The sequence below is a fragment of the Oryza sativa genome, chromosome 11 (assembly GCF_034140825.1).
Source record: "Oryza sativa Japonica Group chromosome 11, ASM3414082v1".
Classification (NCBI taxonomy): Eukaryota; Viridiplantae; Streptophyta; class Magnoliopsida; order Poales; family Poaceae; genus Oryza; species Oryza sativa.
This window is the reverse complement of record NC_089045.1, coordinates 24068478-24129425: the sequence shown is the minus strand read 5'-3', so window position 1 is coordinate 24129425 and position 60948 is coordinate 24068478. Positions and strand designations below refer to the sequence as shown.

General features: G+C 42.2%; 6 protein-coding genes across 11 annotated transcripts; 3 read left to right on the top strand and 3 right to left on the bottom strand.

Annotated features, from left to right (window-relative positions):
• The first annotated feature begins 11523 nt into the window (after positions 1-11523).
• Positions 11524-12129, top strand: LOC112936890 (uncharacterized). The gene has a single exon (XM_026021306.1). The coding sequence runs from the start codon at positions 11620-11622 to the stop codon at positions 12022-12024; it is 405 nt and encodes a 134-aa protein (XP_025877091.1). The 5' UTR covers positions 11524-11619; the 3' UTR covers positions 12025-12129.
• A 2127-nt stretch (positions 12130-14256) lies between these two features.
• Positions 14257-17680, top strand: LOC4350800 (protein LIKE EARLY STARVATION, chloroplastic). Of its 2 annotated transcripts, none has more exons than XM_015759944.3 (4): positions 14257-14905; positions 15677-16323; positions 16634-16830; positions 17072-17680. In XM_015759944.3, the coding sequence occupies exons 1-4, from the start codon at positions 14293-14295 to the stop codon at positions 17463-17465; spliced, it is 1851 nt and encodes a 616-aa protein (XP_015615430.1). In that variant the 5' UTR covers positions 14257-14292; the 3' UTR covers positions 17466-17680. The 2 variants fall into 2 exon arrangements, with proteins under 2 accessions (XP_015615430.1, XP_015615429.1); XM_015759943.3 differs by having other exon boundaries at positions 15671-16323.
• A 567-nt stretch (positions 17681-18247) lies between these two features.
• LOC107276719 (putative calmodulin-like protein 6) lies at positions 18248-19458 on the top strand. Its single transcript, XM_015761235.3, has 4 exons — positions 18248-18495; positions 18843-19000; positions 19108-19197; positions 19274-19458. The coding sequence occupies exons 1-4, from the start codon at positions 18420-18422 to the stop codon at positions 19406-19408; spliced, it is 459 nt and encodes a 152-aa protein (XP_015616721.1). The 5' UTR covers positions 18248-18419; the 3' UTR covers positions 19409-19458.
• A 588-nt stretch (positions 19459-20046) lies between these two features.
• LOC4350799 (putative protein phosphatase 2C 76) lies at positions 20047-33667 on the bottom strand. Of its 5 annotated transcripts, none has more exons than XR_010737773.1 (20): positions 33246-33667; positions 32380-32629; positions 31489-31598; positions 31275-31409; positions 30074-30305; positions 28538-28908; positions 27634-27707; positions 27261-27414; positions 26707-26890; positions 25850-26075; positions 25006-25437; positions 24685-24742; positions 24467-24554; positions 23720-23791; positions 22631-22727; positions 22062-22547; positions 21684-21762; positions 21036-21118; positions 20889-20943; positions 20047-20375 (listed from the first exon to the last, which is right to left on the bottom strand). XR_010737773.1 is itself a non-coding variant. In XM_015762325.3 (20 exons), the coding sequence occupies exons 1-20, from the start codon at positions 33604-33606 to the stop codon at positions 20316-20318; spliced, it is 3252 nt and encodes a 1083-aa protein (XP_015617811.1). In that variant the 5' UTR covers positions 33607-33667; the 3' UTR covers positions 20047-20315. The 5 variants fall into 5 exon arrangements, 2 of the variants coding, with proteins under 2 accessions (XP_015617811.1, XP_066161747.1); XR_010737772.1 differs by having other exon boundaries at positions 22404-22547; XR_010737771.1 differs by having other exon boundaries at positions 22631-22714.
• Positions 33668-37670: 4003 nt separating this feature from the next.
• Positions 37671-42953, bottom strand: LOC4350798 (ETO1-like protein 1). Its single transcript, XM_015761749.3, has 5 exons — positions 42234-42953; positions 40299-42008; positions 39725-40016; positions 38624-38933; positions 37671-38253 (listed from the first exon to the last, which is right to left on the bottom strand). Exons 1-5 carry the CDS (start codon positions 42359-42361, stop codon positions 38033-38035), a joined length of 2661 nt encoding a protein of 886 aa, XP_015617235.1. The 5' UTR covers positions 42362-42953; the 3' UTR covers positions 37671-38032.
• A 6694-nt stretch (positions 42954-49647) lies between these two features.
• On the bottom strand, positions 49648-53299 carry LOC4350797 (uncharacterized). Its single transcript, XM_015759974.3, has 7 exons — positions 53079-53299; positions 51997-52114; positions 51533-51681; positions 51314-51421; positions 51081-51200; positions 50132-50305; positions 49648-50032 (listed from the first exon to the last, which is right to left on the bottom strand). Exons 1-7 carry the CDS (start codon positions 53166-53168, stop codon positions 49931-49933), a joined length of 861 nt encoding a protein of 286 aa, XP_015615460.1. The 5' UTR covers positions 53169-53299; the 3' UTR covers positions 49648-49930.
• Between the last annotated feature and the right edge of the window lie 7649 nt (positions 53300-60948).

The following is a 60948-nucleotide window of genomic DNA, read 5'->3' as shown; positions in this document are numbered from 1 at the left end:
CATATATAATTAGCATATGAATGATAGTAAATTAATTGTTAAAAACTCTAATTAACATATGTAAATGCCACATGCATGATTTAAAACTTTTAAAAGTTCTCTAGTCAATTATAATTAGCATATGAATGATAGTAAATTAAATGTTAAAAACTCTAATTAACATATGAAATTGCCACCAACGTGATTTAAAACTTTTAAAAATTATAAGTATCGCATATAACCAGCATATACATGATTTAAACTTGTTAAAACCTCTAATAATCATGCGTAATTAACATATGCCATACATCAATTGATTTATATGGATAATCAATACATCCAAAATAGTTTACATCGTGTACACAATAATTACGGCAATACATCGGCGGTGACGGTTGACCGCACGTACTTTCTCCTCACTATTGTTCCCTCCTTGTGATCGCTACGTGAGTAAGGGGTGTCTTCATTTGATAGGAGGATGCTAGGGTCAATCGTCACCGTGAAAGGGGGTTGCCCATCCAACTGATCGTAATTATCGTCAGTCTTGTCTTCAACTCCGACGATTTTTCTTTTGCCTGGGAGAACCACGTGACGCTTAGGCTCGTCAGGCCCTCTGCCCTTCTTTCCTTTGCTAGACATGTCCTTCACGTAAAAGACTTGCGTTACATCATTGGCAAGGACAAAAGGTTCGTCCGAGTATCCAACCTTGTTAAGGTCAACCGTTGTCATCCCACTGTCATCAATCATTACGCCTCCACCAGTCAACCTAACCCATTGGCACCGGAACAGAGGGACCTTGAGAGAACCATAGTCAAGTTCCCATATGTCCTCGATGGCACCGTAATACGTACCAGTTGTTCCATCATGTCCCATGGCATCGACACGAACAGCGCTGTTTTGGTTCGTGCTCTTCATATCTTGGGCTCTCGTGTAGAATGTGTACCCATTGATCTCATATTCCTGGAATGTCGCGATCGACCCAGACGATCCCCTCGCCAGGAAGGCAAGTTGTTAGTTGATCGACTCGTTACCCATGAGATGTTGTCGTAGCCACGCGGGAAAAGTATCAATGTGATGTCGTGTAATCCATGCATCGGACTTACCGATGTTCCTGGCGTGAACTAGAGCCAAGTGCTCCTCGATGTAAGGAGCTACCAATGAAGATTGTTGCAGAACCATGAAATGGGCTTTACGGAATAAATTGTTGTCTACCGTCATTATTGCTTTCCTTCCGAGAGTTCCCTTTCCCCGTAGTCTCCCTTCATGGCGTGATTCAGGTACCCCGATTGGGCGAAGGTCTTCGATAAATTCTACGCAAAATTCGATGACCTCCTCTGTTCCATAACCCTTGGCGATGCTTGACTCTGGACGAGCACGGTTACGAACATACTTCTTCAGAATGCCCATGTATCTCTCGAAAGGAAACATGTTGTGTAGGTACACAGGCCCGAGAATACTGATCTCTTTGACAAGGTGACAAAGCAGATGCGTCATTATATTGAAAAATGAAGGTGGAAATATCAACTCAAAACTGACGAGACATTGCACCACATCATTCTGAAGGGCTTCTAATCTATCCGGATCGATGACCTTCTGCGAAATTACGTTCATGAATGCACATAGCTTTGTTATTGTTGCCCGGACATTGTTTGGAAGGATACCCCTTATTACAACTGGTAGCAGTTGTGTCATCAACACGTGACAGTCATGAGACTTTAGGTTTGTGAACTTCTTCTCCTTCGTGCTTATTATTCGCTTGATATTCGTGGAGTATCCAGACGGTACCTTTATGCTCTCCAAGCATTCAAACATACTTTCCTTCTCTGCCTTGCTAAGAGTGTAGCTGGCTAGACTCAAGTAATGGCTTCCTTTCTCCTTTGGTTCCGGGTGAAGGTCGCCGCGTTGTTCCATATGCTTCAGATCATTACGTGCTTCCAGTGTATCTTTCGACTTTCCGTATACACCTAGGAAGCCAAGAAGGTTTACGCAAAGGTTCTTAGTGAGGTGCATCACGTCGATTGCGTGGTGGACATCCAAGAATTCCCAATAGGGTAACTCCCAAAATATAGAGTTCTTTTTCCACATCGCCGCGTGACCATCTTCGCTCTCTATAGGCTGGCTTCCAGGCTCCTTTCCGAACACTACTTTAAGATCTTTAACCATAGCAAACACTGTTTTCCCGCTGCGATGTTTAGGCTTCGTACGGTGGTAAGCCTTATGTTCGAAGTGCTTGCCTTTCTTCCGTACCGGGTGGTTTGCTGCAAGGAATCGACGATGACCCATGTATACAACCTTCCTACAATGCTTAAGATACGTACTTTCTGTTTCATCCATACAGTGAGTGCAAGCCTTGTACCCCTTGTTGGACTGTTCGGATAGGTTGCTAAGTGCAGGCCAATCATTGATGGTTACGAACAGCAGCGCTCGTAGGTTAAACTCCTCCTGTTTGTCCTCGTCCCACACGGGGACACCTTCCTTCTTGCACAACAGTTTAAGATCTTCGACCAGTGGTCTTAGGTACACATCGATGTCGTTACCAGGTTGCCTGGGGCCTTGAATAATAATCGGTATCATTATGTACTTCCTCTTCATGCATAGCCAGGGGGGAGGTTGTAGATACACATCGTAACGGGCCAAGTGCTATGGCCGCTACTCATCTCTCCAAAAGGATTCATGCCATCCGTACTCAAACCAAACCGTATGTTTCGTGCGTCCTTTCCAAATTCTTTAAATTTTCTGTCGATGTTTCGCCACTGCGAACCATCGGCGGGGTGTCTCAGCATCCCATCCTGTTGACGCTCTTCAGCGTGCCATCGCATCATTCTAGCATTCCCCTTGTTCCTGAACAAACGCCTTAGCTGTGGTATTATAGGGAAATACCACATCACCTTAGCAGGAATTCTCTTCTTTGTTAGCTGCCCATCAACTTCTCCTGGATCGTCTCGTCTAATCTTGTATCGTAGTGCTTTGCAAACAGGGCATGCTTCTAGGTTCTCGTACTCCTCACCGCGATATAGGATACAATCATTCGGACATGCGTGAATCTTCTGAACTTCCAGTCCTAGCGGGCAGACTATCTTCTTAGCCTCGTACGTTGTCTCGGGCAATTTGTTTCCCTCCGGAAGAATGTTCTTGACGAGTTTCAATAAATCGCCAAATGCCTTGTCACTAACCCTATTTTTTACCTTCCATTGCAAGAACTCCAGAGTGGTATCCAACTTTTTGTGCCCCTGCTCGCAACCTGGGTACAACGAAGTTCTATGGTCCTCTAACATCTTGTCCAATTTATGGGCCCCCTTTTCACTTTTGCAGTCCTCCTTGGCGTCCTGCAACATCTGACCAAGATCATCCGCAACGTCGTTACCATCAGCATCCCTTTCCTCCTCGCCCGTTTGATTTCCTTCAAATCCAACGTACTGAGCAAAGTCCGGAATATTGTCGTCTTCCACTTCATCTTCTTCCATTTCAACACCTTGCTCTCCGTGGGATGTCCAACAATTATAGCTTGGCATGAACCCCGACTCAAACAAGTGGAAATGAATAGTCCTGGATGCAGAATACTCCTTCTGATTATTACACTTATTATATGGACAACAAATAAAACCCCTTTGCCTGTTAGCTTCGGCCACTCTCAAAAAATAGTGCACGCTGTTAATAAACTCTTTGGACCGCCGGTCAGCGTACATCCATTGCCGATCCATCTACATGAGTCGAAAAAAAATCGTACACAAATAATTATTCTTACAATAATGACAGTCATACAATAATTATAAGATAATTACAAACTCTTTCAACAGTCATACAATAATGACATATCTTTATTCATACAAAAATCATAAAATATTACACCAAATAATTCTTATTTACTATTTCTAAAGTTTTAAACTAATTTTAATGTGTTTTACTTCTTTTAATTTTCATTTTAGTTTGTTTTCTATTATTTAAGATTAACTTTCACTATATTTTCCTTCTCAACTATTTTATAAAACCTTCTTTAGCAAATCAACTAAATTTCTATATATTCTTTCTTCCCCACACAAATTTTCTCTCTCATCAACTTACAACTAAATTTTGGAGACAAAAAAGTGTGCAAAACATAGTTGCAAATGTAATATGACAAAAAAAATATTGGAGGATGAAGTTGCAAACCTTTTAGGCACCTCCGATTTGTATGTAATCACCAAAATAAATTCACTAGAAATTTTGGCATGACCTCCCCTCTTTTTTGAAGAAATTTTGAAGCTTGCTCGGGCAGCTGGAGGAGGAAGAAGACATATATATATATATATATATATATATATATATATATATAGGGGTGGGACTTTAGTCCCAGTTGGTGTTATCAACCGGGGCTAAAGATCCCCGAGATCTTTAGTCCGGGTTGGTATTACCAACCGGGACTAAAGTTGTTACCAACCGGGACTAAAGATCCCGGGGGGGGGCCTGACAGACCCTGACAGCATTTGAACCGGGACTAAAGATGATCTTTAGTCCCGGTTGGTGTTACCAACCAGGACTAAAGATCAAATATACCCGTTACCCTTTTTAACCGGGACTAAAAATCATCTTTAGTCTCGGTTTTTATTGTATCCGGGACTATTGTGGAATTCGGCCGACCGACGAAAGATGGTTTCTCCACCAATGATTCGATTTGTTATCTTCTGTGTTTCAGATAATAAAATTCAGCCAGCTTTCTTGCTGCGTCGTACGTATATATGCTCATCATCCATTAGGGATCATGTGTTAAATCATATCGTTGGAGTAGAACGAAGATAAATAGTACTCCCTCAGCAGCTATTCGTAGCTGACCAGTCACGTCTATGTGCTGAATCATAGCTGTATTTTGTGTGTAGTGACCAGTCACGTCCATATGTACTATTTCATCACACCTTCTACTCTACCTATAATACTTCACCAGCTGCAATCATACATCTTTCATTCATCAAATCTGACGGTCAATATCATCTTAATCCAATGGGTAAGATCATCTCCCATATTTTGCATGCGATCCGCCGATCCCCAGCCCTGCAGAACGGCAGAACCTCCCTGGTATTCAATCCTGCTGACCCCCCACCTCTGTCCTGGATTTCTTGAGACAGTTAATTAATTCTAACAGGGGCTTTAGCAGTTTGCAACTTGATCTCGTCTGCATCCGGCCTGCAAGTTCTAATTCATATGAATTCATGCAATTAGATTTGTTTAAAATAAAAGTTCATCTCTTCTAGCAAATTAAATGATCAAAATAGTTGCATGGTCTTACTGGTATATATATAGATAGTTTCACGCACTTCCAGGAACTCTGTAAAAGATATTATTGTTTTTGTTTATTTCACAACTATTTAAAGAAACCTGATAGATTTTCTTATGTATTTCTAGGTGAAATGAGAATTTTAACCTAGCTGATTGAATATATATCTTTTCACTGCTTATGAGTCGAAAAAATGGCATTACAGTTCAACCATTTGGCAAAAAATAGATGATAACATAAATATTGCTGCTCAGGATTACTAGAATGTCATATTGTGATAATAATGCTGAAATTTCTTACATTAATGAAGTAAGTAGTGCGCCTATTGGTTGGCTGCTTTTGCCTGACTTTCCTGAAAAATACTGATACGAACTTCTGGATAATTCTGATATTGATATCATGATATGTCTGCACTACCAAAGTACCTACTTCAATTCCTGATGAGAGTGCACACTAATTTTGAGGAAACGATTGCAGGTCCAACTATAACTATCTGATTATTTGTTAAATGCATTATCATAACTGGTTAGTCTTTTGAATATTTTTTTGACAGTTCAATTCAGATATCCAGATCAACCTGATTCAGGGTTGGGCATGCAATGATGGTCCTAGGATTACCCGAAGGTATTTATTGTTAGCAAGTTTTGATTGCTCTTGGAGAAATGGATAATTTTGATTAGTCATGAATCTTTACTGATTTGTATTAAAAAAAAACTTTACAACTGTATGACATACATTACAATGTTTTTGTACCGATATAATTTAGCAATCACATTACATCTCATTTTTTTTGTTCAAATTAAAATTTAGCTATGTTTGGAGTTGTGTTGGATCCAGTTTTTTTTAACTAAATTATATTGTTGTACCAACATGCAGGACGGGGATAGGCGTTTGCTTGCTAAGCCAATCAAGTACTTTTATGAGATGCAAGAGCTTTTCTCAGGCAGTAATGCCAATGGCTCTCTTGCCATAGACCAGCAAACATGCTACAACATTGATAGAAAATTTGATAGCAGTGACCATGAAGGCTTGAATGATATGTCCACCTATGCACATCCTATCAACATTGCTAAAGAAGACTCTGACACGTTACCGTCGCCAACTTGTCCTGATAATTTTTCTCCAGGAACATCTCGAGTTAGTAAAAAGAGACCAAGAGATGTAAAGTCCCCAAGTAAAAGGCAGCCAAAGCCTAAGAGTCGTTTCACAGATGTCACTGAGAAAATTGGCAATACAATGGACCGTTTGGTGAACCAGCTTGCTAGTCCTCCTCCACCCCCAATGCCACAACTTCGTGACCCTTATGCTACAATGTGGAAGAGGATGGATGCATTACCCATTGGTTCCAAAGATAAGGTTGTTGTTGGAAATTATTTGGGACGCCAGGAGAAAGAGGGGGTGCGAGGATTTCTTGCTGCTTCTTGTGACACAACTTTGGAGACAGGTGTACCATTTCATGTGCGACCGAGATGGTGTGTAGGTTAAATGGATCTAACTGCCAGCATTCGAGTATGTTGCTGACCTTTTGCTAAGTTGCAATAGATGTACTAATCAGTTATATTGGAACCTTATGAAATATCTTAGGTCCGAACAAGTAGTTACTTTTGGGAAAGGATTAGATTAGATATGGGCAAACTAATTAGCTTATATTGAAATGATGCATGTGAATATGTTAGGTTCAAGCTGGGAGCTACGTTTGGTTATTAGAACAACTATCACTATACAGCAATGATGCAAAAGTATGGACCTTATGCTCTGAATGTGTTATGAAAATTTCTCTAGTGACTGAGTATTCCTCTTCACCTATGATATTTTTATTTATGCTAATGATGTGGTTTTCTATGTACATTTGTGTCTGAGTATTGTTGTCCACTTGTAATAGTTTGATTTATTTTTGTTATGTGTATGGTCTAATTGGTCAAGGGAATATCTATTATTAAAAAATGATTGTGTTTAATTGGAATATCTGTATTATAATCTGGTTTTTATAAATTGATTGATAAGGACAACTGTTGAATAGAACATTCAACAACAATGTTTTTACACACTAATCCTGGGGTGGTAATTCTCACCATCTAATTGATTGGGGGTAACCATATTCAACTTTGGCACCAACCAAACAGCTACTATTTTGCCACAAAGTTAGGCATGTCATGTGGTAGTCATCCAAACAATACCCTTAACAAATTTGCCACACTTTTGTTTATCAAGTATCAACCAAACAACTCTATTTTGCCACAAAGTTAGGCATGCCACAATATCAGCAAACATCTAACCTTAAGCATGGCAACCTTAGTCACTAACCAAACAACCACAAAATTAGTATGCTTTCTGTAGCATCGTATCAAACCTTATTAAAACTAGGAAGGTAGCCCGCGCATATGCGCGGGCATCATATTTAACTGTGTTAGAAATTTGATTAGGAATATTTATGATTACTCTATTGTAAATATCTTTAATTTTTCAATAATTTGTGTGGTGTTTCTCTGAATGCTAGTAACCATCGCCGACGTATAAATTGTAAACTAAAATTACTTAAAACAATGCAGTTTTGGTTTTATAAGAAAAAATATATATGAAACTATATATCATTTGTACATAATGTGTTTCTTTTTTAATATTAAGCATAACTTAATTTTGTACTTTCTAAACTCTGAGTAACAATTTTCTTTTGTATAATATATATGTCTTTATGAATTTTAGGATATATTAATTGAAGATATTTTCTATTAAAAATATGCCTAATACGACTACATATAATTATGAGCTGAATATGTTGAAATATTGATTTAGTTGTATGTATATAGTATTGCCTACATATAATTATGAGCTGAATATGTTGAAATATTGATTTAGTTGTATGTATATAGTATTGCCTACATATAATTATGAGCTGAATATGTTGAAATATTGATTTAGTTGTATGTATATAGTATTGCAGTATGAAACTAACAGTTTAGCGGTAAATGTTTTTCTCAATGAGAAAATATATTAGAAAATAAGACTTTTATCGCTCCCAAGTTGTAGTTTAGGGTTGTATACTTTGAACTGAAATTATGTTAGATTTTGTTTCCAACATAATACAGAAAAATTCAAATTTTCTATTATATTTTATTTAAAATTTTAGTTATTTTCTTTATTTCAGTACTCCAAAAATATTAAAACATTGCTATTTAGGATGGGTATCAATTTTTTTAAAAAAAATGTTAAATTTAGGAAAAAAAATTCAGTCTTCAATTATTTTTATCATGTTATTTTTTTATAGATTTCCATTCCATCAAGCATCTCTTAAATATTTTGATCTCTGCAATCTAGAATGGAAATATAAGTGGGTTAAGGCTATACAACTTGGCATGAGATAAAGGTATCCCTTAAATGTTTTCAATGTGTTGTATATGACAAATAGATCCTAGACGGGGTACACGTTATGACATGAAAAAATGATATAATTACAAGCTTTTTCTCTAATCTATTAGTGACATCAGATATCATATGTATAATTTAGATATTATGATCATATTAGGAACGTTTATTTATCTCTAAAAAGATCATTTATTTATAAAAGTGCATCTAATTATGATCAAGTATAAGTAAATAGCCCCTATATGCATGTTAAGAGAAATTAACTACTTCCACTGTTGAGGAAAAATATATCAATATTTACTACACCAAATTATTTTTATTGAATTCAAAATTGAATATGTTTTTATAATATGATTGTTTTGTGTTGAAAATATTACTGTGTTTTTTATAAACTAATTCAAGTAATTTCACATTGACAAAATTTAAAATGACTTATAATCTGAAATAGAAGGAGTTGGAAGAAGGTGATTAGATGTCTAGCATGGTATAAATAATGGGTTAACCGTTTATGAAAAACATAAGGTGATATATTTTAATTTTTTAATGAGAAAGTTTAGTATTCTATTTTATTTATTGGAGGCTTAAAGATGGATAGATATGGTCCACAATGTAAGTCAATACAGATATTAAATTATTGATTTAATTGAAAATTACAATAGTGTAGAAATATCATAAATGAATATATGATTTAAAATTTTATGAGTGTTTTAAAGTCTAGTTTACGTTGTTTCTATAAGTGCTAGCTTGAGGAGAAAGAGAAGAAAAGCACATGACACAGGGGAAACTGGTTAGACTTGTTAGGCGGAATCCATTTGTGGGAGTTTTTTTTATCACAAAGATAATGTTGGATTTAGTTTCTATGGAGGTAAAGAAAGAACAGAGAAGGAATGGTAGGGAGAGAGGAATCGGAGGAATGGGAGGAACGGGAGGGGGTTTTGGGATTTTCTTTTAAAGATAGATCTAACCATATAAAATAGTGGATCCATCCATTTAAGTGGAAAGCGATGGTTAGATGTTTTATTTTCATTTGTCATACTTATAGATTTTTCTAATGTATTAGACTGTTACGTGGCGAGATCAACTTAGAAGTGTTTATGGGCGTACCATTAGGCCCTGACATTTGTAGTTAGAACGGCAACACGATCTAATTTTTTAGATAAGAAAATATGAGTAATATGGATTTTGAATTTTATATTTAATTATAAATAACACAACAATTGACAAAAACTAAGAATAAAATTATAACTTGAGAGTCGTGATCATTTAGATGTCCGAATTTTTTTTGATATATTGAGTGTTAATGAGAAAATAGGATAAGTTAGCTAGAAAATAGGAGAGGATGGGAGATTCGGAGGATGGAAGGAGTACGTGCTACCTTTTTTTACCTTATGTACGTAAGGTGTTGGTGGTGGGGATACCAGATTTATTTTCTTTGCATTGGAGATCTAATTGTTAAAATTAACGGGTCCACCATTTTAAAAGAAAATCGACGGTGTGATTATAGAATACCACGTGGTGATTTAAGAGCGTTTGTAGAAGGTCATATGGCGGCTTGAGAGTATTTATTGGAAGTTTAATTAACTTTTAGTATATAAGTCCCTTAAATTTTTTAGAAACGCTAGTAAGCTGTCACGTGACACTCATATAAAAGCTTGTAGGTCACCACATGTCATATCTCTCAATTAAAAGAATTATTAAAAAACATAAGAAAAAGAAAAAGAAATCTAACTGTGAATTTTCACTTAAATCGGTAAGATGTGGTTTTATATATCTATTAACACTACCTCCTAAGCTCCCCTAGTGTACGTACGATGTGCGGAGTAGTAGTACTGTTTTCAGAAGGTGTAAAGGAAAAGTACTGTTTGCAAAAAAAAAAGGAAAAAAAACAATACTAACGTGGAGTACGTATGTATGCCGCCGGAAAAAAAAAAGAAAAAAATAATAGTAACGTTCCCTGCCGATCCAGACCTCTTGTCTACGGTGTTATCCTCTTTGTTTTTCTATATATTATTAGTTAGAGCAAATATGGCAATTTTTTTTAAAAAAAAGTAGGGACGCCAGATTTATTTTTTTTAATGGAGATCTAATGGTTAAAATTAATGGGTCCACCGATTTAAAAGAAAATCGACGGTGAGATTATAGAATGCCACGTGGCGACTTAGGAGCGTTTGTAGGAAGTTTCATGGATTTTTAGTATATAATAGATAGATATTAGGGAAAGCTTAATGGCACTGGGCACGCTCGTGGTGGTGATTAATTGACTGCTGATGAGGACGAATGAATGATGAGGGAGGTGTTGTTATAAAGATAGATACACAACAAAGAAACAAAATTTTACCCAGAAAACCCTTATAGAAAGAAAAAAACTACGTCCGTTGACATGCGATTACTATTATGGAGTTATTACAAACACAGAGGGTACAACGGATTGTTGCACCCTTCCTGTGCTGGTTACATAAGTATATAAAGCGGGAAAAATACAAGAGTTATAATAGGGAAAGACTCGAAATAGTAATAATAGAAAACAATCCAAATATATATTGCTAGCTGAAATTCAAATAATATATTTAACCGCCATAGTGGCCTCCGACTACGTCCATGTGGAGGAGATAGGGAGAGAAAGAGAGAGGAGAGAGGGGAGAGGGGAGAGGGGATCTTGGAAGAGGGAGGAAGAAGATAGCTAGGGGATGACATGTGGCCATATTCGCAGTATCCATGGTGGATTCAATCTGTCTAGGTCCATGGTGGATTCACATGCAGCGTCCTGGAGTGGAGAAAACAGAAAGGGACACTTTCAATATTCTTTACAGATTTCGTCGCCATGTCGTCAGCTCCAATATTCTCTCTTCGTGGCCCTTTACGTCGGTCAAACACCCTTTTCTTTCAGCGCCTTTAGAAAAAGTGAAGCGCATAGATGCTTTTACGCCTATATGAACTCACCAAATTGGGCTTGAAGAATCATTCGGCATCGAGACCGGGCTAGCTAGCTAGCTTAGTTTTGGCGGCGAGCTTAATTAGCTAGGAACTAAATGGAGCTCATCACCGCGTGCGCGCTTCTCCTCATCGCCGTCCATATTGCGATTGTCATCTCCTGCCCGGAGCCACTCGCGGCCGTTGCATTAGTCGACGTGCCCCTCCTCTACCTCTGCCGCTACCTCCTCATCATACGCCGCGGTGTGATCATCGTCTCCGGCGCCGGCGCCGGCGGCGGCAGGTTGCGCCGCTTCCGCCTCGGGGCAGCCATGGCGATCATCTACATGGCCATGTCGACCCTCTTCTTCCTCCGCATTGCTCCTCTCACGCCATGGTGGGGCGCCCTCGCCGCCTGGGTCATGATCCTGCTCATCGTCGAGGCCATCTTCGCCTTCTTCTTCCCCTACCGCTGCTGCTTCAACGAAACCGAAGGCGATGTCCAGAATAATCCCCATGTCTGAGAGAGAGAGAGGAAAGCTTTTGAATTATGATACGCATATCGTATGTCACTCTCGCGCTCATCAGATGGTACATGCGATATCAAACTCGATCTACTTTCTCAAATAAACTTACCTAGCTAGTAGTAGCTGCGTCCCGTGTATCCGTTCGTGTATGTTAGACTTAATCTTGTTGTTTAGATTTTGTGTGTGTGCTAGTTATATGCATGTACATGTGAGTGCGTTGAGTCAGTTTGATATGCATGCTAGTGAATGCATGCAAAAGGTCCTAGTTTACAGGTGCACGTTGGCCTGGAGTTGTGGTAGCCGAGTCAATTAGCTGGAGCTGTCTCATGGATGGTGGATGGATTAGCTCCATGCATGTGTGTTAGTTACCAGGTGATGCTCTACATGCAAGGAGATGAGGGCTGCATGCATGGACAGAAGTGGTTAATTAGTGGCTAAGTCAGGTGAGTGGTGGCCGGTTAGTGCCGCAAAAACGTGGCTAGTGAGCTGCTGAACGTGTGTGCTATTTCAAGCGTGTAATCAGTGTGTGATTAAGTGTGTGGAGAATATAAAGTGAAGTGTGTGGTGGTTCGCTGGTGTGCAGCGACAAGAAACTGTGTATTGTTCATCTTCTTTGTGTGTGTTTCATCGAGTGAAAGGGAGAGAGCTGTGTGTGTGCAAGTGAGTGGCTGGGCCAACAGTGTAGCGGTGTGTAAGTGCAGTAATCAGCTGTTGGGTACAATGTAAGTTTAAGTTTGCACGTCTTTCAATTCATTTTGAGATGAAAATGCATACTAATTCCCATTTTGGACTACAATGTTCTGTGTGTTTCGCACACATCCCGCGGGCCGTTACCCCACCTTGTCTGCCGCTCACGAACTGGATTTTTTACTTTGAAATCGGTTTTAAAAACTTATTTTACAATAAATAGATCCTGAAAAATACTTATTTCAGATATAGACTACTTGGCATCAATATCATTGATGCCGTGGACCAATCTGATGACGTCAATGGCACTGACGCTGAGGATCTATTTGTAACAAAAATTAAAATAAATCTATTTGTAATAAAATATATATATTTATAAATAGGTCCTTGAAGCCAACAACACTTACGCCGAGGAACTATTTCTAAATATTTTATTTTGACAAATAAGTTGTTTTTATTTCTTTTAATTACAAATAGGTCTTTTCTAGTTTTTTTTCCAAAAAGGTTATTGGCGACGCTGTCGCCTTTTACATCAGGGACTTAGCTTTCGATGAGAGACGAGGAGGACGACGCCAATGTTATTGGTGCTATTAGATTGGATCATGACGCCAATGTTATTGGTGCTATTAGATTGGATCATGTTGCCAATGACAAATTTTCAATGGCATGGATAGGTTTGCCGTGGTAAGAGATGCAGAGGAGTTGGCCTGGACACGGCGGTCGGACGCCTTCGTCTCAATCAACGCAAACCACGGAAATACTCTGGCAAGTTCAGTTGAAGTCCGTGGTCTACACTTGTAAGTCTGGATCCACGAGCGCTGCACCGCCTACATGGAGCGGGTGCAGATGTGGAGCTCCTGTTCACTGGCTTGGACAACCAATGGCGTGGCGGCCAACCGTTAACAGCCAACCATCCTTGATGCGGCGTCGATCTACACGCTTATCGGTAGGGAGTTGGCCGTATGACGACGACGATGGTGGGAGGGAGGCAGCTAACTATAGTGCGATGCCCTCCTCCCTACTCCCGCCCGCACCCTGCCTCCTGGCCTAGTGAGGATGGGGAATAGAGGGGAGAGGGGGAGAGAGAGAGGAGGAAAGAGTTGGTTGTTCACATGTGGGGCCAGTGTAGATCCCACGCTGACTTAGCGCAGCTACTGCAGTCAAAGCGTCACGTCGGATGAAACCGGAAGCTATACTACCTTGGGATGGAAGCTGATACAGTCTTGCAAGTTCGGAGACGAGTTATACCTGGTACGGCGGTGAAGGGATGAGACACCAAAAGTAAACTTACTCTAAAATTGATCAAACGGGATGGATTCCAGGCCCAAGTACAGGACGGCCCAAATCAGTCGGCCCGGCCCACGTACGGAACCAACGGTCTAGAATCACTCGACCGAAAAACGCCAGGTGTCAGCCCCACGAGCTCCCCCACGTTCCACTCGCGCGCCTCCACGTCAGCACCCACTGTGGGCCCCACACCCCCCACGCTTTCCATCTCCTCCACACTCTTCTTCTTCTTCTACCTCTCCACTCCCTCCCCCCAACACTCGCCTCCACTCCACCTCGAAACCCACAAAAATGGCGTCGCCCACCCACGCCGCCTACCTCGCCCCCACCGCCCCTCCCCGCCATCTCCACCTCCTCCTCCGCCTCCGCCTCCGCGGCCGCCCCGCCGTCTCAACCTGCGTCCGCGCCACCGCCCGCGGGGGGGATGGCGGGTCGTCGTACCTGGACATGTGGAAGAAGGCCGTGGAGAGGGAGCGCCGCTCGGCGGAGATCGCGCACCGCCTCCAGCAATCCTCCTCCGCCGCCGCCGCCGCCGTGAAGGAGGAGGAGGGAGAGGGGAAGGCTGCGGCGGCGGCGGGGGACGTGGAGAGGAGGACGGCGCGGTTCGAGGAGATGCTGCGGGTGCCGCGCGAGGAGCGGGACCGCGTCCAGCGGCGGCAGGTCATCGACCGCGCCGCCGCGGCGCTGGCGGCGGCGCGCGCCGTGCTCAAGGACCCGCCGCCCCCGCCTCCCCCGTCCCCGCCTTCCACGCCGCCGCAGGAGCGGGAACAGCAGCAGAAGCCGGCGGCGACCGCGATCCAGGCCGGATCAGAGAGTGGCCTGGTTTCCCGTACGGCTCCGGGGGAGTCGGATCGGGCATCCCCGCCGCCGCCGGTGACGGAGACGGCGACCGAGGCGGCGAAAGGTATGGGGTGATTGGTGCACGTGAGGTTGCTTAAAGATCACAAGTACTCTTTCTTGTGAACGCATTATCTTTTCGATTTCTTTTTTACTAGCTTTTTGACCGTGGCTAACATGATAATTGAGCTAAAAAGGACAACTCCTTTTTAATCTGACAGAATGTATGAAACTAACAATCCAACCATAAATCCCTTCCTGAGGAATAGTTGAAAAACTGGGAATCTATTTTTAATCTTTTTTATGTGTATAATAGAAGTGTTTGATTTATGTCAACAAAAAAAAGTGTTTGATTCGATTGATAGGTGAATGGATTTAGGGAACTTGTTAGATATTTATGGAAAATTTTGATTGTGTGCACTGCCATTTTTGTCTCGCCATTGGCAATAGAAATTGTAGCTGTGCAGATAACACACAGGTGCCTGCAGTATTGGCATCTTGTTTTGTTATCCATGCATATTTCTTCATTTATCTGGGTATCAAACATGAATTTATTGTCGAAGTGCGATGCTGATTCCACCAAATGACTTACTCCCGCTGTCCAATAAATGTAGCTAAAAGTAGCATAAATGCACCAAAATAACACCTGTAGACATTAAGCATATAGAAAAAAAATTATCAGCATTTCTATTAGTTGCAAGTTGCATCTGCATTTTTTTTTCAGACATACATGTATTCTTATGCGGGATACACAATTAACTGCAGTATTTTAGTTAGTAAGGTATTGTAAAACCATGCTGTTCTTAATCTGCAATCTGACATTAGCAATCAGTTTCAGTGCCGGACTCTGGTGATTCATCTCCTTTCAAGAAGTCAAGTTCCAAGCTCGGTACTCCAGGCCCGGACTTCTGGTCGTGGTTACCACCTGTGGAAAATAGCACTAAACTAGGAGAAATCGACACTGGGTTAAAACCATCTGAGAAATTAGACTCCTTCGCCGGTCAGCCTGATCTGCTGATGGAAAAGGAACAGTCAGAAGACATTTTATCGCTCCCGTTCGAAACCTCTTTCTTCAAGAAGGAAGACCGATCTCTTCCTCCCTTCCAGTCGTTTGCTGAGCCTGAAAATGTGGAATCCGAGCCCAGTATTACTGCTGATGCAGAGGAGACATTCGAAGATCAGTTTTCGAAAAACGCAGCTGAGGCAGCTAGAGCTCTTAGTGCAAGCGACGAGAAGTCATCACATGGGGTGCGTCCAGATGGTTCATTGTGGTGGAAGGAGACAGGTGTAGAACAAAGGCCTGATGGTGTAACTTGCAAGTGGACCGTGATTAGGGGAGTTAGTGCTGATGGAGCTGTTGAATGGGAGGACAAGTATTGGGAGGCTTCAGACCGGTTTGATCACAAAGAGCTAGGTTCTGAGAAGTCTGGTCGTGATGCTACAGGGAATGTTTGGCGGGAATACTGGAAAGAGTCTATGTGGCAGGTAAATTGCTGTCTCATTTGGTACAATACAACCATTTGTTCCTTGTTCATGAAACCTACAGGTTACAATGTTACATCATAAGCATTAAATTATGGCTATTGTTTCTATTGAAATAAGATTATCTGGCTTGAGTGATGCAGTCATGTGTAGAGAGATGTGTCTCACTGTCATGCGTTGATTTACTGAAGTATTTCTGTTCCGACAATACTGATTTACTAAACTTCAGATGTAATATGATTTGTACTGAATGATCGCCCCATTACTCGTTAGAACATAACTGAGTACTGCATTTTTTTTTTAATATTTGCAGGATTTCACATGTGGTGTTATGCACATGGAGAAGACGGCAGACAAGTGGGGACAGAATGGTAAAGGGGAGCAGTGGCAAGAGCAGTGGTGGGAGCATTACGATTCAAGCGGTAAAGCTGAGAAATGGGCTGATAAATGGTGCAGCTTGGATCCAAATACACCACTAGATGTTGGTCACGCTCATGTTTGGCATGAAAGGTAAGAGCTGCTAAAATAGCTTCTTTCAGAATGCTTTCTGTCCGTACTCTTATCTTGCTTTTGTCCGTAGTCATATCACATTCAAGAACCAACATTTCCTCTTGTTAAAAGAAATGAAAAGAGCAAATATTTCAGCAATCAGATTGTTTGCAACATACATCATTTATGCTAGTACTGTTGTAACATACGACAGCTTAGTCATATCAATCAACTCAATACATTTCTGGCTCATCCTCTACAGGTGGGGCGAGAAGTATGATGGCTGCGGAGGTAGTGCAAAATACACTGACAAATGGGCTGAACGATCAGAGGGTGACGGGTGGTCAAAGTGGGGCGATAAGTGGGATGAGCATTTCGACCCGAATGGCCATGGAGTGAAGCAAGGGGAGACCTGGTGGGCAGGCAAGTACGGGGATCGCTGGAATCGCACCTGGGGCGAGCATCACAACTGTACTGGTTGGGTGCACAAGTATGGCAGGAGCAGCAGCGGTGAGCACTGGGACACACACGTTCCCCAGGACACCTGGTATGAGCGTTTTCCGCACTTTGGCTTCGAGCACTGCTTCAACAACTCGGTGCAGCTCCGGTCTGTGAAGAGGCAGACTCCAAAAAACACTAAGCCTGAAAAAGATTAGATATTTAGAATAGAATCTACTCAATTGCTATCATAAAAAATAGTTGGCTACATGGCCATCTTTCATTTTTGATCTTGCTGAAGAGCCCATGCTTGTAAAATAAGATTGAATGGCTGATTTCAGTTGTCCGGTTTTATGCCAATACCTGTACCGAGCTATGTTATCAAAAGTTCATATGCTACTATGCAATAGAAAGGTTCCTTCTTTTAGTTTCAGGAATTGCTCCCCTTTGAGATTGTTTGAATAGAAAGGAATTTTACAGGGATTTGAATTCAAATTTTATTTCAAATCCTAACAGCCACTGAACCTAATGCCAAATTTGCTCCTGAAATGCAACTGATTAACAGTTTTACATGTGCCATCCTGCCACGCAAGCGCGTAGGACATCGTCAGTGCAGGTGACACAGTCACGTTTCTTCATACAAAAATATAATTCTGGAGAAGTGCTTCCATGTTCTTCAAAATTAAAAAATGAGACGACCAGAATCCACAAAGATAATGGGCCAAACAAAGAGAAGCTTATGCCACTGTCAGATAGGTTATTGTGCAATGGAATTGCAATTAGCCGAACCTATAAACCAGTCGACATCCGACGCCCGTTGACATTCTGCTCTTCATGGCAAAAAATTGGCAAACATGACTTTGCAATCTGGTGATCTGTAGCAAATGAGCCTAAAAGAAAACAGAAGTGAAATAAACTAGGTTTGACTAATGAAGGTTGAGATATAATTAAACCCCAATTTAGTACAAAACGAATATGCACATATTCTCTCACCCCTGATCCCTCTTCTCTGACGAGAATTCTTCAAGCTCCTCCATGCCTCACACTTCATGCCATCAAAAGGCAAAAACAAGCAAGAAACATCTCCTGCTACTATATATCTCCTACACATCTACGACAAGAAAGTTTCACACATACCATCGATCGAATTCAAGGCTTGAATTCGAAAGTTCATGGAGAGCCATCTCAACGAGCAGCAGATCTCCGATTTCCGAGACGCCTTCTCGCTGTTCGACAAGAACAATGACGGTATGTTTTTCATGTTTCCTCCTCTAATTTTGCATTGCAATGCGTTTTTACATCCTAAAATTCAGGTTTCTCCGTGACAACACTGAATTCCATGGACTCTGCAGCTGAATGCCTCTGAATGTAGCAGCACAACCAGTTTATGTAATGTCTGGGTCTGGACTTGATTGCAAAGTTTTTCTTACTTCATATTGTGAATGCATGGGCTTGAATACTTGATCTGCAGTTAATTGTACATATATTTTTGGATATCATTTTGTTCTTTTTCCACTTAGTCTGACTCTGAAGAATGATGAAATGATCTGCACTGAAAAATCTGTAACCTGAAACGGTTGTATGTCTGATGTTAGGTTGCATAAGTAGGGAGGAGCTGGCCACCGTGCTCACACGCCTGGGCATGGCGCCAAGCCAGGAGGATCTGCAAGACATGATCGTGGCCGTCGATGAGGATGGCAATGGCACGATCGAGTTCGACGAGTTCCTCGCAATAATGAAGAAGAAACTATATGTAAAATGCAACTGAAACATGAAGAATTAAATTACAAGTATCTTTTTTATGATCTTGCCTGTAAATAGCTGGGAAAATTGAAGTTCTTCTTTTCATTTTAAATTCAGGAGAATGACAAGGGTGATGATGAGGAAGAACTGAGGAAGGCTTTCAGGATTTTCGACAAGGATGATAATGGATTCATATCACGCAATGAGGTATGGTTTTTGCGCAATTTTATCAGCTTGCGAATTGGAATTTGTAGCTAAGAAATTGGTCGATTCATGTCCATAGTTAAGCATGGTGATGGCTAGTCTTGGAGAGGAGATGACAGAAGATGAGATTGATGATATGATGAAGGCAGCTGATAGCAACAACGACGGGCAAGTTGATTACGAAGAGTTCAAGCGAGTCATGATGAGCACGTAAACGATTTTTGATTCTCTTCAGCCAGAAATTGTATCTGGAATCATTTTGGATGCCATTTGATTTCATGGGAGTGTGAGAGGCAAAGTTGTGGTATGCCTAATTTTTCATGTAGTGTGTGCAGTGTGCTATTTGTTTGTTGAATTGGGAAAATTGGTTACATCATGCCATGTTTCATCAGTTTTGGTGCAGTATTATGCTGTGTGACTGATGACTCTTCCATCATATCATGAACAGATGGAATATCACAGAAATATTCAAACCTCATGTAACAATCTGGCGTTACAAGCCATGATTGAACAAGGAATAATGTTGTATTGCATAATTATATTATTACCTCCGTCCCAAAATAAATACAGCCGTAGAAATCCGTGTCCAACGTTTGACCGTCCGTTTTATTTGAAAATTTTATGAATTTTTTTTAAAAAAATAGTCACACATAAAGTTCTATTCATGTTTTATCATCTAATAACAATAAAAATAGTAATCATAAAAAAAATTCAAATAAGACGAACGGTGAAACGTTGGATATGAATAGTGTAAAATTGCACTTATTTTGGGATGGGATGGAGGGAGTAGAAAAAAATTATGTATACAATCTTTGTTCTTCCAAAGAGACTAAGCACACAATTCAACACAGCTGAAAGTTGTAACATTCTTCTTCATTTCGGTTGAGCATATAATCTGTACAGCTGATTCTGATCCTTACATAGCCTGCATCTACCTATATTGCTGCGTACAACTATTTTTCATGTGGTATTCACAACAGCTGGTAAGACAATCGGGTTGGCATCTACAAATGATTCACCAATTCCTTCGATCGAACTCACCAAGCAAATGTACACTCAGCAGTAAAATTTGGAGGACTTGTTATAGGTCACGAGTACGTTAGATTTTTATCATGTGTCGGTTACGGTGGCTCCTGAAAGTAAGGATGAGCTAATACTTCATCGACACTTAGGCGGTCCTCCTACAAGACAAGGGTAAGTATATGTTAAGAGATGGAACCACATCAATGAATAAAGTGGTCATAAAATAGAACTGCAAGGCATGGGCTGGCCTGATAGTGGCATTAACATAATTATTTTCAAGTTTAGCAGGATGCAAATAACAGAAACAGTAGGCAGTAGCTTGTGTGTAGTTCTCATCGGTGCATTCCGTGAAATGGGTGCTCTTAATTCCATTGTCATCTTCATATTTCAAGGAGAAGCATAATAAATACAATGCATTATGCCCACAGTTTAGTATCTTTATGTACAATGTTTCAGGTCATAGTTTTATCTAGAGATGCACAGGAAGAGTTGAACTTTCCCGACAGAAATGATTCAGAACTGTGGTGGTTTTCACAATTGTATCTCCACTCTTGTGTGCTTCTAGAATGTAAGATATTATTCTGCCGCACTTGTACTTATAAATTCTTCAAAAAATATACAGGGTGCAAGCATACCATTTTTCTTTACAGATTGGGGTTCAAGAAACTTACAGGATGCCATATTAGTAACTGGCGTGCTAGTCGCAATGCCCATATATTAGGAAAGCTGGAGTGCAACAGCAAGCATAAAAATATTAGATACAAAGATGAAAATAATCTGGACTGTAAAAGACGTGGACAACAAACGACAATACCCACCCCATTTTAAGAGGATCTCTGATCTTCACTTGATGCGCAAATGATTCTTCAGAGCATTTCCAAGAAGCCGGCCGAAACTGACCCTAAAACAAAGAGAAAGAAATCATTGTTAGCAACAATCTCCTGGAAGCTTATTCTACATTAAAGAAATAACAACGGCATATCCAATGAGTTTCCTTTCAAGCCTCAAAGCAAGGATGTATAGTTACTATGTACTACCTCCATTTCTGGTTATAAGACTTTTGACTTTGGTTAAAGTCAAACTACTCTAAGTTTGACTAATTTTGTAGAAAAAAAGTAGTAATATTTTTAACCCAAGACAAATATATTATGAAAATGTATTCAATTATAGATTTAATGAAACTATGCTGGTGTTGTAAATATTACTACTTTTTTCTATAGAATTAGTCAAACTTAGAGTAGTTTGACTTTGACCAAAGTCAAAACGTCTTATAACCTGAAACGGAGGGAGTACATTTCTTACATTTCCTTTTTTTTTAAGAAAATACAGATTGTTTTGGTCCATAATGAACAATGTGTAAATAAAGGAAATAACCATTTAAATCACATTTTGGAAGAATATGAACATATATATTGTAAAAAATCATTACATGTTAAATGAACATAAAGTGGAGTTGAGATACTGACATGTTCAGAGTCACCACTGCCCTGATGCTGCGAGGAAATTCCTGGGACTAAAATGCACAATTCCATGTAGGACCTCAACCTAACATTACAACAGGAACAGAAGAAATAGTTAGTCAAACAATATACTCTTCAGGACTATATCTTTCCATATGAAAAATTAATTTGGAAATAGTTAAATTCGTAATTCCAATAAGCAAACTAGAAAAACTAGGGTCAGATTGGTAGTTAGCTTTCCAAACAGGGTCAAATAAGCAATTATCCCTTCCAATAAATAGAGCATCTTCAAAGGTTTGGCAGGGAAACAAACCAGACAAATTAAATCATGCTACTACCTACTACATCATATCAATAGAAAGGTCATTTTGGTAAATTGCTTACAGATAGTTAGAAAACCAAAATTATGTAGCTTGCAGTAGGGTGGATCGAATTTCCAGCAATAATGGATTGTACTGTTAATCATGCACTTCAGAAAAGGTCATGAATTCTTTGATTGGCTAAAAAGAAGGGTCTGGTAATTTTCTGAATATTTTGGGATATCCTGAGAACCATGTGGTTGACAATCTGACAGGAGCTTATACTCTTTTCATTTACAGTGAAACAACTTTGATATTCTTAAGCCTGATGAAATAATCAAAATGCAGCACCAACAGTTTTCACTGATCCAGAAATAGAAAACGTCCTTCACAATTTTCAGACAGGAATATCAAAATAATGTCTCACTTGTATGCAAGTTCCTTTGTTTGCTCACTCCACCCTTCAAGGCGATGATCCATTAGAGCACGTGTACGGTCACTTATCTGGAAAACATGTGGAGAACCTACTATCAACTCCAGCATGACAACACCAACACTCCACATATCGTACCTGTAAAATTGTAAATAACAAGATGAGAGATTCAATGCAGCTGGTTCTTAGTGAAAGTAAAGCAAGTAGGAACGTGAACATACTTAAGTCTGGCACTTTTTGATCCCTGAAACCAACTTGAATTAAGAAGTGCCTCTGGAGGAGTGTACTCGAAAGTCTGCTCAGACCTGGAGTTGAGTTCTGATATAGTATTAAAATCGATTGGAGTTTCAATCAGAACAAATGAAACTAGAGTCATGCACCAAATATCTTGTTTCAGAACAGCATATTGAACAATGCAGAGTAGACTTTTACATGCAACCCATAGATTGTCACTTTGTCAGACAGTAAGTAAATTGAAAGCCCCACACTGCATCCATTACTTAAGCTGGGTTTAAATCCTTCATCAAGCAGGGGGTAGAACCCTCTTAAAACAATGTTTTCTTTCCACCATCAAACATGTCAATCAGAGAGGGAAACCATTGAAGTTGATTAATAAAGATGTTTTCTCTCCACCATCAAACATGCCCACCAGGGAGGGAAACCGTTGAAATTGGTTAAGAACCTAATTTTACAATGAAAGAAATGGCTTTGTGCAAAGTTTTTAAAATAGTGAACCAAAAATTGTATTTAAGTTTAAATATCTGGAATATTCTACAATTCACATGCTTCAGTTTTGAACTAGCATTGCTGTGCAAGTAGCCAAGAATCCAGCACAGAGTACTACTAAGGCTGTGTTCGCTGCTGCTCGTTCCCAGCAGGAACAGTGCACATGGAAAACGGAACGGTCCATTAGCGCGTGATTAATTAAGTATTAGCTATTTTTTTCAAAAATGGATCAATATGATTTTTTAAGCAACTTTCGTATAGAAACATTTTGCAAAAAACGCACCGTTTAGCAGTTTGAAAAGCGTGCGCGCGAGAAACGAGGGAGGGGTTGGGAACCTGGAGATCCGAACACAGCCTAAATCTTAAAAATGAATTTGGTACTAAAAGAACTTTTAGAGACACAGCAGTTCACCCTAATTAGTAATTGGTCCTCTAGGAGGAAAACTGAAGACTAAAGAGGCATCAAATTCAAAATGCAGGAAATAAGACAGATTCTATATTCAATAATTCGAGCACAAAATACCCAAAATGTATGCTCTAACCAAATGGTAAAAGGAAGAAAAGGAAGGAATATGATCACACACCGAGTAGGCCCTGAATCATAAAGATGCTTCAATGTGAAATCATCAAAGGCACTGCCAAAGTCAATAAGACGCCTGCATACACAACGAAACATTTTGAGAAGTGCAATGCAACATCATTCTTACATTATTAGGTGGGTAAACACGACTACAGCATGCCAAACATGCTTCTGTAGGTCACAAATTCACCTAACAAGAGCATGCCACTCAAGTGTAGCAAGTCATGTACTGATGTGTAATCCAATTTCCCTTTTATGTATCAGCTCTAACCATCATTTTGGTTAATAAATGATAATAAAGACAAAATAAAGAATTTCTAGGAAATGTTCTTCACTAAATGCATTGAATAATGGAGATCCCAAGGAAAAGAATTCTATGCTGAGACTGATAAAATTTTAGCCAGATGCATGAGTGTGAAATTTCTCTAAATAGTTGGTCAAAGAGCCATTCAGCCAACAGCAAACCTAGATAAAGTACATGTGAAGTCAATTTCCTAAAACTATTGTACTGCAGATTATATGTCAAACACCTAGGTTCATTTCGATATATTATAAGGCACTCTGCAAACATTCTGTGGGATCAATCAATCCCACACCTGCATATGCGCCTCTGCCACTGAGGCCAACTATATAACCATAATAAAATTTTGCTAATCGAACCATTTAGAATCATGAAACCTCCAAGTAAAATAAACAACAAATAGATAAAGTTTTTGCAACATCTCAGTAAAGGAAAAATATAATTCCTTACATGTTCAGTTTGTTGTGTTTTGCTTCCGACGGAATCTCTCTCAAACACTTTCCTGTCTCCAGATCCTCAAAGCAGATTATCATGTTCTCTTGCATGGCATACAATGAATTATGTCAGCATGCCTAGTTGACAAAAGTTATTTCTGGAACAAATGAAGACAAGAAATGATTTAACTAGTATGAATATAACTAGAGAATAGAAGTCTATAGCTTTTGTACCAGGTTTAATATCCCTGTGAGTGATATTACGATCATGACAAGCTTTCAGACCCATCAGCTAAAAGAAGAAAGGAAAAAAAACAGATGTTAGTATGTTTAACCATGTAATATAATTAACAGGTTAGCCATCTCACAGATTATTTGTTTCTTTTTTTTTTGAATTTGACAAGAGCCACACACACAAAGGTGGGGGAGAAATTAGTATACACAGGCTAACAATAAAATAAAGCGACAACTTTGATGTACTTGAGAAGCATCTAGAATGGTCTATGGAGGCATGGTGTTTAATTTACAGTACTATAAAGAATGGTGTAAACATACCAGCTGCCATAAGAGATTTTGCATTTGCTTTTGCCCAGCTTTCGTTGTCCTTAACCAATACCACCACTTTGATGGTTGAAGAACTTGAATATGCCTGACCCTCTCATTATTGTTACCGGTAACTAACTTTGTTTCTTCAGCTGTATATATCAGCTTCGATAATGAGCGGCCTTCATTACGGTACACAAGCCATAGTTCCTTCAATTCTGATTCAAAAGATTCTATAAACCTAGCAATGTGCTTTAGTGGTTCTTCAGTAAATGACATGTTATTTTCTGCAAAGATATGAGGATTAAGTTGACTGTCCACCGAAAAGGCTGTGGATGACTCTGCCCTTGACAAAGCTTCAAGAGTTCTTGAAGCATTTGAAAATAGTTCCCCAAAATATTTTTCCCGCAATCCACTCAAGTAAGCAGCACGTCCTCTCTCCACCTGCAGTTTCCAAGATTGAAATAATCAAGTCAAAGATAAGGAAATAACACTTATGTGTTGCTTAGAAAACTCAAGTTACTTTTAGATGTTTAAAATAACATGCATTTAAATTACATTAGAAGTTTAGAACCATCTAATCATTGTAGTAGACAAACTGGAGATTGTCGATACATGATGGAGAAACTGACCATAGCAACTATGTCTGATGCAAGTTCAGGAGATTAGTGACAGCTACCATCTGCCACAATGTGAACCCACAGCCCATGGTAGTTTACTAGTTCATAGAATCATAAATTCATCTGGTAGAACAAAACAGTTTTACCTCTAATACTAATTACTTGGTGCCAGGAAAAAAATACAAAGATTGCTACACGATGGCAGGTAATTCATCAGGAAAAGATATTTGACTTACCATTATGCGCTTTAATATGAATAAATCACCATCTATTGTGTCTGAATCATGGTTTTCATCAGGCAAAGTTGTGTTTGAGCTTGTGCAATTGTATGAGTCTGGTTTAAGTATAGTGTTAAAGTGTGAATGATCTTTATGTACGTCTACATCCTCAGAGCAGTTCCAATGAAATGCCAACCAGACTTCACCATATGACCCACGGTCAAATCTTTTCTTCAGCTTGTACCTGAATATGGTCAACAATAGCAAAACAGTCAAATATGTGCATACATGTCCATACATAAGTATTCCTTTAGCCAATGCAATATATACTACTCGAGTTTTGACGTAGAGAATACTTACGCACATTTTAAGAAAAATGATTTCAGAGGACCAAATGAATCAAATCATGGCTCACCTCAACTTTTCACGGTCTTTGTACCTAACCAGACTAATAAAAGTTTGCCATATGAAGTCATCTTCATAAATGGCCTTTTAATTTAGGTTGTGCTTATTCTTCATTTTACTCGAAAATAGATCTTTAATGAAAAGAAACCAAGGTAAAGTTTTGAGCTCTGCTCCTTTATCTGGATAAAGGGTTACAGTACCATTTTTTGTTCTGAGAAGGCATCATTAGGCTAGAATTGTTTTTAAGGGAAAATTGACACAAGAAAAAAAATGAACAGATAACTTCGAGGGGTGAAAGTTTGATTGGCGTGTTACCAATAAGGTAGGTATTCAATCAGTGTGAAGTTTGGTTGGCAAGTTATCAACTTAAGTTGGTGCGAGATCTGTTTTGAAATGAATTAAGCATAAAATCTACAGGCGGATCTACAGATGATCTGAAGGTACAAAGCTACTTGAGATATGAATGGTACCTAAAATCAGATATCTTGTAGCCAAATGAATGTGAACTATGCGGTTTGCTTCCATTATGTGAAACAGAGTCAAGCAATCCAAAGAAATTTGCAAAAGCTTCAGGACTATGACACCGTCCCATTTCACCATCTTGATGACCAAGGTACCAACAAAAATCTCTGTCCTTGTATTTATCAAGATTTCCTGTATCCATATGTAAAAAGAAGACAAAAATTGATGGCATGAGCATGATAGGGAACACTAACGACCACTAAGCATTAAATCAGAAATCCACAGCTCTCTCAAGTACTAATATGACAATGGAACTCAAAACCATGGGTAAACAACCTAATGTATAAGATACATGCATAGAAATGTGAATGATCCTTTTCTCCACCATTTCAATCAGAGGTTAATATATACTATCGAATTTTGAATACCAAAAGTTTAAGACAGGATGGTAAGTCACTGAAACAGGATTACACCTACCAACAAGCTAACCCCTGAAGGAAAGAAACAATGGCACTTATTATTGAAAAGATCCCACCCATGTAGATGCTAACAGAAAATTTACCATCAGAAAATAAGACAGTTTCAACTAGCGAGTGATCGAAGTCATTGACTCCTTCATGCTGATAGGCTTCTGGTACTCTAAATATATAGTCCATATCTTCATCAAGACTCTCAGATAAGTAGAAACAGCCCAGTCTCTTCATTTTTGCTTCAACCTAATTTCAGATGAAGCAAAGAAACTTTCACAACATGGAGTAACGAACAAGGTAACTTAATAGAGGAAAGTAAGAATTCTAAAAGGAATCTTCTCGATTACTTCTTCATACAGAACATGTTATATGCCAACTGAAACAAATTACCAGATGACACAATCCATCTGTTTCTGTTGGTCTATCTTTCAGGACAGGCAGTGGCATAACAAGATTCTCACTTACCAAGAATCGATGGAACTTTGCTGATGAACGCTTGTAATAATCCACGCCAATAAGAGCTGAACTAACACCATCATCTGCTAGCCACATGAATATACATATCAACAAAACTAAGGACTAGCCAATTAAGGACTTTGCAGGAGAACTTGAAGTAAATGTTGAGTGTACTAAGTATAGCAAGAAAGTTGAATGGGTCAGCCAAGTGATAACATATACTCCCTCCATCCCAAAATGATCATCATATATGTTTATGCACCAAGACCAAGGATAATTTAAATCGCATCAATCAATACATCATGCACACATTCTCCCACAATGCATGCATCGATTACAACACCATGCCAATTACATCCTAGCACGCACACATTCTCCCATGTCGCATTAATTGTATTTCGATGAAATCCATATTCATGCGGTTATATGATGATCAATTTGAGAAATTTTGGATTTCATTATATGATGATCAATTTGGGAAGGAGGGAGTATGAACTAAATAGCATTCAATTTAACAGGTCAAATTCGGTTCTCTAATATTTACATAACATAGAATCTCTCGACTGTAACAAAATTTGGCAGCAGGATGTTAAAATAAGAGGATAGCATCATCAAACAAAATGTGCAGTTTGCTCTTCTGTGAAGATTTGGTATGTCTATAGGTGTCCAATATATTAACAGTAGGAAATGGACTACCATGTAAATTTCAATGAGCTTCAAATTTGAAGACATACTTGAAGCAAATAGATAATATAATACAATAGCAAATTATTGGAGTAATTTGTTATTGCTCGAAACTAATAAAAAGCTCAATCTTCTAAATAAAACAAAATGTACGAATTGCCCGAGTGGTTGTGATTACAAATTGCCAAGTGAATGTGATTAAAAAAAAGTTATTGTACATTGAACCTACCAGACTTCTGTTGGTATGGAATGGTCTGTAATGGTGAAATAGATGTCTTGGAATTTTCTTCAAGCATATACCAATCTTCTAATGTAACTTTAGAGCTATAATGAGATCCCAATGGAACAATCACAGCAGCTACATTGTCTGTTGTCCCTTTCTCTAAAGCAAGATCAACTACATAATCTGCCAAATTCCGTTGCGTTACTGCAAAGGATCCTAATTCTTGGTTAACACCAAGTTTGACACGCAACATCAGATCACAAACATCCTGCATAGTCATTTTCTCAAATACACCATCAGAGGAGGCAATAAGAAAGGTATCATTTGCTGACAGAGATTGCCACTCTGTCAGTTCAGGTGTCGGTATTACACCATACCTACAAAAACAATAAGACTGGTCAATTCAACCTATCCAAGCAATTTGTATATCAATTGACAGAAGAATAATTCATATATTGCAATATCACAGGCCAAAAGTTACAAGCCTAAATATTGTTCGCATTGCTAATGAGTGTAATCTGTATGTATTGAGAATCTGGTGTGTTAGACAGTTCTTAATTAGAGAAAATCAATGATTAGTTATTGTTTACTTATTTGATTTCTGATTTCTGTACAATATTGTGAGGTATGGAATGGTTGGTCCTCATCTGGCTTTTTAACGATTCCTCACCATGGCTTACATATTCATCCAGTGAGGGCGATGCTAAGTGGATTTGCAAGGGCTAGGGATTCCTCACCATGGCTTCCATATTCATCCCAGTAGCATGCAATTCTACTGCCATGAAGTATCTATTCAGATTTCTTTGAACAGTCTAGGCCCAAAATTCACTTCTTAGGATATGCCTGAACACAGATAGCAATTTGCTTGGGCCTTCGTCCTCACCTCCCCAAAAGAACCAGAAATGCTACATTTGAACCCCGCAAGTACTACATTCCACCACAGCATACTCCAAATCTCCAATGTGAGACCACCACCAATTGGGCAGGTGGTGTAACAGTTTTGTTTTAGTTTCTTAAAATGACATTGTTAGACTTAAAGGTGGTTTCTGAAGAACTAGATCCATAAGTCCTATTGCAAGGCATTGAATACTCCATTAGTGGTATCATAAATAATTTATAACTATTGGCCAGCAAGTCACAACATCCAGCCGATCTATGACCAATGTTTACTAAAAGGGAAATAGGTTTATCTGACAAAATATCACGATGCAAACCCTAATATTCAGTTCCTGAACTCATGTCATTCTAACGATCGGAATTTCTTCCAAACAATGCCATTATATGACTTCAAGATAACCTTTTACCTGTTTTTCCTACTATACTCTCTCCTCTTTTAATTATCCATTTCTATTTACAGGTCATTTATGCCATGTATAGAGTAACACACACCATCTCAAGCATAATAGAAACATAATGGAGGCTTTTTGAGTGAGGTAAGCATGGTCATTTTTAGGTATAGCTTGGTTTATGTGAGTACAACAAATAAATTTCTGAAACCGGTAAATGAAAGACATAGGTAGAAATTACAGAATGTGTACTAACCGTTTGTAAGGCACATCACCAATAGCTCTTGATAGTGCTAGCTCACCATTAACACGATGCACACCAGCCCACTCAAGAACATAACCACCAGCAGCCTCCACACGGCTTCTCTCATCTTCTCTATCAGGATGATGATCCTTGGTCAACTCCTTCACATTATAGAACGGTCCATCATAATTTGCTAATGCAAAGTCATCACGATTGTTGGAGTTTCTCTTTCTTCTCCGTTTTCCTGATACAACAGAAGTTTTCTTATCAATACTACTCCACAGTGCAAGAGACACAAGCAAAAAAGGATGCAGAGATGAATATGCAAACAAACAAGAAAACAAGGCCACAAGGGCCAACAGTAGCAGCACAGGAAGCAACAGAGATGAATATATTTCCCCTCAAAAAAACAGAGATGAATATGCACAGCGACAATTGCAAGGGCCCTGTTCATGTCCAAGTGGCTGCATTAACATGGACGGGCTGAGAGTTTATCCAAGAAGAAGTTGGTATTTGAGACAGAGTACAGGAAGTCTTTGGTCTGTTAACTGGTGGTAATAGAGTTTTCAGTCCATAGAAGGAATCCCATATCGCTGTACTGTAATTCACTCTTTATCAAGCAAGAAAAATATGTCTATCTCCCTAATTTTCTAGAATCAATCCCTCAATCTCTCTGACCACGACCCGTATATGTTCCCCTGGCTTCTGAAATCTAATCTCCTTCAAGTTATATCGCCAATCCTTCATCTGCAAAGGGTTTATCCCATTGCGAACAAGGTTTCACACAAAGAAATATGATTTGGGCACTCCCTGTTGAAATGATGAAATATTTTGAGCATAGATCTTTCCAGAACTTCAATTCATACATGCACCCATATTTATCTTGGTGATTGCAGCCTACCCAGATTGTTATTCAGTGACTTGGCAGAAATAATTCCACAAAGATGATATAAACACGAATAAAGTACTACTGAATGAACAGAGCAGCTAATCAAAGAATTAAGGCTGCTGTGCATCCAGGTAAGGTAATGACATGAAATGATGCCACCTTAATGCATCATAGCACAGAAGGATGCGGTAAAGAAGCGAAACTTGAATAATCACAAGGCCATGATGATAGGAGCAAAGGAAACATATGTATTACAACTCACAGCATAGGCAAAAACACCTGATTGTGCTAATTCATTTATATAATGGAAGAAAGAAGACTGACTCTTTTGATGGTACGAGTCATGACTTTCTGAGCACAAGAAAGCCTTTGAGTCTCCCACATTTGCAGCTATGATTTGGCCATCGACTATCAAGATCACAGCCGCTGTTGAACCAGACTCAAAATTATTCCGTAAAGCTTCCTGAACAACAAAAGGTTCATTTTCAGTTATAACGAAAACATGTGATGCAATTCAATTTGTAGGTCAAAATAACACCTTCCTTGGAGAATGTCAAATCAACATCATGAACTGCTCTCAATAATGATTCCTTCAGAACTTCCATGTGGAATGATCGATCTAGAATAGCAGGTAAAGCCCAACATGACCTGCATTTTTTCAGTACAGAACAACTTAAATTACCCTGAAAACAAGGTTTGCATCCTTCTAAATGCCATTCAAAAATTTAGTAGTTTAAGATCAAGGAAACAAAAATTTCATTTTTTTTGTTACTACAAAATTTGCTAGTTGATATATCATAATAATTTAAGCCTGCCTGCTCCAACATGTTAAATGATGTAAAACCTTGTCATACAAACGGCAGAATTAGACATGGAAAATACTATTGTAGCAAGTAAGCAACATGTTACTCACTTTGTTCCATAAAGGAAAGAATCTAGGGAAACAAACAGGAATTCAGGACCAGGATATAAAATATTGGTCGCTTAACGCTAACTGAAATTTCCTTCTTAAACCCTGATTAGCTAGTAAGTGAACCAAGTGAAAAAGGTTCACAGGTGATAAATGGATTATCCACCATCAAAATTGTACTACGGCAGATGTCATACTTAGAGCAGAGTATGTTATACAGACATCAAAATTGCATGTGTGGCAATACTAGGCATGTACTAGCATTACTGGAGATATTACATAGGTTAAAGATCATGGGAAAGAAATAAAAATTTTAGATGTTATGTTAGAGTTCTAAACATGTACAACTGTATAGGCAGTATTTGGCACTGGGGGTGGATGTGCTAATATTGTGAAAGTAAAGCACATACTGTTTTACATCAAGGACTCAGAAACAAAAGAAATAATGTTGAAGTGCCTATTCACATTACCATGCTTGTTATCCAACATAAACAAAACATAGATAGAAGAACAACATACCCCTTGCTATGACTGGACTGGTCCTCCTTGTACAGATTAATGACATTATTAAGAATAGTAACTTCTTTATATGTCAGCTTTCCAGTAGATTTTCTGAACATGATGGAGTATATACCATCAAGAAGAAAATAAACATGGAGCAAGAAATACTCCAGCAAAAGCTTAGAAGCCATCTCACTAGCCTCAGCCCCATTATGACCATCAAATACTGCAACCACTCCGACGTCCACCTCTTTAATCCTCATATGCTCTGTGTTTTTTGGCAGGATAGATCAGATCAAATTGCAAATGAAAAGAGTGCATCTTAAAGCATTAAACACAAAATAGGGAACAAACAAAGCACTTCTAAAAAGAGGTCTACATGTAAGATATTTGATATTTCAATTGACCGAATAATAGTAGCCTGTGATCTCCTGATCTCTACACATGATACAACCATCTTCAGCATTGAGCAACCATCAGCATGTAGCCTTTACGGCACGCAAAAGACATTTTCCATCGATAACCTCGGTTGGACCAAGCAAATTGTATGTATATGATACCTTTCTACAAAACCTCCAACACATTAACAAATCATGATCCCTCTAGTGTAAGTAAAACCCAGCTTCCCACAGTCCCAGTTGGATTTTACGACTTGTTAAGAAACCACTCTCTTCAGAGAGATGCCATTAAACATTTCACAGGACAAAGCGCATACCGTAGAAGACCTGATTTTGCACTAGGTTCCCTGCATAATCTCAAAGTTCTGATTCAATCTCATAGAATCTCTCAAAATCCTAAGCTGGTTTTCGTACTCAGTTTGCCCATCTCATACTCAACCATGACACGAAAGTGAGAATTTGGATATCGAAGCTTGTGGTATATACCTATGAAGGGGATGCGGATGCCGAGCGCGCAGACGGCGCGGTCCTCCTGGGACCGCCGCCTGCCTCTGTCAACCGCCACGTGGCACCCCCTCGGGTGCGGCGGCGGCGGCGGGGAGGAGGAGGACGACCTCCGGTCCCCATCCCCCTCTCCGCCGCTGCCAGCGGAGGGTGCGAGGAGCGTCCAGCGCGGGCAGTGCGCGGACTGGAACACCGCGGGCGCCCCGCCCTCGCGGTACACGGCGAGGCAGGTCGCCGACTCCCCCGCGCACCTCCGCGGCGGCGCGACGAGGACGAGGACGACGAGGCGGAGGAGCGCGGCTCGGAGTAGGCGGCGGCGGCGGCCGGAGCAACCCAGCCGCATCGGGGAGTCGCCGCCGCTCGCCGGAGTTGGGGGAAATGGTAGGCGAGGCTTTGCGTGTCCCGAGCTCGTGGTGGGCCCCACCCTCCAGCCTCTATGAGACGAAGCGTCGTTACATTTTTGGGCCTGAACGGGGCCGCGACCTCTCCATGCGGCCCACAAATGTTGGGCCGGAACGGGATTGCGGGGTACCTGCAGCCCATATACGTTGGGCTGGAACGGGATTCCAAGGTTCGTGCGGCCCATGTATAGGTTGGGCTGAAACGGGAACGTGCAGCCCATATTAATTAGTGAAAATCCAAGAAATGTTATTATTCACGAACGCCCAAGTCCAAAAAGTTCCATCGATGATTGCGAGTTTTTGTTTCATATCATACAAAGGACTATATCCGTAAATATGATCGCCCTCATTAAGTGCTATAGAACGAACATCATATTTAATAGGGCGGGATGAGTGAAACCCTAGCAATTATAGTAATTCTAGGGCAAAGTCGTTTGTACAATGATATATTTCATGAAATTCACACTCATCAAAAAGTATTTATATTGGAATTAGTGGCTTGTCAATGAAATATCTTGGATTTTCTCAATTGAAGTAAGCCCTGACGGGATTCCGGTGTACCTGCGGCCCGTAATGTTGGGACATGAATGGGCTTAATGTGGCCGTACGTAATATAGATGGAAAAAGTACACCGAAGGTCCCTCAACTTGTCATCGAATTACAAAATCGTCCCCTAAACACAAAACCAGATATATAACATTCCTTAACTTACAAAACAGTTTGTTTTACATCCTTCGGTGGTCTTGCACCCGGTTTTGTCCTACGTGACGGGTAAGTCAACGTGGGCCTCACATGTCAGGACGCCATGTCATCAGCTCCGTCTTTCCCCTCCTCTCCCTTCCTCTTTCTCTCACTCATCTCCCTCTGGGTAGGGCGGCCGGCAGTGGGGAGGAGGTCACCGGGACGAGGAGGTCGGACGGGCGATCGGCGATGCGGCGGCGGCGACACGGAGAGAATGGGAGGGAGGCGGCGATGGGGGCACGAGGGAGATCAAGCACTGCGGCGAGCGGAGTGGGGCGACAGCGAGGCGGAGCGGCACCACGCGAAGCTGGTGAGGCGGCGGCGGGCAGAGAAGGCCGGCGAGAAGGTGGCACGCGAAGCCGGCTGCACGGAGCGGGGCAGGTCGGTGGCGCGCAAAGCCAGCGAGGCGAGGCGGTGGCGGACGACGATGGCAATAGGTTTGAGGAGGAGGAGGACACACATAGCTCCTCCCTCGCCACGGCGACCTCCGACCGCCACCGACGCAGCTCATCGCGCCCGCGGTCAACGCGACGCCGGAGCTCAACACGATGCCGGAGCTCCTCCACCGTCGCCCACTTCCCCCCGCCTCCTCCTTCCTCGCGACGATGGCGCCGTTCTTCGACGCAATGGCAGACCTGAGCCGGCTTCGCATAGTGCCACTCCGCCCGCCGTCGTGCTCGATCTCCCTCGTGCTCCCGCCGCCGCCTCCCTCCTCTTCTCCCGCTTCTCCACCGCTCATCTCTCCTCCCTCGCCGCGGCGACCTCCGACTACCGCCGACGCATCTTGTCGCGCCCGCGGTCAACGCGATGCCAGAGCTCCTCCACCGCCGCCCGCTTCCCCCCGCCTCCTCCTTCCTCGCTACGACGACGTTATTCGTCGACGTTTGATCTCCCCCGTGCTCCAGCCGCCGCCTCCCTCCCCTTCTCCCGTGTCGCCGCCGCCGCATCGCCGGCCGGCCGTCCGACCTCCTCCCCACCGCCGGCCGGCCTGCCCAGAGGGAGATGAGTGAGAGAGAGGAAGGGAGAGGAGGGGAAAAAGAGAGCTGAAGACGTGGCATCCTGGCATGTAGGGCCCACGTGGGTCCCACGTTGACTCACCCGCTATGTAGGATAAAACCGGGGTCAAAACCACTGAAGGGTGTAAAACGAACGGTTTTGTAAGTTAAGGGATGTTATATATTTGGTTTTGTGGTTGGGGGACGATTTTGTAATTCGATGATAAGTTGAGGGACCTTCGGTGTACTTTTTCCAATATGGATCAGGTTGGACTATCATGGGCCTGGGAAATTTAGGCCCATTACGCTATGAATGAAATTAGCAAGGCAGAGCGATAGATCGTTCATTGATACAACAAATTCAAACGTTTTTAGATCGAATTGAAGTTGGTTTACGTAAGTTTGTCCGTGCGTAAAATATAGTCTTTTCGTTCGTGTGCAAGATATAGTTAACGCACTTGTCAATAACTTCATAATTACAGCTCAATCTTGTTATTTAACCACAATACGCGTTAGTTGCTTTCAAGCCAATTTAAACCCAAGTATCCACATCGATACACCAGGAATTGGCCAATTTGGCACTTTTTTCTGGCAATTTGGTCAATATACAAAACAAGCAAAACTTTTGACATCAAGCACACAAATTAAAACCCTAATAATGATCATGTAAACAAGGCTCTCCCAGTAGTGGATAACTTTCAATAAATCAGTAGTGTTTGAGACGCATAGGAGAGCTTATCATCACAATCTCTTATCCTCTCTATCCAGCCTCATCATGTGTTCTATGAGCTCATCTGATAGTCACCACAAGCCCATTAATAAACGATTCAATTCAACGAGTTCAGATTTATTTTCTCTTAGCATGTGGCTCTGAGTCTGACACAGAAGCTTGCAGCTGAAATTCCATCAGAAAAAAGTGAGGCAGACAGCCACTACCCATGAGGTGAGCATCCTTTGACGTTTTCTTGACATTTTCAGATGGATATGCCAAGCTAGAAATGAAATTTAATGGAAAAAGGCCTAACTTTGTCATGTCTGCCTGGATGGTTACACCTATCATTTACCTAAACACAACTTTAGATGTGATATCATGGAGATCTTGTGTTGTAAGTTGTAACATGTTGTTTTTATAGGTGATGAAATCCAGCTTTGTTGTTGAAATTGTTAGGCAGACCAAGAAAAAGATTTGCATGAAGCCAAATACAAGTGTCTGATATGAAATCTTGCATCACACCATCCTTTCATTTCATTTTATCTTTTTGACCATGTATCGTACTAGTACTATATAAAAAGCATTACCTCGTCTAACTTCACATCAATATAATTAGTAGAAATCGTAGTGATTCATAGAAACAGCTCCATCGTTTGCTCTTTGGCTTCTCAGCCACATCCAAAATTTGAATTTTTAAACCATAATTTTAGAGTTGATTTTGATTTTTTTTTCATCATTGGCTTTTAAATTGCTAAAACACAAATATAAAAATTTTACCCACATTTTCCTCTCTAATAAGTGCTACGGCTTATAATCAATTATAGGCGAAAAAATGTGGCTTTTTAAATCCTTTTTTTTAACATTGCCCTTTTGATTACTAAAAAACTATATATATATATATATATATATATATATATATATATATATATATATATTCTGAAGTGTTAAAAATTCAAAAGACAAAAAAAAAACTCTGTGCCTTCATAAATCCAAGCCATGGACCATGTCAGAGATTTTTGGCACTCATCAGTTCGTCCACAGATATCCATCCGGACCGTCCATTTTTGTCTATAGCATGCATGTACCTTCACTCCAGTGCAGCAGCAGACTGAAGGAATCCTAGGTACGCGTGATTCTGAATCTCTCACAGCCATCTGATCTCATTCTGACAGCCATGGACCATCATGCGTACGCCATTGATCACCCATGACGCATCACCAGAAGATGATAATCATCCGGTCAATTCAACTGATACTGCTGATGATGACTTGTAAGGAGAAAAAAAGATTGGAATCCCATGAATTCTTCTCTCCCAGTTTCACCATTCATGGACCATCCATCCACTGTCAAGCAAAGTGCTCCAATCATGGCAGCACTGACTTGACTGATCAATGGATGCCACAAATTCTTCAGACTGATGATGACTGCTGTTAATAAACAAATTAAGCAAAGAAACAATTCCAAGTTCTTCTAATCCACATGGCATTGTTTCTGATAGTTTCATCAGTTCATTTTGTTTATAATCAGAAGAGAAACAAAGCACATGTGCAATCAGTGATTAGCATCAACTTTGACAGTTTTGCGCAGACGCCGACACAAACCTTCTCCATTCTTTTTCTTCCATTTTTCATTTACACATGAGATAGTCAAAACTTGTTGGGAACATGGGGTTGGGGGAGGGCACATGGAGGGTACAATTAGGAGGGGGGCTTAATCACAAAAATATAATAATTTACTAAAAAAAGGACTCTATGATGAGCAACATATTCTAATTAAGGACACAAGGAATTGGGTTGGTTTTGGGGGTGGAGGGCCTAAATTGGCTACTATCCTTACATTGATCTGCTGTGTATGGTACAAAACATACACTTGGGGTATGGTTGGCTATGTAGAGCTCCTGTATGTACAACAATGGGGGGCTCAGGGTTCTTGGCTGTTCACCCGGTGATGAAGCTCGAGCATCTCCTGGTGGTTAGGATCCACGGAGAGCGCTGCGCGGCAGTCCCGGAGTGCACTCGAGATGTCGCCGACATGCTCGTGGAAGGCGGCTCGCAGGTGGAGCAGGTTCAGGTCCGCCTTGAAGGCGATTGCTTTTGTCAGCTCCGCGATGGCCTCCTTCTCTTTGTGGTTGTCCATCAGCACTGAGGATTCCAGATCAGCGAAAAAAGATGCATGAGAATATCAAACAGATGAGCTAATTTTTGAACTGAGTGAAATATGTGGTTGTTACACCAACTGATCAAGTTGAGCATAGAATATTGCCAAACAACATTGACTTCTTACCAGCTTATGATAGGAAAAGGAGTAGTTGGTTAGTTATAATAGCACAAACCTCTGGGAGTTGGACACCGATGAGCTACATCTACTAACAAATTAAACTACTGTGACCACGATTTTATATCCAAGTTTCAACCTGCTTTGAAACTGGTGGTTTGCTATCATGACAAATCTTGTCTCAGTCATACCTATATCATAACAAACAAGATTTGCTAGGCAGGAAGCGGTGCTTACCAGCAGCACGGTATCTGTAGGGGTATACACGCAGAGGGTCTAGTTTGGTCACCATCTGCAGGTCTGATTTTGTTAGCTCACGATCACAGTACTCCGACCTCTTCTCATAAGCTGATGCGTTGCTCCTGGCCTTCTCTATTAGCTTGGTCATTTCCTCATATGCACCAGTTCTGCTGTTTCTGAGGAAATGGACCCTGGCAAGGCCTTGATGAGCTCTGGTATGACCAATCTTTAGGGCATTGATGTAGCATTCAGCTGCCAGGTCAAGCTTCCCGCAATCCACATAAACACTCCCAAGGTTGTTCAGAGCCTACAAGATGTCACACATTACGATGAATAAGATGTACCATTCGCGAACATCTCAAATCAAATACAATGCTGCAGATTGGGTCAACCAATGTTACAGAAATAAAATGTACACTGTCAGCTTAAGCTGATAGAAAAAAGTACTGATTGTGGCTGGTCGGTCCATTTAGCTAAACTGATGAAAAAAAAGAGAGCAAAGTTTCATTTAAGTCAGTCCACTCATCCATATGGTTGGCAATTATCAGTAGCATCAATGGTATCAGATGTCATAACTCATAACTTAGAAACATGTTAGATACTTGATAGGAAATCAAATCACGCTTGCAGTGCACCTATGAGAAGAATTGATGGTTGGCATGTTATGAGCACCAGGACAGCCAATTTTAATAGTGAGAGCGCCATTTGCATTAATAATTCAATAATGAATAGGACATCTTAACTTCCTAACATAGGTGGAGCAACAACACCTGATCTAAATAACAACCAACGAATTTGGAAAATGAACAAATGCATATTATGCCATTATGCCTCAAGTACGAAGGTATTAAAAGATAACTCAACAAGGTAAAATTACACTTCATGTACCAAGAACCCAATTTGAAACCTTTGTTTGACTACTTCAGAATGTGCTACAAGGGTATAAAGTATTCCTATTTTTGTTATGAGAAATATGATCTCAGAATTTGCATTATGTCACAGCAGAAACAGGACAGCAACTTGTTATCATGCATGGTCTGTTTAGCTAAGTAGAATTGATGAAAGGATGTGGAAGAAAATGAAGTCATAAAGCCATACCTGACCCTTCCGTAGTCTATCAGAGGGGCAGCGTAATGCATCTTCAAGAAGTGATACAACTGTTGCTGAAGTTGAAGGGTCAAGACTCGAATCAGCCAAAGCATAAGCTTTCAGAAAGAATGCTTCAAATGATCTTTGTATTGCGATGGATGCTTCTGCTTTCTGCAGTCCCTCCTCACAGTGGCCGGTATCATACAATATCCATCCCTCATAAACAAGCTGTTCATGTTGGCTTGCAGCATGTTCACGAGCTAGCTGCAAACTGCGCATTGCAGCCTCAGGACAATTTAATCTGAAAAAAAAAGGTTAAAATAGTATTAATCACAACATCCCTGAGATTCTAGCACAAGAATTAGACCATGATGTAAGTTGGTCAGGAGGCATGTGCAACTATGCTGATAAACCATCTGGTAGTTTGGCATTCCAAATGAATCCACACACTAGAAGGTGTAAGACATGCCAGGCAATGCAAACCATGTGCTATACATCTACAATGCTAATCACTGATGTGCTGTATCATTTTTTAATCATGCTAACTCTTATTCTGTGCAATAAAATAAGTTAATTAAGTTACCTGAGAAGAAGCAAAGATTGCCTAAAGTAGAGAACTCCTTTAGCAGCATCTGACTCCAGCATTTGATATATGACCGAGAGGGATCCTATATCATCCACAGATGACCAACGATCATAAAGCTGCATCCAACAGTCAGCAGTTGTCCACTGCTCAACATTCTCCATCACAAGCATACGCAGCTGCTTTGCAGACACCCGACCACCAATCATACGATAATCTGGAGCAAGAGTGAGGATTGCCTGGACATCACATAAAGCAGCTCTATGGTCCTCAAGTGCAAGATAGCAACAGAACCTTAGCTCTAAGCATTCCAGAACAAGCTTAAATCCCAGGATCCGGTTAATCTCCATAAGGGCAGCTTCAACGCTTTGTCTTTTCATCAAAGATGCAGCTCGAAACATGTAGGGGTATGTAAGGGTAGGATCCAACTCAGTGGCCTTGTTAAGATTTTCCAACTTGTTATCACCCTCCAAATATAGTGCTCTCTCTTGGTACATCCATCCAAGTGGCCAGCGAGATGACATGACAGAATCAAGCAACTTGAGAGAAAAATGCTTATTACCCCTCATAGAGGCCAGTCTAGCCAAACCCACTACTGAATAGAGATGTCCAGCGGTAAAGGCGGCATTGAACAGGCGCTCGGCTTCAGCATAATCTTTCCTTAGAAGTCTTGTGCACGCCAGCTGATGCAAGGCCAACTGCTTCTGTCTAGAATCTGATGCTGAATCCACCAATTTTTCCAAGAAGGTCACCGTGACATCCGATGTCGCGTTGATGCTCATGGAGACTTCACTAAGAAGGCAATATAGGGAGAAAGAAGCATTTCCAGCCATTGTGGATCGCTGCTGCTTACTTGCACAGGAGAATATCCTAACCACTTGTTCATCATTCAAGCACTCTGGAAGCTCATTCAGGAGCACCTGCAAGCATGCAGCAGCAAGGATGGAACAACCCAGCTCAAGAGCACACTCCATGAAGTCTATAGCATCCTGCCTCGAGCAAATGAAAGAAGCAAGCTTTCGCTCACAAGCATCCTTGAGGCCATTGCAGCAAAACTTATTAGCAAAATCAAGCATTTCCAAAATAGCATCTGCTGATAAATACGGTAACCTTCCTGTCAAGCTGAATTTACTGATTGCTCGCATACCAATCGAGGAGATGCCATTCCGAGACATATCAATAACCTCAAGATGTGATTCCCGAAAGCCACCGTTAAGCATTGCATACAGCGGAGTCGACAAAGCAGCAAGCTTTCGCCGATCGCATGCAATCATATCATCTCTTATCCGGAAATGTACCACCGGAGAGCCCCAAAACACATCCGACTCATCATCATAGCTTATCTCATGCGACCCGGTGGAGATCTGCGACACGAAATCCAGCAGCTTGAACTCCTGAGAGCACTTGCCACACGAGCTGAGGAGGTCGGATATCGGCTCCTCCCCTTTCTTCTCATACTTGAGCCATGCCCCGAATATCAGCTTCTCGTGTATCGTGCTCGCCTTCTCCCACGCGGACTGGAGGCTCCTCCGCGACAGCTTCACCTCGCCGAGGCCGCGGAAAACCTGGAACTGGAGCAGGTACAGGCACGACTTCTCATCAGGAGGGCAAGACTCCAGCTCCTCATGAATCTGGGCCAATATGTCCACATAATCCGCAGGCTTGAAGTGGGGAAGAACCACCGGCTCCGGCATTTTCATCAGCGATTCTCTGCACCACAACCACAACCCACCAAGAATCAAATTGATGAACATCACAACCAACCAACCAACCAGCCAGCAAAGCTCTTCAGAACTATACCAGTAAAATCTGAATTTTGTGAATCTCTCTCTACACAAAGTACTACTAACAAAGACCAGGTAACTAACTAAAGTAGCAGGATTCAGAACAAGCCAAACGCATCATGTAACAGCAAGAGAGAGAGAGAGAACTTACATGGAGGAGGTGGAGTGGCCGGCGAACTTGGAGAGCTTCCCTTTCTCGAGGGGAAGCCATGAGTGGGGCGCGGAGTGGAGCTTGGTCTCCTTGCAGGAGGTCAACTCGGAGAAGAAGAGCTTCCTCATGCTGCCCACATACCAAATCACTCAGGACAAATCCCCCCTCCAAGAATCGCAAGAATTCAACCCCCTCCGCAGAGAAAGCAGCCGCCTTCGAAGCCCTAATCCAAAGAAGAAGAGGAGGAGGTGGGCTGGTAGAAAGAGGGGGGAGACGCAAAGGCGAGGACTTTAATGGCGCACGAGCACGAGCTGTAGCTGTAGTAGCTCTCGCTGAAGAAGAAGAAGAAGCCAAGAACTAACCACTCCCCCCACAAACTCCCCTTTCCTCTACCCCCAACCGCCGCACAAAACACCACCACCAAATCCAATCTCCTCCACTCCAACCCCTCCTACTCTCCTACTCCTACAAGAGAAGAGGGGAAAAAAAAAAAAAGCTCCAAGATTTGCAAGGCAGGAGGAGGAAGGAAGAAGCAGGGAGGCGTGCACTGAATCCCAAGATTCAAGGAGGAGGAGCAGCTGCTGCTTTGGAATGGAATTCTTGGGAATCCTAAGCAGCTGAAACAAGCAGCCACAGAATTGGTGATCTCTTCTTTTTGGGGAGGAGAAGATGAGAGAGAGAGAGAGAGAAGAGAGAGAGAGAGAGAGAGAGAGAGAGATTGGCACAAAGCGGCTGCTCTTTGTGCGCTTTATCCCCTCTCCTCCTTTCTTTCTCGAGGAAGAGAGAGAGACAGGACGATGGCACGATGCAAAATTGCAAAGCGTGTAGAGAGAGAGAGAGAGAGAGAGAGAGGGTAGTGAAACAGAGAGGAAGTTGTTGTGGTCGCGGCGAGATTAATCCGCGTTAATTGCGGGGGTTAAGTCGGCCATCCATCGAGGACAAGCCTAACCCCATCGTGTCCACCTGGCCACTGTGCTGCGCGTCAGCGCTGTGGCTCCCATGGTTTTTTGGCTACCACTGATTTTCTCTTTAAAAATCTTTAAATACTCCATCCATCCCATTTTAAATACAACCATAATTTTTCGTGCTCAACTTTGATCGTCCGTCTTATTTGAATTTTTTTATAATTTATATTTTTTTATTGTTATGAGATGATAAAACATAAATAGTACTTTATACATGACTTATGTTTTTAATCTTTTTTAGAAAAACATTAAATAAGTCGGACGATCAAAGTTGTGCATGAAAAAATCATGGTTGCACTTAAAATAGAACGGAGGGAGTATATATTTATTTAATGCTTATTAACAAAAAAATAATATTTTTAAAAACATATTTAGATATATATTTCCATAACACTTATTAAAGAAGGAATAATATATTTTTAAAAAATATTTAAATATATATTTTTAACGAGTTTAAAGTCAATATCGAGAAATAAATTATGATGAAAAGAAATAAAATTTCACGGGTTTAAATTTAAGTTTTAAACTTAAGCTTTAAATTTAAAATTTTGTACATCGTCCGGACGTGCTCGACTACACATACAGGACATCGTCGCTGCTGTGTGTCTTTTTGGATACGTTATATTCGTGCGACAGCGGCAATGGCATTGGTCGGAATATGGCGATGGTGACGAGGAGGAAGAGGAGGAGGAGAAGCGGCGGCGGTGAGGAGGAGGACTACGACTACTAATGTGTCGTACTGTGCGTGTACTTAGCGGGAGGTAGAAGAAGACGCGGTTTGGGGTTGGGAGAGAAGCATATGCAGATGGATGGATTGTGGATGGATGGCCATTTATGGTCAACGTACGTATTTGGTCACGGTGAGTATGTAGGAATTAAATGGTGATCTTGATCTGATCTGCCAAGAGACGAGAGTGAGAGAGAGAGTCGGCTCAGCTACTCTCGATCGGATCATCGTCTTCCCCGGGGGTATATCAATGCTCCCAACGGCTTGATTTACCCATATTTACAGCCTTGTTTGGTTTTATATACAATCAATATCAATCATCACTCAGATAGTGACAAGAAAATAAACTATGGTGTTATTTTTTTTCTATTATTAACAGTTTGTGTTTGCAGTATAATTCCCTAAAGTGGTGAAATTCCACTGGTTGTAACCATCTTCCTTTAGAAGAGAAGCTATGTTTGGTCATATCTTTGTGTGATAAATTAAAATAAGCTCTCCTTTTTATTTTGAAACAGTGATAAAATAAGCTGGATGTCATATACTGTAGATTTTAACGATGGACAAAGACTAAGGCTTATTTTTTTCCCCTCTTTACGGGCACGCTTTTTAAGCTCCCCTAAATGGTCTGATTTCTTTTTTCAAAAGCTTTATATATATATAAATTGCTTAGAATATTTTTAAAACAAATTTTCAGCTTTGTTTATTTTATCTGTTTGTACTATTGAATATCATAAAAATTAAATAATCTATCATCCATTCATCTGTTTAGACTATTTTAAACTAAGCCTAAATCTATGGCAAATTGTGGTCATGTTTATCCATACAGATTTTTCATTGTATAAATGGTTTCAACCTCAAGGATCCTATACAAATTAGACCTTGGTGTTTTCTTTTCCCTAAATCGGTTGTTCAAGCTGTCCTGATTTTCTAATATTCATGCACTAGCTAAGCTAGGCAAAATCCAAGAATCTAGCTATCCAAATGATTTAAGTATTGCCAACGCCGATTAATTAAGTAATCTGTGCCTTGCTCCCCTGGTCTAAACCTGTCTTATGTCTTGGCCATATTTATTTTTCTTGGTGTTCTATTGCATCATCATGCATGTGCACTAATCTTCTTTCCCCAAGCAATAAACTAGGAGTTGCGCGTACGTTGCATGGTTGCCAACATGCAACAGGTCACACTCGCTGTGCCATTTCATCCGACTTGTTTGTTTATTTGCAAGATTCTTCTATATATGTCCATGCAAATAAATTCATTTCGTCATGGTTATTAATTTACTTATACGATTCTCCCATGTCCATGCAATTAAAATTTTATGTGTTAAATTATGCTGAAAACTTATCCATAGAAATGGTAGAAAAAAAATCAGGAAGGTAATGCTACATTAAGTTAATGGCAATTACGTACCAGGGGTAGGAGTAATTAATTAATTAACAGCTTTGTTAAGTTTCTCTTGGTGGTAACAGCTTTGTTAAGTGAGGCACATTCGCCTTAACTTTTTAACTTTACTCTTTGATGATCTTTACTGCATTTGCTCTAATCATCTCTTTTTTTGGGGGAAGTCAAACTTGGTCCCACCAACCTGCCTCACAAAGTCAGAATTAAAGAACCTGAATGCAGCTGGAGACCAGCCGCATACGTCACTATACATCTATCTACTTTTAGTACACTTCTAGGTAGAAAAAGTAGAAAACAACAAAAAAAAAGAGAAGGAAATTGCAATTCCATGTTACAGGACTATACAATGAGAATGAGTAACTGATACGTTGCCGTCGGATGTTACAATGATACATTGTTGACATTGATTTTGTTTGGATTTCGAGAAAATGACCCTTTTTTTCACAAGCAAAACGCCACCCTAACAAAATTCTCTTTTAAAACCCTGGTGAATTTCTATCTCTTTCCTCCCCCTTAAAATGTACGGCATTGTCCCCCTCGTTTCATTTAGAGAAACATTAATTTATAAACCCATGCTAGCCATGAATCATTAAGTTAATTTACAAAAGGTGTAACACTAAGAATACGTAGGTACTGTATAAAATACTAAAAATGATGTAATACTAAGTATTACTTTATATAGAAAAAATCCTATCAAATTAGCTGTTTGTTTGGAAGAGTTTTTGACAGATTCATTTTTTTCATAATTTTCCACTCGTCCAAACAATATAGAATATAAAATTCATTTTTTTTTCTAAAAATCCATAGTTATAAAATACAGAAAATAAATTAGAAATGGAAAGTTTTTTTTTTTCAAAATCCAAGCCCACCAAACATGACCTAAGTCTCAGTTTAGACTATTCTCATATCATGGCATATAGGCATAACAACCATCTAACAAATTTAATTCCATTGCTGAGTTAGTTTTACACAAAGACTTTCTTCTCATATTTCTTCTGAGAGGATACAAAGGACGTACACACATCACACCACCCATGCAACTTCACATGCACGCACACGCGTGTCCAACAAATACTTTAAGCTAAAGACTTGGAGAAGCTAAAGCTTCCATGCACGGGGAACATGACATACCACTGAACGCGCACGCGTGTGGGTACCCTAACCATTTGGGACTTAACCTAGAGGCCATATGGGAAAAATCCCCCGGTCCGATGCAGATAGGTAGCGTGCCAACGTGGCCATTGCCAAGCGCTGCCCCTGAGCCAAGAGTTCATTTGCTTATTCTCCTATTTTATTCCCCTACGTTTATTTCACCGCGTCGAGCTTTTACTCGTATTTTATTACCCACGTCTATTTTTTGCATCGTAATCGTACTAAATTAGACGTAACGTACCGCGTCTCGAGGACCCAAAACGAACCTAAATAACTTCATCCTTTTACACACCAAAACCACATTAGACTTAGGATTGTTTGGCTAGTAGCTAACACTGCCAAACCACAATTGAGGCAATTAGTTGTGGCTCACAAATTCTCAGCCAAACCTTAGACAAGCTTAGTTAAAAAAAAATAGGTCAATGACACGTGAGACCATATGACTGAAAAGTGCGGCGAGCCATATTTGTGGTAATGAACTAAATGATTGAAAAAAATTATGGCATAACTAAGATAGGCATGTGGTACATTGAAGATAGCAACCAACATCCCCTTAGTACTTTTCAATCATGGTAATATTTTTAGCCGAGAAACCAAACACCAAATAAACCATGTATAAAGAAAAATACTACTACTACTAAGTACCCAATTCAGCAGACAACCCAGCAGCAGCAGGAGTGGAGGTGGAGCCGTGAGGAGGGAAACCGGGCGCGGATAACGGCTCGTGTTGCGTCGCACGCCCAACCGACCCGACCCGACCCGACCCGGCCATCGCTGGATCGATGTGGTCGGCCGAGCCGCGTGCGGGTGAGCCGCCGCGGCGGTGCACCGTGGACCTGGCCCATGGTGGACGCGGGTTAATTAGGTGAGAGAGGCGGCCGCGCGCTTAACCAAACCCGAGCCAACAACGGCTATGGGCCGGTGGGGCCCACGGGGCCAGCTGGCAACCGTGCTGCTCTGTCTGTAGACCTGGTCTACGAGAGGACTGGTGTGGTGTGTCTCAAGTCTGAACCGTGAGGAGGAAAAAAAAGGATGGATGGGGGCTGCTTTCAGCTTTGACTTCTTCTGATGGATTGACCAACTAATCTTTATAGATCATGTGATCCTAATTGAATTTTTGGCGTTTGAATATATTACTAAGTTGTTATCAGGTGATCAAAGATGGACCTAAATCATGGTATGTTAGGATGATTACAACTTAAACTATATTTTTTTTACGCGGTGCCATCGGTTCACGACGTCATCTAGCGTGTCTCTGTGTGAGAGATAGGGTCATTTGATTGATAAATTTTCATGATTTTACAGAGTTGACAAAATAACGGGGAATAATAATTTGAAAGGGCATATGCCTTTGTTGCTGCCAAATTTTAATACTTTCATCCATCATTTTCTCATTATAGGTTTTTTCATGAGTGGTCTAGTTTGACGAGATTTTTGGACATTTGAGCCAATCCCGTAGCCAAAAAGAGGAGAATATTAACAAATGGCTAAACTAATAGTCTTTCATGCCTAATCTCACCAATGAATTTTCGTAAACTCATCTTACAAAATATGGCTCATTGAAAAATAAAAAAAATATCATAAATCCTACATCCGCTACATAAAGATTATCAACCCCATGATTTGATTCCAAGTAAGTAGCAGGCTTCACAATCTCGACTAATTTCTATCAACTTTTACGATTCCAATCGTCTCAAGGCTCGAACTATGCATCTCAACGGAAAAATTATCAAAACTCATTCTAAATGTGCCAATTTTCCTTTGAAATTAGCAAAGAAAAATCAATCGAGATCATAAACCTTGGTGAGTGGAGGTGGAGATGTTGAGCAACTTTGTCCCTAGGCCCTATCTAGCACCATAGCAGGTCTCCAATTCACACCAAGAGAAATCGACAATTTTTTTAAAGAGATCAATGTACGTGACAAATAAAAAAGGACACGTAGTGCAATGTGCATCATCATCACCACCTGCCTAGAAAGGGGATTAATTAACACTGTAGTGTTAGTGTACATGCATTGGCACGGGTGTGAAGTGCTCCTCCTACTTACTCCCTTAAGCAGGCACAAAAGCTTCACCTTTTCGTACAAAAACCCCTTTCTTTGTCTTGTGCCTTCTGAGTACACGAAGGATGTTCTTGTCCCCCAAAGCAAGCACGCTCGTACCATTTGACCAACCTAACCCTCACAAAAGCATGTGCTTAGCTTAATTAGCTAACATAATAGTGTTAATTTATCTCATCCCAATCTCTCATAAATTCTCCCTTAATTACAATTGGCACCCTAAAAAACATGTGCTTAGCTAAGCTAACATAAATCCTCCCAAGTTTCTCTCTTCATTACAGTTGGCACAAAAAAATAACATGGTTTAGCTTAGCTAACATAATTATGTTTGTTTATCTCATCCTAATATCTCCTAATCACTCTGTTAATTACAATTGGCACCAATGAGATGGGCATGGACAGAGGGTGTGGTTAGAGTATATTGCCCTTGGTAACCTGCTTTCAATTCACTTAATCCCCTAGGATCACGTACACGCATGGCGTGATTAAGCAGCTCACGACATGATTAGGGATTCTTGCGTTGCGTACCTGTGATGGGAAAGGCTACCGTACAAAGCTGTTCTTGCTCACTCACTCCTGCTGTCACGTCCATGTTGGAGTGGAGCAGCCTCAACTGCTGAAAATTTGTGATGAAATTTAATGAAGCAAGTACAACAACACCGTGGAGTTTAATCGTTTTTATTGATATCTTTCTTACATCCATATAATATGGCTTTGTCAATGCGGAATTTAAATCATGACAAGATCCGAAAGCTTATCTGGGGCAACTTGTGACTTGTAAATGACACAACATATAGTTTAAACTCTGATGTCTTACATTTTATGAACTGGGACAAAACAAAAGGGAATATGAACTTAAGAAATGGCACACTAAAACCCAGGTTTTATATGCCACCTAACACACAGACATAAACAATGGAATTGCTTGACCATGATTTGAAGTACAGAAAGTTGCTTGCTTGCATATGTTGATTCTACATTTTGTTCATGTCTCCAAAGTGTGTTCCACAATCAAACGCGAAACTGCATACTTGCAGAACAAAAAAAAAAGAACTAGGGCAAAATGATGATTGACAGACAAATTCGTAATGAATAGCAAATCTTAGGAATAACATGTCAAGTTTATCAGAACTGTCTTTATTAGAAATCTGGAGTCATGAGCGCACACCATGATGACCAATTCACTTCCTACTTTGATGTATTGGATCTGACGCAACATGGTTCACTGAAATCACTAGCAGAAGCAAATAGATCATTTTCAAAAAGGAAAAGGAAAATTGTGTTGTTGCTAATGCCTTACACCAGCAAAGTGAAAACTGGCATGCATGAAGCTTTAGGGGGTCGAAGTACATCTGCTACAAAACAGTGGTGTTCACGTCGAATCTCAACATGCTAGCGGCTGATGGGGGTGTGCATACGCTCAACAATTCTATTGATAGCATTCCGCGTCATTACAAGAGTGTCATGTTGAAGGATGCTGTATACATTTAGGCCCTGCATTTGATGATATTTAAGCATCAGTGAAATAATCTGCCTGGAAAACTATGCCATCTTCATTACTCCAATCAAGTGATGAGATTCAGAGACACTCACAATGGATGGAAGAACATTCACATAGTGAAGATTCTGGGTAGCCAGCTTTAACTTCTTATCAATGTCACCTCCATCTACCAACAAAACCTTCTTTGTGCCTTCCATCTGGCCAATGTACTGCACAATGTTTTTTGTCTTGTGGCTAGGAACTTCGAGGTCATCAAAGACCAAGAGCTACCAAAAAATGACAGAAGCAAACTTTAATGGTGAAGAATGAACTCATGACTCCAAATATTTGTCAAATAGGCATTTGTAAGAAGGCCAGAAAATGTCAAGATAGCTTATATGCAGGAGAGCTTATAGGAGCGAGTAATCCCATAAATACAGTTATCTTCAGTAAGGCGTGCAGATAACATTGGTTGAATATAAACATAGAGGAACAGGATGCAACTGAGGATTGATAGAAATGTAAGTGATCAGACCATCTTCCTAAACTTCACAGCAAAGGATCCCACACAGGCAAACACCACTCCCCCCAAAAAACACTCCATTACAAACAAAAAAAAAAGGAAGTCTTTCAGGTGACAAAATGCCGTGCCACCAATTTTTGTGAACTGAAGCAGCCAGTCTTGCATACTATCAGCAAATTATTTCTGGACAATAATACTGAACTAGGATTCAGTACAAACAATTCATTTAGAGCACAAATGTTTTGTGGGCATGAGGGGGAAGCTAACTACAACTGAGATCGCACAGAACACTCCATCATAAACAAAAAAAAAAGAGAAGGAAGTCTTTCAGGTGACAAACTGTCATGTCAAAAAATTTTGTGAACTAAAGCAGACAGTCATGCATGCAGTTAGCAAATACCTTGAACATAATACAGAGTGAAGATTCAATACAAACAATTCATCTAGAGCACAATTGTTTTGTAGGCATGAGGCAAACGCTAACTACAATTGAGAACATCAAAGAAGGAATGCAGTAATTTCAGTAAAGCTGCAGTTACCTTTCCCTCAGCGGTTCGAGCAGATAATGCTATCTTAAGTCCCAGACGCCGTACTTTCTTCTGCAACTTAATCGCATGACTTCGTGGTTTAGGCCCATGCATGGTTGCACCACCGCGAAACTGTTTCAGTTTTGGTCTAACTTTAGATAAAATGAAATCCAAACCAGATGTGGATACCTCTACAGGCCATAAACAACTTTTATGCCAGACAATATTCGAAATAGTAACATAACCTGAGGGCCGCGCAGTGTACCATGTCGTGCTCTGCCAGTTCCTTTTTGATTGTAAGGTTTTCTTCCTGTGCCGCTCACTTCACTGATAGTTTTAGTTGAGTGTGTTCCCTGTGAAGCAGGAAGGTCCACAATAGTTCAGAAAATCTCGTAAAGTAGATCGCAATAGTGTGGGAGACGAGAATTGGAGCCAAGCAAAGAAAATGAGATATCAGGTTGCACCTGCTGTCTTTTAGCGAGTTGCCACCTTACTACTCTATGAACAATATCCTTCCTGATTGGAACATCAAAAACATCACCATCTAAAACCATGAAGCCCTTATCCTCATTGTGGAAGTTTGTTACTCGGGCTACTAGGTCTTCATACTGCCCTGCAATACAGAATTTCAGATTACTTTATAACTCAGCCAAGTTCAGGAAACATATATCCTCCAGTCAGGCATCAGCCAATTGCAATACAATCATACTATTAAAAGTGAAGTCGAATTTCGAATTTTGAATTATGTACAATTCTATTCGATTAGATAAAAGTCAGATTTGTCAATTTAACAATGCAAAAGTATCATGTAACAAATTCATGCTAGCTAGAAAGAAACATGAGCAGGTAAATCTTGAGAAAATAGCATTTTAAGAAGGAAGCATGCAAAACGTAAACATGCAAAAAGGATATAGTAGTAGAAAGATACCAAGCTCACGATCTGGAGTCCAAACAGTCTTGCTGGATAGAAGTTCTTGTGGAATCAGCACTTCATTTGCTGGAGCCAAAAGAGTAGAATACCCATTCAAACAGACAGCAGGCAAGTTCTGCAAATAAAACAAGTGCCTGAATTACAATGCAGGATCAAACTTCCATGATACATACCTAAGGAGCATTATTTGAGCAAAAAAACACAAAAAGCCGAGTTTTCAACCCAAATAGCATTCAAAACCATGGACTAAGGAGACACCAAAATTTGGCCATCAACAGCACAAAGCATAACACAAATTTGAATGATTAGAATTTTGACAAGCCAAGAATGTAGGTGGAAGGCAACTGGAATAAGTCCCAACTGAATCGAAATTCACACAGGACAGAATACGAGTGCAGATGAAAATATCTCAATCCAAATGTGAAAACAACCAATATCCATTCTCCACTCTTGTTCTACTAGTTGGATTATGCGCAACCTCTGGAACAGTCTTACACAGTCTTTTATTGCCACTTAAACCTTTTTCTACAATGGGGAATTATTCATACTAGTTCATGTGTAGCTGGAACATTTTCTACACTATGGAAGATAGATTGTAACAGTTCTTCAAGACTTTAACATGTTAGCTAGCCTAGCCTAGAATCCTGCAATACTAGTTCATGATATGTCTCCTGACCAAATCACCCAAGCTCAAACTGCACATAACTTGGATCTAAGTGGTCGTGCAAACCTGCTCCAAAACCCCACCGCGATCCAGTGCCCCCCATTTCTTACACTCCCAATCATTCCGCACTCCACGGCATCAAACCCAACCACAAATTCTCGTCATGAAAACAACCAAGTAATTGGCACAGCGGCCACAAGGGAGCAGTATCTCCTAAATCCCTCCTAGCCCCTAAACCCTACCCCGAACACAGCGACCGACGAGAAACGAAGCAGCCGGAGGAGGCGTCGTATTCGGACGCGCTATATCACACCCGCCGCCGCACCGACGACCGGACGGGCGACGGGAACCGAGGCGAGGGAGGAGAACGAGATGTAAGGGAGGGGGGGGGGGAGGAGGAGCCCCGAGTAGAAACCTTGGGGGGAAGCGGCGCGGCGCGGCCGCCGCCGAGGGCCGGAGCCGCCGCGCGGCGGAGCACCGACGCGGCGCGCAGGAGGGCCCGCATCGGACGGCGGCGAGGAGAGGCAGGCGGCGGCGACGGCGGCGGCGGCGGCGGCGGAGAGGCGAGCCGGCGATGTGCTGAATATGTTTTTCTCCTCTCCTCCTCCAATGCGGCCGTGGTAGTGGCGGCGCCACGCGGGGGCCGTGGGCTGGATGGGCCGGTTGGAGTGGGTGGAAGCGGCAGTTTTGGGTCGGCCCAGAGAGGAGAGAGCTCGTTCGTGGGCTGGATGAGCCTCTTGGAATGGGTCGGAAGAGGCAGGTTTGTGTGGACAGGAAGGGGAATAAGTTCATCTGAGGTCCCTTAACTTGTCAACGAATCCGATTTGCGTCCTTCAACACCAGATACAAGAGGTCCCTCAACTATCAAAACCGGTGCACTCAAGGTCCCTCGGTGGTTTAGATGGCGGTTTTGGCTGATGTGGCACCTACGTGGCTAGTTTGACTCGGTCTTCATCTGACGTGACATTGACGTGGCGCTTATGTGGCAATTCGATCCAAAAATAATAATAATACCCATGGGACCCACATGTCAATTTCACACACAAAATAATAAAAAAATAGTGGGACCCTCGCATTGATAGGTTGTTCCCAGTGGCGGTGGGGAGCAGCGGCACGGGAAGGGGTCGCTGCCTCGCCGGAGTAGCGGCGACGGCGCCCGGCGAGGAGGGAGCCGCGGCAACAAGGAGACACAGCGGCGGGGAGGCAACCATATGCTACATGGCGCTAGCGCCACTCTCCTCCTCCTCCTCGGCGGCCCCAGGGCCGGGAGTTCCCACGGGGCCCTCGCTGACGGTGGCCGCGGCCAGGGAGATGGCGGCGGCGGCGGCGGATGGCTCCTCCGATGACTCAATGGAAGGGCTCATCGCTTCCTCCGCCTCGGCGTCGGGGCCTCCTCCTCCTCCTCCGGCTCCTCGCTCGTGCCGGGTACAGACGCCGGCGACATGGCGGTCGAGTCTTCATCATCTTCTTCTTCCTCCACAGGGGCGGCGGCTGCCGGCTGCACCTCCTCCGCCTCGCCAACCATCTTCCGCCATAGCCGCCACCTCCTCCACCGCCGAGGAATGCCGCGGCTCCCTCCTCGATCGCCGGCCACCTCCCGCCGCTCCTCCCTTTCTTGCCGGGCGCTGTCGGTCGTCGCCAACAGCTTCAGTGTGTCAACAAGAAGTAACAACAAGAAGAGGGCATACAGAACAAGCCGCGCACAATTTTCCTGGGTTACCCGGGAGCCGTTGTCGTTTGAGTGGTTCAAAGGAGTGATGAATGAGGTTGCTGAAATGGACAAGGATAGGCCAGCAGTATATTGACGGTGTTGGTGATCAATTCGTTATGCAATTTCGACCAGGGTGTGTCATAGAGCTGCACAAGGATGCGCCGTGCGCGGACAACTCTACTGTCGATGGTGCAAGCTCTGAAACCATGCCTCCTCATTGGGACTTTGGGAGTGAAAGGAAGAAGGAGATAGAGAGGAGGCTGGCACCGAGGTCCGTAAGCACGACGCGGTCGGGGGTACACGAGCACGTGGAGGACGCCGCCGCGATAGTGCATGGTAGGGGACTGGGGGACAGCAACAAGGCCTCAACGTTGCCGAACACCACATCGCGCTTCGCCCATTCGTTGGTCTCCGACGAGAAGACGTCCAAGGTGATGCCGATTCCCGCCGCCGCCCTGCTGGCTTCGCGCTCCGCCGCTTCGGCCGCCGTCGCTCTACTCCGCCCGTCGCCCCGTAGGGAAGAAGAGAGAGAGAGAGAGGATAGTGGGAAGACGGAAGGAGAGGATGACATATGGGGCCCATGTAGGTCCCACCATTTTTTATTATTATTTTGTATGTGAAACTGACATGTGGGTCCTACGGGTTTTATTATTTTTTCAGATCGAATTGCCATGTAAGCGCCATGTCAATGCCACGTCAGATGAAGACCGAGTCAAACTAGCCACGTAGGCGCCACGTCAGCCAAAACCGCCATCTAAACCACCGAGGGACCTTGAGTGCACCGGTTTTGATAGTTGAGGGACCTCTTGTATCTGGTTTTCCGGTTGAAGGACGAAAATCGGATTCGTTGACAAGTTAAGGGACCTCATATGAACTTATTCCACAGGAAGGAGGTGGGTTCAAGTTCTTTAATTTATTGCAACTTATCGCCGAGTCTGAAATTCATCTCTAAAAAAAATAGATATAGCATATCCCCTAACTCATAATACCGAATTACTCAAGGTACCAGATTGTATTATACTCAGTTTTAGCTGACGTGGTGAGCCGAGTCAACATGGACTCACGTGTGCTGCACATGTTAGTAACCAATTTTTTTACTTCCTTCTTTCTCCACCTCTCTTCCTCTTTCTTCCTCTCTCTTCCCATCTCCTTCAGGGTGGCGCAGCGGGCGGTGTGGAGGGGCGTGACAAGAGGTACGAGGGAAGGGGGCGGCAGCCACTGGCGGGAGGTTACACCGTGGTGATGGCAGCAAGATCGGAGTCATGCTCGTGTGGCCGGCTTGAACAGCAGAGAGGTGTGTTAACAACGGAATTTAGATCTCCCAGGCCGCCGTGTTTTTACACTAACAAGGAGTCGGCAAACTACTCCCCATGCCAGTCTCTGTATTCGCGCGCCCACTTCTTGTTGGTGTCCTGGCCAAATTCCATGCCCACACCACTATGCGGCTCGCCAGCCATAGGAATGGGCCTACTTCGAAATCGAGCTCCTCATCGGCGTCGCCGCAGACCGTGCCACCACTAACGAGGCCGAGCATGTTGATGTTCGTAGCGCCGAGGTCCTTGCTCGAGAGATCTGGCAGCTGGTCGCCCGCTGCCATCGGGAACCAAGGGGGGCCCGTTGCCTAGTGCTGTCCTTCTGGTTGTCCTTGCTCTAGGGGAAGATGCCACCCCCATGGCACCCAGATCTGATGGCTAGCCGCCCATCACTGTCGGGAGCTGAGGAGGTCTACTGCCTGGTGCTCTTCATCCAGTGGCCATCACTCTCGAGGAAGACGTCGCTCTAGTGTCGTCGCCATGAACTGCCTTCTTCCCTCTCGTCGGTACGCAGGAGAGGATGAGACAACCGATGGTGGGAAGCGAGTAGGCAACACTCATCGGCAGGGTCGGTCGTAGCTGTGGCGTGCCCTGGTGACGACGACGATGAGGAGAGGGAGAGAGAGGAGGGAGGAAGAATGTGATGAAGTGGGTTCCACTGTAATTTTTTTTATTTTTAATCGAAGACTCACTAACATGTGGGTCCCATCTTTTTTAATTATTGCAAGTGCCACATCAATACTATGTGGGACGTGGACCTAATCAAACTAGCCATGTAGACGTCACGTTAGCCATAACCACTGTACAAACCATGAACAAGTTTGTACTGGTTTTAGAGTTGAAGGACATGTTATATATGTTAGTTGGGTTTAGCGGTGAATTTCAGACTCGGGGTCAAATAAGGGACCAAAAGTGAACTTTGGCCTTTTTAGGGAGGACACAATCCAGGCCCATTCAGTAGGGTAGTGTTTGGTTGCAAGAATGGTATGGGATGGGACAAACGTAGTTTTAGGGGTGAGTGGGATGGGTTGGTCCCTGGAGACGAATATTCCTTTCAGATCTGGGACCAATCGATCCGGCCAAACCTCGCGGACGAACTCGTCCCACCTAGGACGAGCGAACGTCGTGACGACACCCTGCTCACCGCCCTGGTCGCCCTCGGAAGCGCCTGCGGTGACGACAACGGTGGGCTCGGCGACGGCGGCGGTGGGGGGCTTGGCGACGACGGATCTAGTGGTGGGGAGGGCGGTAGCGGCGAAACCAGCGATGGGGAGGGCTGCGGCGGCAGATCCTAAGGCGGGGGACTCGGTGGCGCCGGATCCACTGTGCACGCTCCTCCACTCGTCCGGCTGTCGTCGAGGCCGCTCGTCACGCATCTCCGTCCGCCGTCGTCCATCTTGTGAGCCCGTCCTCGCCACTTTTCCTCTTGCTCGCCGCTTGTGAACTCAGCCATAGTCCATCTTGTGAACTCTGCCGGCTTGCTCGCCCGCACGGCCGCCCGGTCATTGACGGTGGTTGCAAACGACGTCCATCCCATCTCTCTCTCACCCCTTCAACCAAACAAAAAATTGGGATCATCCTATCCTACAAACCAAAAATATGAGTGGAATCATCCCAACCCTAAAATCAAGGATGGTTCCATCCTATTCCACCTAGTCCCGAAAACAAACACATACCAGGTGGATTGGCAATTTGGGATTTTGCATTAAAACTTGGGCTTTCCGGGGCCCTTTTGATGGGCCTCAATCCTAGCTAGCCATGGGCAATGCCTTTATTCTACGTGGACGGGCCAACATTGATGTCCATCCGAACAATGTTTCTTGAGCCAGCGGACCCGTTACATTTTCAAATTATTGTTTGAATTTTCTAATTGCTTCTACTGTTTGCCTCAGCTCATTGTTGTTCTCCCTCTCTCGAGCCCCCTTCTCTTGTTTCTTCCTCAGTCCACTGGGGGTGATGGGGCGGCTGACCTTAGTGGAAGTTATGCGATTCGGGCGTGAGGGCACGTTATGTCGTGGGGTGTACAAAGAAAGGAGATGCCCTAAGGCCTAAGGCCACTCACAGTGCAAGCTATGGGGCTCATACCCCTAGCCTAAAAAGTTGGCCGAAAGACACCCACCCGACAAAACAAGCATCCTATTTTGTGTGGCTTTAATGGGATGAAGATACTGTTGAAGCAAACTCAGCCCACAGTGCCTGTTACCCCAAACGCGTTACCCCAAGCCAATAGACGAAATTTATTCCCCAACTACCCTTCCAGCTAGCGACTCGTCTTCTCCTCCTCCACTCTATTGCCATCGCCTGCCTCTCCTCCCGCGCCGCCATCCCCTCGTCTTCTCCTCCGCCCGCGCCTCCCCGCCTCCCACGCCGCCGCGCCTCCTTCTCCTCTCATCCCAAGCAGCAGCAGCAGCAGCAGCAGCAGGAGGTGGGGCAGTCTGCGACGGTCGGCGGCGGCGGCTTCCGCGACGGCGGCTTCTGCGGCGCGGCCTTCGATGGCGCGGTCTGCGGCGTTGTTGGCGGCGGCTCGCCGGTGCGTCGGCGGCCGGTGGTTCTTGGCAGCGCGCGGCGAAGACTCAGCGGAGGCTCTCCCCTCCTCCCTTCGCTGGCTCTCCCCCCCCATCTTCGGCTCTCCCCTCATCCGGCGGGAGCGGACGGCCTCACGCGCGCCTTCGGGAGCGGTCGGCGGCGGCGACTTCGGTGGTCTTCCAGAGGCTCGCCGGTGCCTCCTCTCCCTCGATCTTGGCGTCGGCTCGCTGGCTGTTCTTGGCGGTGGGAGGCGAGGAGGACGCCACCTCCATCATCCATGGGGAGAGGCGAGGAGGACGCCGCCTTCGTTTCTTGGAGCTTTGCTCTTGTGTTCATTGATCCCAAAATCCCCCTTTTTGCTGGTTTCTTTAGCTTGCCTCATCAATCATCCCAAGATCTGAGCTTGGTAGTAGTTCTCATTGAAATCCACCTGAAAAAAAATCCCCAGATTTTGCAGAATGGGTTCTTCGGTGCTGGCATGGAAGGGCTGGGAAAGAGAAAGAATTTTGTGCTTTCTTGATTGTGATTCAATCTGTTTCTGTTCTTGATTGTTCTTTTGAGATGGATGATCTGCAAGCATGTCACGATTTGGGGATTTTGGAGGGCGATTTGGGGATTTACTCCTCCACAGCGTAGCACATCCTCCTTTTCCTCGCCGCGCGTGGGCTCGAGTACGTGAGGAAGCGCGCTTCCCTCCTAGGGGGCGAGCTCCTCTGCTAGGGCGCGCACCCTTCTGCCACGCACGCGAAAATCCCAGTTGGCATGGTGGAGCACCGATCCAGCTCACTGCACTGTGAGAGGTCTAATCGTGGCAGTGGGCGACAGTGGATTCCAGATCTCGTCCTTACTGTCGCGCGCCAGTAAGGACGAGATCACCGGCTTAGCAGTGCATATGCAGCCGTTCACCCCTCGTCGACAATCTGCCATGCAGTTACAGTGGAGGGTGGTCTGGATCTGGTACTATGGCGAGCTCGTCAAGGAGGAGGCGATGACACCATGGGGCTAGGTAGAGCTCACCGCTAGTTAGAAGGGTTTTTTTTTTCAAATAATGGAATAGTAATCTTGGTCTTTGCTAAAAAAGCTACAACTAAGTTAGAAGGGGCTTGCCAATAACTGCGAGTGAGTGAGATTTTAGCGCTTGTGCATTAGCGCTCCTCTGTTCCGGTGCCCTTCCCGCCTGAGTTCACAGCACTGCTCGCCTGTCTCGTGGTTCATGGTGCGCTGGGAGCGCACCCTCTACATGTCGGGCCCCAGGAGCCGCCTCCTCCCACCCTCGACGACGACGCCATCGCCACTCTCCATGGCTAGGCCGTTACCGTCCTCAATGTGAAGGCCCTCGTGCCGGTCACCCACGATCTCGCCATCGACAACTGTTCTAGGTGGCGCAGATTGTTTCTCATGGTCCTCGGCAAGTATGCACTTGCCAACCACGTGCTCGTCATTGCTCCTCGTCTCAGATCAAGTACGTTGTATCTGTTTCGCCCGCGGCGAGCCATCCTCGTCGCTGCGCGCTTTCCCGAGCACACCTATTCGGCAGGAGGCGTGCTCTGCCGTTGCTGCCCCGCGGGCCTTCCCTGCCTCGGCGACACCTCTCACCAGGTGTCAAATGAAATTATCCTTTACTCCCTCTGTCCCAAAATATAACAACTTTTGAACTCTGACATAGTCTCTGAGATGTTATTTTAACCAAGAAAATATAATAAAATATTTTAAATAAAAAGAGTAGCATATTATGATAGTTTGTTTAATGATAAATTTAGTAACATCAATTATACATGATTAATATTTTATATTTTTTTGCTATTAATAGTCAAAGTTAAAAATGTTTGAATTATCACTATGCTAAAATGGTGATGAGTAAAATAAAAGTCATAACATAATGGGTTTAAAATATTGATGATGAATAAAATAAATATCTTCGAAATTAAGAGTGACGAGTAGTTTTTTTCCCAAAAAAGTGACCGGACTGAGAAGACAAATGTTTAAATGTTTAATGATAAATTTAGTAACATCAATTATACATGATTAATATTTTATATTTTTTTGCTATTAATAGTAAAAGTTAAAAATGTTTGACTTATCGCTATGCTAAAATGGTGATGAGTAAAATAAAAGTCATAACATAATGGGTTTAAAATATTGATGATGAATAAAATAAATATCTTCGAAATTAAGAGTGATGAGTAGTTTTTTTTCCCAAAAAAGTGACCGGACTGAGAAGACAAATGTTTAAATGTTTAATGATAAATTTAGTAACATCAATTATACAGGATTAATATTTTATATTTTTTTGCTATTAATAGTAAAAGTTAAAAATGTTTGACTTATCGCTATGCTAAAATGGTGATGAGTAAAATAAAAGTCATAACATAATGGGTTTAAAATATTGATGATGAATAAAATAAATATCTTCGAAATTAAGAGTGACGAGTGGTTTTTTTCCAAAAAAGTGACCGGACTGAGAAGACAAACAGAACATCAGGCCGAGCAAATACAAAGCCCAGAAAGGCAAATGACAAGAGTATAGGCTCTCCTGCAATCACTAACACAAATATTGCTCAGCTCAAGTTCACGTGCTTCTCGCATACGGCATCCATGCCTCAGTTAATAAGGTTGTGCAATGTTTGTTCGGTGAGCGAGGTGGGACAAAGGCCCTGTTTATTTGAGGGTCTAAAAAATAAGTCTCTTCACTTTAAGTCTGTAGAGTCCTAAACAGGAGGGACTAAAAAGGGATT

What these genes read in the sequence shown, in the direction of transcription:
- LOC112936890 (XM_026021306.1), top strand. Translation starts at nt 11,620, where the DNA reads ATGGAGCTCATCACCGCGTGCGCGCTTCTCCTCATCGCCGTCCATATT.
- LOC4350798 (XM_015761749.3), bottom strand. Translation starts at nt 42,361, where the DNA reads ATGAGGAAGCTCTTCTTCTCCGAGTTGACCTCCTGCAAGGAGACCAAG. An exon ending in GGCCACTCCACCTCCTCCAT is followed by an intron (nt 42,009 to 42,233) that starts GTAAGTTCTCTC and finishes GTTGTGGTGCAG; the next exon opens with AGAATCGCTGATGAAAATGC. An exon ending in CAATCTTTGCTTCTTCTCAG is followed by an intron (nt 40,017 to 40,298) that starts GTAACTTAATTA and finishes TTTTTTTTTCAG; the next exon opens with ATTAAATTGTCCTGAGGCTG.
- LOC107276719 (XM_015761235.3), top strand. Translation starts at nt 18,420, where the DNA reads ATGGAGAGCCATCTCAACGAGCAGCAGATCTCCGATTTCCGAGACGCC. An exon ending in GTTCGACAAGAACAATGACG is followed by an intron (nt 18,496 to 18,842) that starts GTATGTTTTTCA and finishes GTCTGATGTTAG; the next exon opens with GTTGCATAAGTAGGGAGGAG. An exon ending in GATTCATATCACGCAATGAG is followed by an intron (nt 19,198 to 19,273) that starts GTATGGTTTTTG and finishes TCATGTCCATAG; the next exon opens with TTAAGCATGGTGATGGCTAG.
- LOC4350797 (XM_015759974.3), bottom strand. Translation starts at nt 53,168, where the DNA reads ATGCGGGCCCTCCTGCGCGCCGCGTCGGTGCTCCGCCGCGCGGCGGCT. An exon ending in GACTCCAGATCGTGAGCTTG is followed by an intron (nt 51,682 to 51,996) that starts GTATCTTTCTAC and finishes TCTGTATTGCAG; the next exon opens with GGCAGTATGAAGACCTAGTA. An exon ending in CTCGAACCGCTGAGGGAAAG is followed by an intron (nt 50,306 to 51,080) that starts GTAACTGCAGCT and finishes ATTTTTTGGTAG; the next exon opens with CTCTTGGTCTTTGATGACCT.
- LOC4350800 (XM_015759943.3), top strand. Translation starts at nt 14,293, where the DNA reads ATGGCGTCGCCCACCCACGCCGCCTACCTCGCCCCCACCGCCCCTCCC. An exon ending in GGCGACCGAGGCGGCGAAAG is followed by an intron (nt 14,906 to 15,670) that starts GTATGGGGTGAT and finishes ATTAGCAATCAG; the next exon opens with TTTCAGTGCCGGACTCTGGT. An exon ending in GGAAAGAGTCTATGTGGCAG is followed by an intron (nt 16,324 to 16,633) that starts GTAAATTGCTGT and finishes TAATATTTGCAG; the next exon opens with GATTTCACATGTGGTGTTAT.
- LOC4350799 (XM_015762325.3), bottom strand. Translation starts at nt 33,606, where the DNA reads ATGCGGCTGGGTTGCTCCGGCCGCCGCCGCCGCCTACTCCGAGCCGCG. An exon ending in TTTGACATTCTCCAAGGAAG is followed by an intron (nt 31,410 to 31,488) that starts GTGTTATTTTGA and finishes TTGTTCAGGAAG; the next exon opens with CTTTACGGAATAATTTTGAG. An exon ending in AGTTACTAATATGGCATCCT is followed by an intron (nt 20,376 to 20,888) that starts GTAAGTTTCTTG and finishes CTTGTCTTGTAG; the next exon opens with GAGGACCGCCTAAGTGTCGA.